Genomic DNA, 72,089 nt, shown 5'->3' on the forward strand with positions numbered 1-72,089 from the left:
TGGCATTGATGAATTTTATTGGTGTGAACATTATCTCTAAAATCTCTAATTGAAAAAATAAATGGTTTTAAATGTTTTAAAAAAGAAATGAAGAAAAAGAATTGCAGGGCTGGGATGTAGCTCAGTGGCAAATTGCTTGCCAAGAAAATGCAACGTCCTGGGTTACATCCCCAGTGCCAAAAAAAGACAAGACAAAAAAAAATACAGTTAAAAAAATCCAACAGAAAATGAGATGCATACCTGACTTGATTCCTGGGTACACAAAAAGCTTTTTCATGGTTACCCATTTTCTGTTCTATTCCTTCCTCCAGTAATACAGTCTTAGAGGTCTCTCTCTCTCTCTCTCTCTCTCTCTCTCTCTCTCTCTCTCTCTCTCTCTCTCTCTCTCTCCTTCCCTCCTTCTCTCTTTCATTCCTGTTCCATAATATGCCTACTCTTCCAGACTTCCAGACTTTTGTGTGTGCTATTCCTGGAGCTTGAACTTGGGGCCTGGGCACTGTTCCTGAATTTTGTCACTCAAGTTTTACTGTACATTTATTTTTAAAGAAAAAGAAAATAGAAGCCAGACAAACTCAGGTTTTCCTGGCAAATAAGTTCAAATCTTTGTCATGTCTGATATTATAATCTTCCTTCTGTATATTTTTTAATTAAAGTTATTTCTATGTGCCTCGTGTTGTGTACTTTGATTAGATACTACCAATTCATGCACAAACCCTTTCTTAATCCAAGACGAAAACTGATATTAAGGAAAAATTTTTACTCTATAGGGTAAAACCTAAGGAAGTTCTATTTCATAAGTTTTATCATTGCAATTCTTTAAACTCATTTCTCAAAGTTCATAGTAGTTTGATGTAATTTAGTGATATTGACTCTGAAATTCATATAAGAAATTTAATGTTATGGGTCCCAAAATGTCTTGCAATATTTGTTATATGGCAAGAGTATTCAGAAAAATGAAGTAGCTAATACATAATACTCTTTGTATAACAGGGAATAGAAATAATTTATGGATTAACTGTGTCTTGGCATTCTTCACCTACCTGGTCTTTCTTGGAATAAAATATGTATCCTTGGGGTTTAAGATCCAAGCTGCAGAATAATCTTGGCCATCTGGTTCCACTGAGGGTAATGTCAGACTGAAAGTAAGACAATATGAAGTAAAAGAACTTTTTAATCCTCAGCACAACTCTCTATGTTATTGCAGTTCTATTAACACGTATATATGTCAATAAGTGTAAAAGAGTTGGGTGATTCAGTAAGGCTAAACAGCTACATACGGTCAGTCAATATAAATTCCTGACAGTGGTGAAATAACAAAATTAGGAGCGGGAAGGAATCACTGCATCACCTGTTTTGACAAAGAAAACTCACATTGATAAATTCTGTGCATGTACTTGAAAATCCTAGGGTTTCATACATTCATTTTCCAGTTTTTAATGAATCAATTCTAAGACTGGAAGTGGAAAAATATACATTTCAAATACAATGTATGTCTTTCCATCCAAATTATTTATTTTTTAATTCTTGTTAGTAAGAATAAACAAATCACAATGGAAATTAAACTAAAAAGAATGAAATGTGAAATGGAAGACTTAGAGAAGGACTTCCTTTGCTTTTGGAGAATAGTTCAGAGAGAAAAGAATGAACACTATAAAATTACAGAAATCTTTTGCAGTAGATACTATGCCTTCCTTTGGCATTAAGACATTTCTATTCATGACCTCAATTTAGCCATATTTTCACTCTTTACAAAAATCGGTTCTTCCAGTAAAAACAGGATTATATCATTACATTAATTTTTAAACTGTATCACTAAGAATGTATTTATACAGACCAATATCTAACCTTTTAATGTTCTGCACAATAGATTTGAATCACTGGAATGAAGAACTGTTAGAAAAGCATCACTCAAATGAAATGTGATTTGGTAGTCAGTATTCCTATTTTGCAGATAAAGGGTTCCATGGGCAAACCCCGGATTCCTTGTGGTTTCATCGATCAAGAGAGCATTTCTGAGGAGCTTCTGAACAAACATTTCTTAATTAGTTGATCACAGATCTTGGCTCTCCACTCCTCATTATGGCACTGCCAGACACAATCATGTTAGCACCTGCCTCTGCACATTTATGCACCATGTCAGGCCCCACTCCACCATCAACTTCTGTATGTAAAGATGGAAACTGGGACCTCAACCAGTGGACCTTTGGCATCATATCTTCAGTACTCTACACAATCAGTGGAGTTTCTCTAGTAACATCCTATAGAAATGATCCCTGAAAGTATAGTCTTGCAAATGGATATTTTTAATGAAGGTCATACATGTCAATGTATCCAGTGCCACAGAAATATGTGGTGAAAGTCATACTTTTTTGAATTTTGCCTTAATAATTTTATCATGTTAAGTGAATTAAGTGGGAACCAGAAGACATGTATTTGCTGTTTTCTTTCATAGGTGAAAGTAGCAAACAGATGACACAGATACAGAATATGGCTCTTGAGAAACAGCAAGGCACTGGGTGCCTGTGGCTTGGGCCTGTAATCCAGCTGTATGGCAGGCTGAGATCTGAGGAACATAGTTCAAAACCATCCTGGGCTGGAAATCCTGTGAGACTCTTATCTCCAGGTAACAAACTGAAAGTGGAGCTGTGGTTCAAGTGGCAATAGTTTTGAGCAGAAAACTCAGGGGTGGCTGCCAGGTTCTGATTTCACGCCTCAGGACTAGTATAAGAAAAGAAGAGAAAGAAAGAAGGAAAAAAAGAAAGGAGGGAAGGCAGGAAAGAAAGAGAGAGGAAGGAAGGAAGGAAGGAAGGAAGGAAGGAAGGAAGGAAGGAAGGAAAGAAGTAAGAAAGGAAGGAAAGAAGGAAGTAAAAGGAAGGAGGGAAGAAAGAAGGAAATGAGTCACTGGTAGGGGGTGAATATGAGTGTTAAACATGATTAAAACAACTTATTCAAAATAAACTTACTATTTTTAATTTTTTTGCCAGTCCTGGGCTTGAGCTCAGGGCCTGAGCACTGTCCTTGGATTTTCTCAAGGCTAGAGCTCTACCACTTGAGCCACAGTGCCACTTCCGGCTTTTTTCTATATATGTGGCACCAAGGAATTGAACCTTGGTCTTTGTGCATGTTAGGCAAGCACTCTACCACTAGGCCAAACTCCTGGTCCAAACTTACTATTTTAGAAAATGTTTATTCATGAATTTCTAAAAAGGAAAATACATTTTTTAAATTTTTTTTATTGTAATTAGTAAAAGGGTTACATGATATTTGCCAGATAGAAGGTGCATTAATTCACATACATTGATACCCTTTCACATGTCTTGGTACCCATTTCCCTCCCCCCCCACACCCCACAACCCGTCTTGGTTTTCCCCCCTTCCCTATCAAATTTCAAATATCCAAATACAAATAAATTCAATATATCAGATAACAAAGTGAGATACTATACCAATATGAGATAACCAAGGGACAGCAAAGGAGATGAGAGACAACATAGTACAGTGCCACTTCTGGCTTTTTTCTATGTATGTGGCACCAAGGAATTAAACCTTGGTCTTTGTGCATGCTAGGCAAGAACTCTGCCACTAGGCCAAACTCCTGGTCCAAACTTACTATTTTAGAAAATGTTTATTCATGAATTTCTAAAAAGGAAAATACATTTTTTAAAAAATAGTTTACACTAATGATTTCTAAGGACAGGAATATTCACAATAATTCAAATATTTTTAAAGTGTTAGTTCCACCTGTGAGGACAGATCTCTAGCCTTGATTTGACTCACAAGATTATTGGGGCATTCATTTTTCTTCCCTTTTCCATCCTCCTCTATTAATGTTAAAAAGTCCTTAGAGAGTGGGATATCCTGAATCAAATCTGGGTAATTACAACCTTTGTGCTTTGAGCATTCAAGACCATATTATAATCAATAGCCAGCCTGTCCCTCTCTGGCCATCTGTTTGGTTTGACGTCCTAACTGTGTCTCTTCCTTCTTGGGTCTTCTGTATTCTAAACTTATATTCAGCCCTGTGTCCATATTAACCCTACTGATGGAGACTAAGGCTTCCTTAGATGTTGTGATGTAAGTGAATATTGGATTCTCATTCTTTAAACCACAGAATAAATCAGTCCATGCTGTGGAGCTAAACTTGTTGGACAGACTATAAGAAAATATTCTTTCCTTTTCATCAGGACACGTAAGTCATTTGCAAAGACAGATGAGAGAGAAAATAAGATATTAATCACAGCCTGCATAAGAACTTAAAAAGTTATTTTTTTCCTTAGAAAGGCAAAGCCAACTTTCAGCAAAATAGAACATCAGAAAGTGGGTACTGAAAGGGTTAGAGGGGTGTGTGTGTGTCAAAGGGAATATGGTAGACAAATGAAGAGGAGAGGAAAGGGTAGAATGTAGTCAAGAATCCAGTGTATAGTGTACAAAATTAAGAAGCATGAGGGAAGGAGTGGGCTGGGAGGGAGGGGTGAGAATGTTGAAAATGGCAACACAACTATCATGTATTCATAAACTGCTTTGTTAAATGACAACTCCTTTCTACAGCTACCTAAAGATCATTTTACAAAAAGCAATACAATAAACCTATTCAACCATAAAAAATGTTATTTTTTGCTGATGGTAGTAATTGATACCCCAGAAACCTAACTGAAGATTTTTTGGCCTTTTTCCTTCAACTGTAGTTCTGCTTCCCATAAACATTTAGATCAGAACAGAAAAATGGGTATCACAAGATTGTTTTCTGAGCACTCCCCCCCCACAAAGTGTTTATAGATGATAGTACTATGGGGAAGGCAGAGGAGGGGGAGGATAAGAAGAGAAAAGCATCTCGAATCACTGAGAGCCCAGGTCTGAGTTGCATGGTGCATAGATTCTTTCAAACCATATATTTGAGTAGGTCGTAACTGGCATCTTATGATGGTTTTGTATGAAAAAAATATCCCAGCACAACATTTCAATGTAATAATGCCATGTTTAGATTCTTTTAAATGTGAAAGTTAGGATAGAATAGAGGTCCTGAGGAAAAAGGCCTTCCAGACAGGGTTTTTTCCCCCCCCACAACAAACTCAACTACTCATTTCATTTTCCTGTCACTGTGGGAGGAGAACCCTTTCTCACAGGCATGCTTCTGTGTGGAGGAATTCCTGGAAGTTCACACAGGGGGTTGGTGTGTGGTACATGCTGTTAAGAAAAATATCTGGGATTTGGGGAGTTTACAGTTTTGGAGCTGTCTGTACACTCTACCATTTTTATGAACAACCCTCTCTTTCTCAAAGGACCATGAGGGAATCTTCTAGTACATTTACCACAATAAAACAAACAGAGATCAAATATTATTATTCAGTTACACAATATTTGACACCTTGGTGTAATTTTACAGTGTGGTTACAATTTTTATGATTTTTATAATTACAGTGATTACTGTTTTGTAGTGCAATCCAAAATAAGCTATTTGAAACATGTAGGTGATTTGTAGTAAAATAGAGTATATATCCATTATTGGAAAAGAAACAACAAATCCTCCCCTCACATAATTTGGGATGATTCTCACTCTCATGATAAAAGAGAGACACACAATTGTCTTGCAAGTATCATCTTAATAATTAACTTGCATGAAAAATATAGTATCCCCTCCACCCCAGTCAAGTAATTCTGTTCAGCTTCTAAATTAACTGAAGTGTTATGTGTTTCTGAACTGTTATGTGTTTCAATGAGAGTCTTAAATCCAAATGCTGAAGTAAGCTGGTAAGTGCTAGGGACAACAAGACTTGTGATGACTCTTATCTAAAAGAGCTGTAGGCGATACACAGGTATATGTCACTAAGAAAACTCCTAGTTAATACAGAAATCAAAACTATATATATATGTGTGTATATATATATCCATGAACATTTATAACACTACTTGCCTCAGGTGAATTGTGTGCAGGTGAAAAGATCAGGTAGAATTGTTTTTAAAATCCAGTTTCATAGATGCTTACTAGTTTATGAGTCATGGAAACACTTGCTGTATAACAAATATCATAAGTGTTTATGTTTTCAAAATACCATACATTTTATTCTATATAATTAGGGAAGTAAAACACTGATTCACTTTGAGTAGCCCAGTTCTTCAACTGGTGGAGGCAAGAGCAATGTGAATTCAAGGCTAACCCAGATAATGTTAGCTAGATTCTATCTCTGAAACAAGATAGGAACTGAGAGAATGGGGCTCAAGAGGTAAAGCATTTTCCAGGATATATCCGATTTGCATTCAACCTTCAATCACACACAAAATGTCATGAATAAATAGAAAATCTATCCTGAAATATTTTAAAAGACTAAAATACATTATATAAAATATTAAAAATCAATATTCTTAAGACTGGCATAACAAGTGGTTTTTGTGTGCACATATGTTAAATATCCTAGTTTTGGTCTTAGGCTAGAGTAATGGGATATTAAAAATATTCACAAGATGGAAAACCCACTGGTCTAAGCAATCATTTGAGATGAGCATAATTAAATCCAGGACCACACAAATTCTAGGCAAGTGTTCTACCATTGAGCCATGCCACAATCATATTGATTAACTAGCTTCCTTTTACTTTTTATTCCCTTGATGAAAAGGTGTCCAAGCAAGACAACCACAGAATGGAACACGCGTCTCAGAATTCCATCTCCTCGGTCTTTCTGAGGATCCAGATCTACAGCCTTTCCTGTTTGGGCTCTTCCTGTCCATGTATCTGATCACTGTATTTGGAAATCTGCTCATCATCCTGACCATCAGCTCTGACCCCCACCTCCACACCCCCATGTACTTCTTCCTGTCCACCCTGTCCTCTGTGGACATCTGTTTCATTTCCACCACCGTCCCAAATCTGGTTGTGGATATCTGGCTTCACAGCTGGGTCATCAGTCATGCTGGCTGTCTGACACAGATGTCAATTTATATCCTCTTCGCAACGATGGATGACATGGTTCTGACTGTGATGGCCTATGACCGCTTTGTGGCCATCTGTCACCCCTTACATTACACAGTCCTCATGAGCCCTCGCCTGTGCTGGTTCCTAGTTTGCACGTGTCTTTCTGCCAGCATTGTGAACTCCCAGCTACACAATCTGTTTGTCTTACAGTTCACCAGCTTCCCAGAGGTAGAAGTCACCAATTTCTTCTGTGACCCTTCCCACGTCGTGAATCTGGTCTGTTCCGACACCTTCTCCAAGAACATGGTGAAATATTTTGCAGTTGGCATCTTTGGTTTTTCCCCTGTCTTAGCGATTGTTTTTTCTTACTATAAAATCATAGCATCCATTCTCAAAATATCATCCTCAAGTGCAAGATGCAAAGCCTTCTCCACCTGTGGCTCTCACCTGTCAGCTGTTTGCTTATTTTATGGAACAAGCATCGGTGTGTACCTTGGTTCAGGTATGATGGAATCTCCTAGAAAGATTGTAGTTGCCTCAGTCATTTATACTGTAGTTAACCCGATGCTGAATCCATTCATCTACAGCCTAAGGAACAGAGATATGAAACAAGCCCTCAATCGAATCCACAGAAGAAAATTTTTCTTCAGGACCTAAAAAAATTTGTTGAACTGTACCATGATAAAGTTAGAAAAATAAGTGCCTAGGCTGCTAAATCCAGCTTCTCAGGTCATACTAATTTAGGGTTTAATAGCTTTAATGGCATCATGGTAGAAAGTCAATGGTCAATATTGGTTATGTAAAAAATAGGTAAATTTGGGCTGGGATGTAGCTCAGTGGCAAAGCGCTTGCCTGACAAGTATAACGTCCTGGGTTCGATCCCCAATGGGCCCCCCCCCAAAAAAAAAACAAAAAATGGGTAGATTTGATTGTATATAGAGATTCCCTCCTTGAGTACTTATTTGTTAAATATGTCATTTGAAATATAATGTAAAAATCAATGCTAATAAATTCTTTAATAAAAATGAATAAACAAAAAATAAAAAGTTAAAAAATGGGTAGATTTGAGATGATTTTTTTTCCTTTTCCTCAAGAATTGGGAGAAAGTTTAGTTTGGGAAAATTAAACATTTTGGAGATATATCCTTGTTACTGCTGCACTAAAATGTGAGTGTATTTAATACATTAGGTTGCACATTTGAGAATTGTGCATAGCATAAATGCTTCAAAGTTTATTTCTTTACATTTCTTTATTGCCACTGTAAAGGTGAGGTACGGGGGCGGAGGTATAGTGACATAGGTCAGATAAACAATGTCACCTCTTCCCTCTCTTCTCTCATAACTTTTCCCTCATGTCCCCACCCACAAATCGTAGGGTTCATTTTCCACATAGTGTTCAGTGAGTACCACTGCTGCATTTATTCACTCCTTGTTCCATCTTTGCATTGTCTCCCCCTCACTCTCACAAAGACAGACAGACAAAGGAACATACAAGACAAAAAGAAAAGAACACAAAAACATCAACAAAGGAAAGAAAACTCTTGTTTCCATTCCCTCATGTACATTTGGATAAGTATCATTTTTTTGTGATTAGAGGCATAGAGTTCTTGCACCTTAGTGATCTGCTCCTAAGTATGTCTTCCTTTGCTCTCACTGTGTGCGAATGCCCAGAGATCTGTATAATTTATCATGTTCTAGTGTATTCTTTTTCTTTTACCACTCAGTGTGTTTACTTGAAAATTTACTGTTGCAGTGATACAAATGGAAATAAATGGCAAATGAGGTTTAGAAGAAGCAAGAAATTGAAAAAAAATGATTGGTTCATGCAGAGTTCCTCTCAAGTAGAGAAATGATTAAAAAACTTTTGGGAGTATTTCCTTTCTTCTTCTCCCACCATTGAATGTGAGCAGGTCATTTGACTCTGTACTTACGTTGTAGCATCTCTGTGGTGGCATGTGGTCACAGGAATGTCAACAATCAACTTGTACCTCCAGCCCTTCAATTGGCTGATACCGAGTCCAGTGACCACCACGGGTGTGTCTCTTGTATTAGTGTCTATGTCAGTGAGTCCTACCAAGACTATGTTCATTTCAGCCCTGAGGGTAGAGCCTGAACTTTCCCTGGGAACCAGACAGTAGACAGATGGATATCAGTTTCCCCACTGCTTCATGATGAAACATCAGTAGTGCTATCTAAAAGATCCAGTACTGAAGGAAAGAGAGATAGAGGAAAAAACCATCGAAACCCTTGTATCCTCATTGCCAGTACAATTGTGTAGTTTGTGAAGCCAGATGAGAGTGAGCTACTCTATTGAATTTCGGTTGCAAAGATTGCAATGTGATCCACTAAATACATGAATTATGTCCAGAGAAATGCAGATTAAAACTGTATTGGGATTGTACCTTCATCAAATAATGGCTGTCCACAGAACACATAACAAATCCTGGAGAGGATACAGGAATACTCTTACCCACTGTTGCTAGGAATGCAAACAAGTTCAGTTTCTGTGGAAAATCACATGGCTATTTCTCAAGAACAATTAAAAATTAAAACTAGTATTTCCTAGAAGTTAGAACCATGCCATTTCTGATTATATTCCCCTCCCCAGATAAAAGTCAACTTACCATAGAGGTACCTGGATGTACATGTTTATCAATATACTATTCAGAACAGCCAAACCATGGAGTTGGCCTAAGTATCTGACAAAGGATGAAGGTGATAAAGGATATATGGTTCATACACATAAGGAGTTTTTCTCAGCCATTCAAACGACATGTTTTCTGTCATGTAGGATGTAGACAACAGTCATCATCATCAAAATTGTTAGGAGAAGGAGGAGGAGGAAAATGAAAATGAGAAAGAAGACTCAGTAATATAAAAGCGGGATTTCAGGGGAGTAGTGGGTAAAGGAATTGGGAAAAGGAGAAGGTGATTTGGGGTGAATAGGAGTCAAATTATATCTATCTATCTATCTATCTATATATATATACATATAAGCACACATATAGGTATATATCTCAAAATGAAGCCCAGTAAAATTTCAGAATAAAGGTGAGACATAGGAGCTATAACTTAAAACAGAAAAAGTAAGAGAGGTATTGATGTTGATGAAAGTAAAATATGAGTATGTCGAAATGCAATGAAGCCTCCTTGTACAATTATTATGCCCTAATCATTTTTTTCTATATCTGGCTCCATCTGTGTCTCCTCCTCTGTGGTTGTATAGATCAGAAAATTCCTCTTGTGACTTTGCCACCATATCAATCCTTTAAAAAAGACCCAAATTATGCTCCTGTAACTGATTTTGAATCTATAATTCTTGGCCATGACCCTGTAGAAAAATATCTCAGCTTAGTGTTGAAGAAGAGGATGGATGTAATATTGCTTATTCCAAGCTTTGTTTCTTCATCATACGGAAAACATGATAGATCAGTTATTTTAATGGAAGATGCCATTATTTAGAGAGTCAGTTATAAAGATTATGAATTTTATGTATCATTTTTCATTGTGGTAGGACTAAATCACATATAATATTTGGTGTCTACCCATCACATTCTCCCTCCCATCCATGTTTTTCGATTCTCTGCAGAAAATACGGCATTCAAAATGGTTTCCTAAGCATTCCATAAGGATAACGAAGGTCATAAGAAGTTCCATAACATGGATGTCAGTTACCATATATAGTGAATGTTTTGTGAAAATGTGATGAGGCCCAGCTGCAGACCAAGGGGTTCCACATAGCTAGTCTTGTTTCATGTGCTTTGCTTCCAAGTCCTTAACACGGGTGTGTGTGTGTGTGTGTGTGTGTGTGTGTGTGTGTGTGTGTGTGTGTGTGTGTGGTATGTTAATACTGTGGCTTGAACCCAAGGCCTGAATACTCTTCTTATCTTTTTTTGCCCAATGCTGGCACTCTCCCTCTTGGGCCATACCTCCACTTCTGACTTTTTGCTGGTTGACTGGACCTAAGAGTCTTGTAGACTTTCCTGCTCAGATTGGCTTCAAATCTCCATTTCAGCCTCTTGGGTAGAGCCCAGATTTTCCTATTTCTTTGAATTTAACCATGTTGTAGTTCTTTGAGAAGTTAAGAAGGAAGCAATGTTTGTAACGAGCTGATTTTGAACACAAGGCAAGTAACATAGTCAGGATGGTCATAGCAGCTTATCTGTGGCCTTGTGAAAACCCAGACTATTATTTATTTTCCCTGCCAATCCAGGAGAAGATCCCCTTTCTAGCCACCTTCCTTTTGGAAATACGTATAAAGTACAGAAAAAAGCAGTAGAAGGGGCAGCTTGTCCATGATAAGGAAAGCCACAGGCTTCACAGAAAGAATGGATGTGGTAATTCAGTACAGACATCTATCATCACTGAAGACTCTACTTCCATATCCTTGCTGATGGTTGTAGCCCTCATTATCTCTCAAAAGGAAATCTTCATTCTCTTCCTATTTAAAAAACTAGAGAGGTTTAAGCCAGTTACTGATAGCTCACACCTGCCATTCTAGCTTATTTACATATCCTGAAAAATTACACATATTTGATGTATAATAATACATTGTCCGGGCATTGTAATTCTGTAAGGTTTAAATCTGACTGGTTTATCTTTCATTATCCAATCAGCTATGTTTTTGATAGTGAAAATTCTTCACATCAGTTTCATGTTTTTCAGATACACAATATATCATCATCATGTATTATTCTCATGAGGAGGTACCGTGAGGCTCTTGAACTCACTCCTCCAATTGACATGGAATTTTCTATCTGTTGACCACCATTTCTCTAGCATCTTTCCCACAGCTACTTGGCTATCTGGTAGCCATAGCCTGCAATCTATTTCTTTTCTTGCTTCTTCCTTCCTTCCTTCCTTATTTCCTTCCTTCCTGCTTTCTAATTTCTGCCTTTCTGCCATTCCTCCTTTTCTTCATCTTCCTCCTCTTACACTTCTTCCTCTACGGTTCCCTCCTTCCTAATTCCTCCCTCTCTCCTCTGTCCTCCCCCTGGCCTGGAACCTGTCTGTCTGAATACCTGACAATACATGTTACTGTTGCCAAACAACATTTAGAATGCAAAACAAAAAAATTAAAATTCAAGCCAGGCACAGTGGTTCATGCCTATAATCCTAGCCACCCACAGAGGAGGCTGAGATCTGAGGTTCATAGTTCAAAGTTAGCCCAGGCACTAAAAACTCCATGAGACTCTTATCTCTTATTAATCACCAGAAAACCAGAAGTGGTGCTGTGGCTCAAGGGGCAGGGCGATAGACTTGAGCTGAAAGCTCAGGGACAATGCTCAGGCCTTGAGTTCAAGACCCATGACCAACAGGAAAAATTTTATAATGTAGTCATATGCAAGTGATTAATAATTGTGATCCTCACTACTCAGGAGGCTGAGATATGAGAATCTCAATAAAAAGCTCAGTCTTGACTAGAGACTCTGTGAAACTCTATCTCTAAAATATTTACCAAAAATCCTAAAGTAGAGATAGAACACTAACTAACCTTGAATCAAAAAGCTCACAGACTGTGCCCAGGCCTCTGAGCTCAAGCCTCCACATTGGCATACAAAAACTAATATTGCTAAGCATGTGAACATACCAGAAATTACACACTTTATAAGTTGATAATAAAATGATTTGCTATTTTATACAATGAATAAAACTTAATGACTGTCCATACTTAGAGAGATTCACAAATAGATTGGCAACATCTGAAAAAGTAAAAGGGATAAAAGTCCACACTTTTGCATAATTAAACAAATATTGGAAAGTGATAAGTCATTCCTGCCTTCATGGTGTTGATAATTTCCTTGAAGTTCTTTTTTACAATATCATCATGTATTGGGGGAACATAATGGAATGGAGTTATAAAACTAAGAGGTCATCAAGATTATCAGAAAAATCTTCTTTTCATGAGGACAAAGACCATATAACAATTTACAAAATGGGCTTTACAGATCACAACTTTTGTTTAGTTCTGAGGGAAGGAGATAGCTCTGCTGAGGAGTCTCCCCAGGGCCCCCTTCATGTCCTGGTTCCTCAGGCTGTAGATGAAGGGGTTCAGGAGAGGGTTGACCACTGTGTACATCACTGAGGCCACCATACTCTTGTGGGCAGAAGAGGACACAGCTGAGCTGAGGTACACCCCAAGGGCTGTCCCATAGAACAAGGAGACCACGCAAAGGTGAGAGCCACATGTGGAGAAGGCTTTGTGCTTGCTAGCAGTGGAGGACATCTTCATTAAAGAGGAGAGGATCTGACAGTAAGAGTACAAGATCCCGGTGGCAGGAAAGATCCCAAATAAAGCAGATGACAGATACAAGCAGATGGCGTTGAGCAGGGTGTCAGAGCTGGCCACCTGGAGAACCTGAGCTAGTTCACAGAAGAAATGGGGAATCTCGGTGCCCATGGAGAAGGTCAGGCGAACCATGAGCAGGATATGGAGCATGGCATCACAGAATACGATGAGCCAAGACACGAGGACCAGCAGATGACAGAAGTGAGGGTTCATGATCACCTGGTAGTTTAATGGGTGACAAATGGCCACAAATCTATCAAAGGCCATTATGACCAATAGTAAATTATCCATTCCACAAAACATTATGAAGAAAAACACCTGAGTGAGGCACTCTGGGTAGGAGATGTCCTTTCTCTGGGTCTGGAGGTTCACCAGCATCTTGAGGATGGTGGTGGAGGTGAAGCAGACATCGGTGAAAGAGAGATTGGAGAGGAAGAAGTACATGGGGGTGTGGAGGTGGGGGTCAGAGGTGACTGCCAGGATGATGAGCAGATTTCCAAACACGGTGATCAGGTACATGGACAGGAAGAGCCCGAAGAGCATGGACTGGAGTTCAGGGTCATCTGAGAGGCCCAGGAGAAGGAACTGTGGCAGTGAGGTGTGATTTTCCCCTTCCATGTCACTGGCTTTTCTCCTGCAGAGACAAGTACATGTTCAAATTCATTCACCTGGAACTCAGGCATACAATTCATAATTATTTCACATTATCAACACTGGGTTAATATCTGTGTGTGTGCACCAATTCTGGGTCTGGAGCTCAGTGCTTGGACACTGCTGTTCAGATTTTTCACTCAAGGCTTGTGGTCTACCACTGGAACTTCACCTCCACATCCAGCTTTTCTTTTGTTTGTATTTTATTGTCAGGGTAACAGACAGAGGCGTCACAGTTACATTAGAGGTGTCACAGTTACATTAGAGGCGTCACAGTTGCAATCATCAGGTAGCAGCTATATTATTCTTGAACATTGATATTCCTTCTCATGTTTTTCTCCCACTTTCCCTGCTCTGCCACTCAACCATCTTGGTTTCCCCCTTCCAGCTTTGTGTGTGTGTGTGTGTGTGTGTGTGTGTGTGTGTGTGTGTGTGTGTGTGTGTGCGCGCGCGCGCATGGTTAATTGGAGATAAGAGTTTCATGAGGCATACATATACACAAAGTAATTCCCTTCATCCATTAGAAAGAATGACCTTGAAGAATTCGATTCATAAGGAAATGGAAAGATTTGGAAAGGTCTATGTTCAGTGGAATAAGCCAGACAGACCCAGAGAAACACAGATTGCATGGTTTTCTTCATCAGGGGGAAGTAGAATGTGCCTATAAATCTACAGGTAATTATTCTGGCTGGCATTAAGCAGATCTAAATAAATAACTGAAATACAATAGAATCTATGTAGATCATAAAATAATTCTTTTTTACTTTCATATATTTTATTGTAATTAATAGAAGGGTTACATTATATTTGCCAGGTAGAAGGTGCATTAATTCACATACATTGATACCCTTTCTCAAGTCTCGGTCCCCATTTCCCTCCCCTCCACCCCCACCCCTCATCTTGTTTTCCCCCTTCCCTATCCAATTTCAAATAACCAAATACAAATATATGCAATATATCAGATAACAAAGTGAGATTCTGTAACAATATGAGATAACCAAGGGACAGCAAAATAGATGAGAGATAACATAGTACATTAAGGACAACAATCACTCGTTATATGGCTTTTGTTTCTATATCCTAGAGTTCCTTTCATTTAGCATCATACTATATGGCCTTATGGCAGTTCCTCAAAAGACTCAACATAGAGCTCCCCTATGACCCAGCAATTCCACTACTAGGCATTTACCCAATTATCCAGAAACAAGGACATATTAAATCCACTAGCACAACAATGTTCATTGCAGCATTATTTACCATAGCAAAGCTATGGAACCAACCCAGATGTCCCTCAGTTGATGATTGGATCAACAAGATGTGGTATTTATACACAATAGAATTCTATGCAGTTGTCAGAAAGAATGACATTGCCCTATTTGTTAGGAAATGGAAGACTAAGAAAAAATCATATTAAGTGAAGTAAGCCAGACTCAAAGGAAGATAGGCTCAATGCTTTCACTAATTTGTCTCAATCAGTAGAAACCTTGGCCTTTCCTAGCAGAGATTTGCAACAGAGCAAAACCTAGATACATAAAATAATTCTTTAGAAAGACTAAGTCAAAGGCCAACCGGAACTGGATACTTGCAAGGGGTTCAAGAGGAGAGTGGTAGAAGAAGAAATGAAGGAAATGAGTAGAATGCCATCAAGAGAGTATTATATGTACAACAAAACCTAAATTGTTTTGCCAAATGGCAAAAAAGTCATTACATCGCTAAAATTAAAAAAAGTGAGGGAAGACATCACTAAAATTAAGAAAAGTGAAGGAAGAGGTAGTTTGGGAGGAGTTGGTGAGAATGTTCAAATGGTGATATTGATTGAGAGCTGCTCTGTCCAATAGCAAATCCTTTGTATAACCACTTAAAAATCATATCAAGAAAGAAAATTTGGCCTGGGAGTTTGGCCTAGTGGTTAAAGTGCTTGCCTAGCATACATGCTAGGTTCGATTCCTCAGTACCACATACATAGAAAAAAGCCGGAAGTGGTGCTGAGGCTCAAGTGGTAGAGCTCAAGCCTTGAGAAAGTCCAAGGACAGTGCTCAGGCCCTGAGCTCAAGCCCAGGACCGGCAAAAAAAAAGGAAGAAAGAAAATGTTTATGGACTTTACTGCCCTGGTAGGCTTTGAACTTTGATCTCACATCTCAGCTGCCTGAGTAGCTAAGATTACAGGCATGAACCACTGGCACACCTTTTCCAACGCAATTTTTAAAGTGGAAAAAGCTACACATAATAGAATTCTCCTCACTCAAATTTATATCTCTGATCAATTCTATCATTTGTCATTGGATGAATCTTTCAGAAAAAAATGCCATTTGAGTAAGTTCTGTCCAATCTACACCAAGATAGTGGTGACAGGCACATATGGAAGTGAAAGAACCAATTTCCAACCATCTCTAAATGCAGTAACAAGGAATAGGTGTGGACTTCCCGCCCATTTGTTCATGTTCTTCAGTGACTATAAAATGAAATAAGATACATAGGATTCTTGACTAAAAGACATATATATTACCAGCCCTTGGGGCTTGAACTCAGGGCCTGAGCACTATCCCTGAGCTTCCTTTTGCTCAAGGCTAGTGTTCTACCTCTTGACCCACAGTATCACTTCCAGCTTTTTCTGTGTATGTGGTACTGAGGAACTGAACCCAGGGCTTCAACGCTCTACCACTAAGCCACCTTCCCAGACCCTAAAAGATATGTTGGCTTGAATTAATTAAGACATTGAAGACTTACATGACAAATTATTTCATTTCTACAATCTCAGATATTCAGGAGGTGAAGATTGAGAAAACTGAACTTCCATGCCAAGCATGGGAAAAAATACGTATGCGCAAAAACAAACAAATATATATATATATATGTAAGGTGAAAATCTATGTCAATTAATAAGCTAAAAGTAGTGACACATTACTCCTGTACTTACAGCTAAATGGAGGTATAGCTAGGAGTTTCAAGGCCGAGGGCCAGCCTGCGGGAAAAATGTAGGACCTCTCTAAATAATACGATAAAGATAAAAGGCTTGGAGATGTATCTTGAAAGCTTAAGCACTTGCCTGTCAAGGGTGGGGATAAGTTTAAACTCTGTCAATTTAAAACTGAAAATTTCTTGAAGTCCTGCTTATCAACCTTTCAGTAAAAAAAATTTCAAGTCTTCTATAAATTCTAAATGTTTTGGAAGTACGGGAAAATGAAAGACCTTGTGGTTCAATAAAATATACTATGACTACATAAATATGTATTATACAGATAGACACGTACTTGACAAGACACTTGGATAGACAGGGAAGCCAGTGAGTCTTCTATCTAATTAACCACCAAAAACTAGAACAGGTATAGCTAAAGTAATAGAGCAGCAGCCTTGTGTGAAATAGCTAAGTGATAGTGCCCAACCCGTAGCTCAAGCCCCATGACACACACACACACACACACACACCCAAAGTATTCCAGTTCAACATGTCAGTTTGTAAGTACAATTCATCTTGATTAATGTCACCTCTTTCATTCTCCTTTGTCCCAATCTCACCCAGCTCCTCGGTTTTCTTACTTCTATTCAGTTCTGTCCTCTTTCAAATATTCACATGTAAATTATTAACTTTCTGATATATTTATCATTTATGGTAAACCTGACAAAATTAAAACTCTTTTCTTACTAACTTATATGATGCTCATACTTTTTTTTCTCTTATGTCAGTTTTGGTATTTTTATTCAAGGTCTAGGTATTATTCCTGAGCTTTTGTGTTCAAAGCTGGAGCTCTATCACTTGAGCCACACCATTGCTTCTTGCTTTTAGGTGGTCCACTGGAAATACGAGTCTTGGGAAGACATGGCTTTTGAATTACAATGCTCAAATATCAGACTCCTGAGAAGCTAAGTTTACAAGCCTGAGGCATGATATCCAGCTCAGACTTTAAGCAAGCACAGATGAGGAAACAAACCCAGTAAATCTTAAGCTGTTTTAGGAACATTCCATAAGGACTGAGAAGGTAAATGTCAGAAAACAGAGGAAGATGAAAGAAAACAGAACATCATGAAAGGCTATTTTTTTCTGTTGGGAGTCAGACTGTCCCATGAATCTGCATAATTCAGTAAGATAACCACACAAAGATATGAGCTGTCATGTATGGCCCCATGCCTAGACTCAGCTCTGTGTTTTCAGCAGTTCATTCACTCATCCCCATAGCCTTTCTCTAGCTATCAATGCTCCCTTTTTCTTTCACATCACACTGTCTCTGCTGTCCATCCATGATTCCCTCCTCAGGACTTACCAGGTGAGAGGTTTCTTCTTACTGTGACATGCCTAAGACCTCAGATGAAAAGCATTCTCTCTCTCTCTCTCTCTCTCTCTCTCTCTCTCTCTCTCTCTCTCTCTCTCTCTCTCTCTCTCTCTCTCTCTCTCTCTCTCTCTCTCTCACAGTAGAACAGCTCACTGGTGGAAGAAAAGCTGGGAGTGCACAAACATGTATGGAGCTCATTGACTTGTAATCACCAAAACAGAAGCCTGGTAGTAAAAGCTGGTCCCTGATGGATTGTTAGTGCTCATAATTAGCCATGTTAGTCTAGATTATCCTAATCTCTTAAGACTTGTGATAATTATAGAAAGAAGAAGATAATGATACTAATGTCCCCTGAAATCTTCAAGTCTCTCTGTGGCAGAATGTTTCACATTTTTATTATTATTTTACTTCATTGTTATTATAGAAGTGAGGTACAGAGGGACTGAAATTACAGGAGTCAGGTAATAAATAGATTTCCTTTCATATAAGTGTCCTTTCTCCCCTCTTTATCTCTCCCCTCCTGTATCTATCCATGAGCTGTATAGTTCTATTTCATCAGTGTCCAATGAGCTCCACCATTATACTTTTTCGGTCATTATACCTCCAGTTCTGAACACCCCAATCCTTCCAACAATGTAAACTTGAATATACCACATAGAAGGTAAAGAAGACAGAAAAATCCAAATGAAAAGTAGAAGAAAAAAGAGGTCTCTAGTTTCCATATGCTGGGGTTCATTTCAGTATGTATGTTATTTTATATGAATACGGAGAGGCACGTAGGCATTGTATTTCTCCCCTAAGACTTTCCTCTTTTGGTCTAATTGTATGTAAAATCCTGTATAATTTATCATGTCCCCATGTATCTTAGATCTAATTTCTACATCTTAGAGAGAACATGCACAATTTGTCTAAACGTGGCTTACCTCACTTTGCATGATTTTTGTAGGTCTCTTCATTTCCCCACAAATGCCATTATCTTATTGTTTCTAATGGATGAGTAAAATTCCCCTGTGTATAGGTACCATATTTTTTGAATCCTCTCATCCACTTCGGGGCATCTGTGTTGTTTCCATATTTTGGCTATTGTGAATAATGAGGAAATGAATATGGCCCATGATACTCAGAATAGATGCCTAGAAGTGTTATGGCTGGATTGTAGGAAAGGTCTATGTTTAGTTCTTTGAAGAACCTCCAGGTTGCTGGTCAGAGTGGTTGTATACCGTAGTTTATAGTGTAATAGGACCCAGAGATGGGTGGACTATCAGACCACTCAGAACACAATCAGGATGTTAGAAGTTTATTGAGCAGGGAAGGAGCTGACACACAGGACTATGCCCCAAGGTCTGGATCTCACAGTGCAGCCTGGATGTGTAAAAGCAGGTCATTTTTAAAGTTGTAAACCATGAGTCCTTTGGTCTTAGAATTTGTTGTGTGAGCATGAGCTGTTCAACAGCATTAGGTGTGTGTTTACATGTACACAGCTGTGCATAGCAATCATTTTAAGTTGATAATGTACTCTGTTCACATTTTCATTATTTAGCAATTTTGTACAAAAAAGTAGCATTTGTAAACACTGCCAGAATATTTTCTTGCTGGTTTGTAATTTTTTAGAGAGTGTTAACCTTGGTTTTGTTTTTTGTTTTGTTATGTTTTGTTGGTTCTTTGGTTTTCTTGTGGTTTTTTTTTGTGTGTGTTGTCGTTGTTGATGTTGTGGGTCTTGTTTTCATTTTGTCGTATGTGTAGATCTGTAAATAGAACTGCAGTGTTTAAAGCTTTAGTTTCCAGGAAAAATGAAGTAAGAACTCTGGACATGAAGGCTTGTGTGGGTGAGAAGAAAGGGTTTGAAGGAAGACGCCTTTCGGGATAAGGTGACTGGCAATTGTCAGGTGTGGGAATTGCTTAAATTTCCTGTGGGGTACATGATTTTGTAAAAGTATTTCTTGGGAGAAATACTTGGGAATAGGCAAACTACTAATTAGTTTAGTTTTGTGTTGTTTGCTACTTTAAAAAAATAGAAAAAAGGAAACATATAATATAATGTAAAAAAAAAGTTTTTAGGATGGATTTTGTAAATAGATTTGTTACAGGGTGACTGTTCTCTAGCTGTGATCTTACCACTTCAAATGGATGTAAATTGAATACATTTTGTATTCAAATGAATTTTGTATGGTAAAAGATCAATAAAAATATTTTTTAAGAAAAAAAGAAGTTGTTGTGTAAGGGCAGCAAATATGCTGAGGGGTTTCACAACAACAAATCCCACACTTCGTTATCTACAGGTTATTGGGTTAGTGTAATCATAACAGGATGTATCTGGTGAAGGTTGACTGGAAGTCTCAAGATACAGATAGTATGGGTCAACAATGGCTGGGGCTTTATTTCCAATGAACCAGCAACAAGGCAAAGGGAAGCTATGTTCCAATCAGTGTAGTACCAGCCTTGGTCAAAAATACTAAAGAATACCCAGTGCCTGAGTTCAAGCTCCTTGCCATGAGTTAAAGCCACTGTACTGGCACGCACACACACATGCACACATACCAGGAAAAAAAACCCTCTGATCAAAGCAATCTATTATTGCAGTTCCAGAATTTTAATTTCTCATAATGTTCATGGTGAAATTATGGTTCTCAGGTTTGGTTTGTGTGATAACCCAAGTTTTTAAAACCAAGTTTTAAAATTATTAGAAATTTCAGCTATAAAACATGTTCCTGGATATTTGATGGTGATAGGTTTGCAAAAATATAAATTTGATAAATATTAGGCAACTTGTATTTTAGTTAGTGAAAATTGTATGTTTTCTATGTCTATTTTTACCCTAATAAAAGTGAACATTAAAATGAAACTCAGCGTGCTGTGTATGGTGCATGCCTGTAATCTCAGCTATGTGGGAGGTTTAACAGGATCATATATTTTTTCTGGTCATGGGATTTGGTCTATGGGCCTGGGTGTTGTCCCTGAGCCCAGGGTATCTCCCTACCCCTGGAACAAAAGCACCACTTGCGATTTTCTGGTGATTAATTGGAGATAAGTGTCTCAAGGACTTTTTAGTGTCTGGGATTGGCTTTGAACTGAGATAAGAGGATCACTTTTAGAAGTTGCTCCTGAACAAAAATTACAAGATGCTATCTGAAAAAAAATAAAGCAGAAAGATCTAAGAGCATGTTTCCAGTACGAAAATGCTTTTCTTGTAAGAATGAGGCCCTGTGTCCAAACCCCAGCAATGGAAGAATGACTGACTGAATGAAGACAAGTAAGAAATGATAAGCGTTTAAAAGTTAGCAGAAATTTGAAAAGGGGAAAAATTAGATCTAATCTATTCCAAGGAATGGAAGAATCATGAATCTACTGTAAAAAATATATTATTGGTAATTCTTTCTCTAGTAATGGTAGAATTCCTTAGAGATTTGACCCTATAATAAGATAACCAATTTCACTAATGATAAGCTCTGGGCCTTGAGCCTTCAGGGTCATATAAGCTCACTTATCAGCCTTTTCTTCTATGCGTTCCCTTCCATGGCTCCTGTACAGTTGTTTCTACACCTACCAGAGTCCTCTCATGACTACATATCTCTGACATCATAAACACAGGCCTGGAATTCACAGGCCTAGAATGTTCTCTGGGCTATAAGCCTGGGCGGGTCTTTAGATAAACACTCCTTGGTGATGACCAGAAAGAGAAGACCTGAACCCAGTAAGTGTTCATAGATGAATTTTAGCAGGGGTGTTGAAAGTTCTATTTGTTTGTTTTGATGACAAATGTGAGTTTGGATAACCAGACTCACGAAAATCAATATGAATAGCTATAGATGGAGAACTGTCAACGTTAGGTTCTTAGTATTTGAAGAAACCAGAAACCTTGAAACTTGACCAAAATTCTTTTCCTCTCATTTCACCTCCTTAACCCTCCACAGCTTGCTCTTTCCTGGCTTTCTTTCTCTTTCCTTCCTTCCTTTCTTCCTGTTGTTCTTTCTCCATTCATACCATTCTTTCTCTCTTTCTTTTTTTTAATTGTGATTAATAGAAAGGTTACATTATATTCACCAAATAGAAGGTGCATAACTTCACAAACATTGATACCGTTTCTTATGACATGGTCCCCATTTCCCTCTTGCTGTTTCCTCCTTCTTTCTTTCCTCCCTTTCTTCCTTTCTTGCTCAATTTCTTTCTGTCTTTTTCTTTCTCTGCCAGTACTGGGAATTGAAGTCAAGGCTTCTCACTCCTAATTGTGTTTCTTAGTTGACTACTTGAACTACATTTCAAAAGCCACTTCTGGCTTTTGGCTGACTAATTGGAGATAAAAGTCTTACGGACTTTTCCGACTGGGCTGGCTTTGACCCTTGAGCTCCAGATCTTAGTGTTCTTAGTAGCTGGAATACAGGGCTGAGCCATCAGCTCTGGATGCAAGAATTTTTTTTTCTGGTTTTCTATGTCCATTGAATATCTCACTTGAAAGAGCAAATGGGTCCTTCACTATTGTCCTACTTACTGAGAGGATTTTGAAGAAGACAAAGAGGAGGAGGAAGAGGAGGAGGAGAAGGAGGAGGAGGAGGAGGAGGAGGAGGAGGAGGAGGAGGAGGAGGAGGAAGCAGTCAGCCCTAACTTCTGAATCATGATTAAGAGATCTTTGTGCCTCTCTGCCTTTGAAATCTCTTCTTCCACGTCCATATGAATTATTGTCTTGCTATGAAATCAATAATTTCACTGGGTCCTTTTATTGCCGGATGTCTTTTTTCACATTTCTCTTAGCATATGTTATATTGTGATATTTCATTGAGCTATTCAATTGTGATATTTTTATATATGAATATAATATTCCCTGATATCCAATCCATCCCTTCTTTCTCTCCTGCTTAGGCTCCTGCCCAACTTCCTGAAAAAAAAATGCAACAGGTTTAGTTTTTCTAATTTCCTACATGTGTATAGAAGGCTTCAACCATATTGAACCTCCCCCACAGATCCTCCCTTTTGGTCCCCTCACACACTCATAGGTACCCAGCTAAAAAGAGAATGTTTTATATTCCTCACGATCAATTTTAAAAATCATGTTTATATAGGCATACAAAGGAGTTTCTATTCAACAAGTCAGTTTATGACTACAATGCACTTTCATCAATGTTTCCCTTCCATCATTCTCCACATCTTACTTAACCCCACCCCTCCTCTCAAGCTACCTGATTCCATATATATATATATATATGGAATATATACAGAATAATATATATGTGTATGTATTATATATTTTATACAGTCATTGAATATTAGGATTATATTTGCCCTTGACCTCAGCCATCACTGAAACCTCGAATTCCAGATTCCTGGTATTTATTTTGTAAGACTGTAGTTCTTAGCTCTTCAGTGGAATCATACCAATTGAATTTTCCATGCATGTTCCATTGTACATAATATGCACATGACCTGAGGTATCTCCACATATACTTATAAATTAGATCTAACTTCCATACATAAGGAAGAATCTGTGTCCTTTGTCTCTCTGACTTACTTCACTTAGCATAATCTTTTCCAGGTCCATCCATTTCTTTGCAACTCTTCCTGGTGGATGAATTAAATTTCATTGTGTTATGTGTCTGAATATGTAATGTGTATATATAGGTAAATATATATAATATATGTATTTGTCTTTTATGATACTGTTATCTTATGTATTCTAGAACGTCTAACATCTGAACACCCTAAAATAGATGTGTACAAAACTATTCGGTTAGGAAAGCAGTCAAGGGTGAAAGGATTGAATTTGTCACACTGAAGACATATTTCTGAACATTTGGCCCCACAAGTGTGATTTTCATCTTGTGAACTTTGCATTTAAAGTAGGCAGAACCTTGTCTGCCTATCCATTTGTTTCCCTTTGCCAATTGATTGTTTTTCAATGAGTGTGTGGAAACAATGCAGAAACAAAACAATCTCACAAGTGTCTTAGAATTTCAGCTCCTGGGCCTCTCAGAGGATCCCGAACTCCAGCCCATCCTCTTTGAGCTCTTCCTGTCCACGTACCTGGTCACCGTGCTTGGAAATCTGCTCATCATCCTGGCCGTCACCTCTGACCCCCACCTCCACACCCCCATGTACTTCTTCCTCTCCAGCCTCTCCTTCCTGGACATCTGTTTTATCTCTACCACTGTCCCCAAGATGCTGGTGAACCTCCAAGAACAGAATAAAGACATCTCCTATCCAGAGTGCCTGACACAGATATATTTTTTAAGTATGTTTATTGGATTGGATAATTTTCTACTGACTGTGATGGCCTATGACCGCTTTGTGGCCATCTGTCACCCCCTGAATTACCCACTCATCATGAGCCCCTCTCTCTTGACCTCTTGCTTCTGCTATCTTGGATCATCATGATCTGGGTTTCTCTGATACATGTTTTGTTAATGAAGCAACTCAATTTCCCCACAGTCACCAAAATCCACCACTTCTTCTGTGAACTGGCCCAGGTTCTCAAGATGGCCAGCTCTGATACCCTTGTCAATAGCGTATTTATGTATGCGATGACTATCCTGCCAGGTATGTTTCCTCTCTCTGGCATAGTCTTCTCTTACTCTAAGATCATCTCCTCCTTATGGAGAATGGCTTCCTCTGTGGGTAAGCACAGAGCCTTTTCCACCTGTGGCTCTCACCTCTGCATGGTCTGCTTGTTCTATGGGACGGCATGTTGGGTGTATCTCAGTTCTGCCCTGAACAATTCCTCCTCCTATGGAAGCATGGTGGCCTCAGTGATGTACACAGTGGTCACTCCCATGCTGAACCCCTTCATCTACAGCCTAAGGAACCAGGATGTGAAAGGAGCCCTGGGGAGACTCCTCTGCAGAATGGTCTCTTGACATGGAGAGAAACGTGGGGTTTACAACTACTTAATCCATCGTGTCCCCAAGGCAAACGTGGATCTCAATGTATTGATTCTTTTTCATTCCTAACAAACATGTCCATTTTTAATATCTCCAGTGTATGTGTGTGTGTGCATGTGCCAGATCTGTGGCTTGAACACTGTCTTCTGAGCTTTTTTGCTCTATTACTCTACCAATTGAGGCCCAGCTCCACTTTCAGCTCTCAGTGGTAAACTGGACATAAGACTCTCATCGAGTTTCCAGCTAAGATGGCTTCAACCTTTGAACCTGAGGTCTCAGACTCTGGAGTAGCTAGAATTGCTGGCCCGAGACACCAGAGGCTATCTTGATTTTCTTTTTTAAAATATCCTGTGGTACTACTTGGATTTGAACTCAGCATTTCACCGTTGCTAGGAATAGGCACTATCATGTGAATAATGTCTCCAACTTTTGGTGTGTCTTGTCAATTATGTGTCTATCTGTATAATATATATTCATGTAGGCATAGTTTATTTTATTGAACCACAAGTCTTTCATTTTCCCTTACTTCCAAATGATTTGGAATTATAGAAGACTTGAAATTTATATTTATTTGTTTTTATTTTTGTTGAAAGATTGATAAGAATGACTTCAAGAAATTTTAATTTTTGATTGACAAAGTTTCAACTTAGCCCCCTCTTGACAGGCAAGTGCTTACTTAAACCTACAAGCTACATCTCCAAGCCTTTTATCTTTATCTTATTTAGAAAGAGTCCTACACTTTTCCCTCAGGCTGCCCCCCGGCCTTGAAACTCATAGATATACCTCCCATTTAGCTGTGAGTACAGGAGTATGTATCACTACTTTTAGCTTACTAATTGACATAGATTTTCACATAGATTTTTGCCCACGCTTGTTTTTCCCATGCTTGGCATGGAAGTTCAGTTTTCTCAATCTTCACCTCCTGAATATCTGAGATTGTAGAAATGAAATAATTTGTCATGTAAGTCTTCAATGCCTTAATTAATTCAAGCGAACATATCTTTTAGGGTCTGGGAAGGTGGCTTAGTGGTAGAGCGGTGAAACCCTGGGTTCAGTTCCTCAGTATCACATACACAGAGAAAGCTGGAAGTGATACCGTGGGTCAAGAGGTAGAATACTAGCCTTGAGCAAAAAGAAGCTCAGGGATAGTGCTCAGGCCCTGAGTTCAAGCCCCAAAGGCTGGTAATATATATGTCTTTTAGTCAAGAATCCTATGTATCTTATTTCATTTTATAGTCACTGAAGAACATGAACAAATGGGCGGGAAGTCCACACCTATTCCTTGTTACTGCATTTAGAGATGGTTGGAAATTGGTTCTTTCACTTCCATATGTGCCTGTCACCACTATTTTGGTGTAGATTGGACAGAACTTACTCAAATGGCATTTTTTTTCTGAAAGATTCATCCAATGACAAATGATAGAGTTGATTAGAGATATAAGTTTGAGTGAGGAGAATTCTACTTTGCATAGCTTTTTCCACTTTAAAAATGGCCTTGGAAAAAGTGTGCCAGTGGCTCATGCCTGTAATCTTAGCTACTCAGGCAGCTGAGATGTGAGATCAAATTTCAAAGCCTACCAGGGCAGTAAAGTCCATGAGACATTTTCTTTCTTGATATGGTTTTTAGGTGGTTATACAGAAGATTTGCTATTGGACTGAGCAGCTCTCAAACAATATCACCGTTTGAACATGCTCACCAACCCCTCCCAAACTACCTCTTTCCTCACTTTTCTTAATTTTAGCAATGTAATGGCTTTTTTGCCATTTGGCAAAGCAATTTAGGTTTTGTGGTACATACAATACATTCTTGACTGCATTCTACTCATTTCCTTCATTTATTCTTCTACCACACTCCTCTTGAACCCCTTGCAAGTATCCAGTTCCGGTTGGCCTTTGACTTAGTCTTTCTAAAGAATTATTTTATGAACTACATAGATTCTATTGTTCAGTTATTTATTTAGATCTGCTTAATGCCAGCCAGAATAATTACCTGTAGATTTATAGGCACATTCTACTTCCCGCTAATGAGGAAAACCATGCAACCTGTGTTTCTCTGGGTCTGTCTGGCTTATTCCACTGACCATAGACCTTTCCAAATCTTTCCATTTCCTTATGAATGGAATTCTTCAAGGTCATTCTTTCTTTTTTTTTTGCCAGTCCTGGGCTTGAGCTCAGGGCCTGAGCACTGTCCTTGGACTTTCTCAAGGCCAGAGCTCTACCACTTGAGCCTCAGCACCACTTCCGGCTTTTTTCTATGTATGTGGTACCGAGGAATCGAACCCGGGTCTTCATGCATGCTAGGCAAGCACTTTAACCACTAGGCCAAACTCCCGGCCTCAAGGTCATTCTTTCTAATGGATGAATAGAATTACTTTGTGTATATGTATGCCTCATGAAATTCTTATCTCCAATTAACCATGCGCGAGCACACACACACACACACACACACACACACACACACACACACACACACACGAAGCTGGAAGGGGGAAACCAAGATGGTTGAGTGGCAGAGGAGGGAAAGTGGGAGAAAAACATGAGAAGGAATATCAATGTTCTAGAAGTAATATAGCTGCTACCTGATGATTGCAACTGTGACGCCTCTAATGTAACTGTGACACCTCTAATGTAACTGTGATGCCTCTGTCTGTTACCCTGACAATAAAATACAAACAAAAGAAAAGCTGGATGTGGAGGTGAAGTTCCAGTGGTAGACCACAAGCCTTGAGTGAAAAATCTGAACAGCAGTGTCCAAGCACTGAGCTCCAGACCCAGAATTGGTGCACACACACAGATATTAACCCAGTGTTGATAATGTGAAATAATTATGAATTGTATGCCTGAGTTCCAGGTGAATGAATTTGAACATGTACTTGTCTCTGCAGGAGAAAAGCCAGTGACATGGAAGGGGAAAATCACACCTCACTGCCACAGTTCCTTCTCCTGGGCCTCTCAGATGACCCTGAACTCCAGTCCATGCTCTTCGGGCTCTTCCTGTCCATGTACCTGATCACCGTGTTTGGAAATCTGCTCATCATCCTGGCAGTCACCTCTGACCCCCACCTCCACACCCTCATTTACTTCTTCCTCTCCAATCTCTCTTTCACCGATGTCTGCTTCACCTGCACCACCCTCCTCAAGATTCTGGTGAACCTCCAGGCCCAGAGAAAGGACATCTCCTACCCAGAGTGCCTCACTCAGGTGTTTTTCTTCATAATGTTTTGTGGAATGGATAATTTCCTATTGATCATAAGGGCCTTTGATAGATTTGTGGCCATCTGTCACCCATTAAACTACCAGGTGATCATGAACCCTCACTTCTGTGGCCTGCTGGTTCTTGTGTCTTGCCTGGTCATGTTCTGTATCGCCATGGTCCGTATCCTCTCATGCTTCCCCTGACCTTCTCTGTGGGCACCGAGATCCCCTATTTCTTCTGTGAACTAGCACAGGTTTTCCAGGTGGTCAGCTCTGACACCCTGCTCAATACCATCTGCTTGTATCTGGCAGTTGCTTTATTTGTGGTCTTGCCTGCCACTGGGATCTGGTAATCTTACTGTCAGATCCTCTCCTCTTTTTTGTCATATTTTTTATTGTAATTAATAGAAGATTACATGATATTTGCCAGATAGAAGGTGCACTAATTCACATACATTGATACCCTTTCACATGTCTTGGTCCCCATTTCCCTCCCCCCACCCCCACCCCTCATCTTGTTTCTCCCCCCCCCCCCGTTTCCTATACAATTTCAAATAACCAAATACAAATATATCCAATACATCAGGTAACAAAGTGAGATACTGTAACAAAATGAGATAACCAAGGGACAGCAAAAGAGATGAGACATAGCATAGTACCTTAAAAACAACAATCATTCATTATATGGCTTATGTTTCTATATCCTAGAGATCCATTCATTTAAAGTCCTACTATATGGCCTTTTGTATCAAGGTTTTGCTCTATTGCTAATCTCTGCTAGGAGAGCCCAAGGTTTCTACTGATTATGACAAATGAGGGAAACCATTGAGGCTAAGTTCCTTTGAGTCTGGCTTACTTCACTTAATTTAATTTTTTTCTAAGACTTTCCATTTCCTAACAAATGGGGCGATGTTGTTTTTTCTGACAGCAGCACAGAATTCCATTGTGTACAAATACCACAACTTGTTGATCCACTCATCAACTGAGGGACATCTAGGTTGGTTCCATATTTTTGCTATGGTGAATAATGCTGCCATGAACATTGTTGTGCTAGTGGATTTAGTATGCCCTAATTTCTGGATGGTTGGGTAAATGCCAAGTAGTGGAATTGCTGGGTCATAGGGGATCTCTATGTTTAGCTTTTTGAGGCACTGACATACTGCTTTCCATAGTGGTTGAACGAGTTTGCACTCCCACCAACAGTGTAGTAGTGATCCCTCCTGGCCACATCCCCTCCAGCATCTGTTATTATTCGTTTTCCTGATCCTGGCCATTCTAACTGGAGTGAGGTGGAACCTTAGAGTTGTTTTGATTTGCATTTCTTTTATGACCAGAGATGTTGAGCATTTCTTCATGTGTCTATAGGCCATTTTTGTTTCTTCTTCAGAGAAGACTCTCTTTAAGTCTTTGGCCCATCTTTTAATGGGATGGTTGTTACTTTGGAGATTAGTTTTGGAGTGATTCAATTTTTTGAGTTGTTGATATATTTTAGATATGAGGCCTTTGTCTGTTGTATGGTTGGTGAAGATCTTCTCCCACTCTGTAGGCTTCCTAATTAATTTACTAGCTATGTCCTTTGCCATACAAAAGCTCTGCAGTTTAATGCAGTTCCACTTATCCAGCCTTTCTCTGATTTGTTGTGATTCTTGATCCTTATTAAGAAAGTTTCAACCTGTGCCAAGGAGGCCTAGTGTATCTCCTATGCCTTCTTGTAAAGTTTTCAGAGTGTCAACTTTTACCTCCAGGTCTTTGATCCATTTGGAGTTAATTCTAGTGCAAGGTGACAAAGAAGGATCCAACTTTAGTTTTCTGCAATTGCTTAACCAGTTCTGCCAGTACCACTTGTTGAAGAGGCTATCTTTCTTCCATTCTATTTTTTGGCTCCCTTGTCAAAGATTAGGTGGCCATAGGTCTGTGGTTTAATATCTGGGTCTTCAGTTCTATTCCAGTGGTCTTCAGGCCTGTTCTTGTGCCAGTAGCAACCTGTTTTGATGACTATAGCTCTGTAATACAGTGTAAAGTTTGGAATTGAAATTCCTCCTGCGCTGTTCTTTCTGCTAAGAAGTGTTTGTGCTAAAGGGGGTCTTTTATTATTCCATATGAAATTTTGGATTGCCTCTTCTATTTCTTTAAAGAATGACATTGGGATATTGTTGGGTATTGCGTTGAATTTGTAGATAGCCCTTGGAAGATTGTCATTTTCACGATGTTGATTCTTCCAATCCAGGAGCATGGGAGGTTTTTCCATTTCCTCAGTTCTGCTTTAGTTTCGTTTTTCAGGGTTTTAAAGTTTTCATCAAAAAGGTCCTTTACATTCTTAGTTAAGGTAATTCCTAGGTACTTTATTTTCTTTGAGGCTATTGCAAAAAGAAGATGTCCTGTCGCTCGCACTTCTTGTGCAGCAAGAAAGAACACACGACACACAGGTTACAGCTAAAGCAGGATCCTTTATTCTTCTCTCTCTTCCTTTCCTCTTCTCCTCCCCCTCCTTCCTCTCTCCAGGCCGCTATATACAGGCAGTGGGCCAATCAACTCATGCCAGCTCACCCAGGCCCTCCAATCACTGTTTCACACGCTCCAGTCATGCACCCTGCATGCATCTGGCCATGCAGAGACCAGGCTTCCGCTAACAATGGCAGCACTCCCCAAAATGGATGCTGGCCTTCATCTGCTCATGCAGGGGATATCCCTGAGTCACGCAGCCACCAGCACCGCAGGCGGCCCCACAGTGAAAGGGGACGCGTGCCTCCAGGTCCCGCCACCGCGCGGGAGGGGCCGGGCTCCCCACAATGACCTCTACCGCTAGCAAGCACAAGGCCTTGTCCATCTGTGGCTCTATCTCTGTGTGGTCTCCTTGTTCTATGGGAGAGCCCTTGGGTTGTATCTCAGCTCCGCTGTGTCCTATTCTCCCCACAGATGCATGGTGGCTTCAGTGATGTACACAGCAGTCAGCCCCCTGCTGAGCCCGTTCATCTACAGCCTGAGGAACCAGGATGTGGAAAGGGCCCTGGGGAGACTGCTAAGACTTGTCACCTTTCTTTCCTGGATCCCTGACCTCACAATGAAATGGAAATTGTGGCCCTTAAAGCACATTTTGTGAATTTCTGTACACTGTTTTTCTATAAGAAAAAGATTGTGTGGCAATCATGGTGCCCTTTTAGTTTGGAAAGTTCATTGCATGAGGTTGTCCCTCAGCCAAAGATCATGATACTCTATAAATATGACAAGAAAACATCATCTAACTGTCACTTTCAAATATTTGTTTCACTATATAAAAATGTGGAATTATTATACTTTGACTCTTTCATGAATTGCTAAATTATTTGTGAACTCTTAATCTTCTGGACTCTCATTAACTCTTATTATTCTTGTAAAATAAACTTCTTATTTGTTATTTATGAAGTATGTCATTTATGATGATGTTTCCACACTTGATGGTATTTTTTAATGGGCACAAAAACATGAGAAGGGGTATCAATGTGTGTGAAATAATGCACCTTCTATCTGGTGAATATAGTTGTAACCCATTAATTACAGTTAAAAAACATGTTGAGCTCTATAAACAGATGAGTATTATTTAGTAGTATAGAAAAATATCATTTTTGTCATTTGTGGAAAAAAGCAGGTTGAACTGTGGACTATTAGATGAAGAAATACAGGTCAAGAAAGAGAAATATACTATGTCTTTCTTCCTATGGGGGAAAACTCCAGATATATAGAAAAGTGAAACTCATTATTTTTTCAGTTAATGAAAAAATGTTGTCTATCTTCCATATTGAATAATATTTGGAAGGCAGTTAAATCTCTTTATCTGCAGACATTTCTCTAGAGACTTAACCATAAACCAATGATACTTGGATTTTTGTCTCTTCTAGAACTATGTATTACTAAATGAGATTTATCGTTATTTTTAAATCAAACAAAAAGGAGTTAAATTACTTGGAACAAAATAAATCTATTATTTTCAATGGCCGTCTAAACTGACTTAAATTTGGCTGCAATTTTTTTCCATACTTCAATTTTCTTGGTACCATAGAGAACTATTATATTTGGAGAATGGATAAACAATTGAATAATTTATTTAGCAAGGAATTTTGATAATGCAACTATTAACACACTAGACACATTAAACACATCCCTGTTGACCATCCTTTGTAACTGATTTAAAACCACAACTGTCCTGAGGACAGATTTCACAGAGAGTTTCTATTACAGTTACCAGAGACCGGCGATGTCTTCATAGAAAAAAAATATTCAATAGATAAAAAAGAAAAGGAGAAAAAATAAGTGAGTTATAGTGAGTTATAGAATTTACTTCAGACACAGAAGAAATGGGAACAAATTTTTATGTAGTATTTAGGTGTGAAGTCCCTATCCTTAGGGAAAAAAGATCCAATTGCACAAAATGTACTAATCCCCACCCTCCCCCCCTGCTATTTATTTGGTTTCCTCCATCATCCACTGGAACCTAGACAATCTTTCCCCACAAATTATGTTCTGCAGAGCCTTTTAAGCTTCTTCACTCTTTCTTACACATTGCCATTTTCCTTTGTATTTTCTGTTGTTAGTGGCCTATATTGATTGCCATATGCTTTTGTTCTTGTTAACAATCCCTATAATTTTGTAGCAAAAAAATTACATGGCCAAGTGGTGGTGGTTCATACCTGCAACTGTAGCTATTCAGGAAGCTGAGGCCTGAGGAACACAGTTTGAAGCCAGACTAGATAAGAAGTCAATAGGCTTCTTACTTCTAGTTAACCAACAAATAACCATGAGTGGAACTGTGGCTCAAGTGGTAGAGCACTAGCCTTGAATGAAAAAGTTCAGGGATAATACCTAAGTAGTCCCTGAGTTCAAGATCAGGGTTGATAATGTGAAATAACAGTTGAGTTCAAGTGAATGAGTTGTACTAAAAAAAAAAAAGGACAAACTTGTATTATTATACAATTAGTTTTGTCAGGACAAAATTGCAACCTATTCGTGTGTGTGTGTGTGTGTGTGTGTGTGTGTGTGTGTGAATATATCTGCCAGCGCTTATGTTTAAACTCAGGGCCTGGGCAATATGCCATATCTCTTTTGTCTCTAGGCTAATTCTCTACCACTGAAGTCCCACTTACAGGTTTTTGGTGGTTATTTGGAGATAAGAGTTTCACAGACTTTCCTGCCTCAGCTGGCTTTGAACCTCGATTCCCAGATCTCTGAATAGCTAGAATTACAGTCTTGAGCCACCAGTGCCCAAACTTCAATCCTCTAGGATCCCTCTTAGCATATGACAGGATTCATGTGAGTCACTCATAAGAGAAAAACATGAGAGCTACACAAAATCTCAGATCCACACAAGATCCCAGCTTCTCCAGTGGGAGAGGAACACCCAGGCTGAGTGCCAGAAGTTTTATTGTAGGGGTAGAGATTCAGTCCTTCTTGGCCCTTATCCTCGTAGTCCCCATCACACCATCTTTTCAAATCCCTCTGGAGTACAGCTCCCCTTCAGTCAACCAACTGCAAATTCTGTTCTCTGCTCTTAGAATGCCTCTGGGTGCTAGGAGAGATTGCAGGTGACCCATCTCAGAGCCCAAGCATTGCTAGTGTATAGGACCATCTCCCATTCCCTTTCTCACCCATTTGAAAGGCCAAGTGTCTTTGGTCAATTTCATTGATTTCTATTCAACAGGCATTAAGACTCTTGACTTGCTTGAATCACTGTGATTGTAAGCACACAGCTCACAAACATGCATTTGTTTCTTATTTAACCTTGAATGTTCTATATCAATCAGGCCTAATAGCAGTTTTTAGGGTAGCAGTTCTATAAATGTGAATAGTAGCTTTTTTATTTGTTTTTTTTTGTCTCATATATTTTTTATTGTATTTAATAGAAGGGTTCCATTATATTTGCCAGGTAGAAGGTGCATTAATTCACATACATTGATACCCTTTCTCATGTCTTGGTCCCCATTTCCCTCCCTGCCACCCCCATCCCTCATCTTGTTTTCCCCCTTCCCTATCCAATTACAAATAGCCAAATGCAAATATATCCAGTACATCAGATAACAAAGTGAGATACTGTAACAATATGAGATAACCAAGGGACAGCAAAAGAGATGAGAGATAATATAGTACATTAAGGACAACAATCACTCATTATATGGGTGTTGTTTCTATAGCCTAGAGTTTCTTTCATTTAGCATCATACCATATGGCCTTATGTATCTAGGTTTTGCTCTATTGCAAATCTCTGCTACGAGAGCCCAAGGGTTTCTACTGATTATGACAAATGAGGGAAATCACTCTCACTAGTCAATTGCTTCTTCAAAAACAGCCCTCTTTATTCTACATGGAGCTTGTTTGTTTCTTGCAAAATCTTTTTTTTGCCAGTCCAGGGCCTTGAGTTCAGGGCCTGAGCATTGTCTTTGGGCTTTCTCAAGGTTAGAGCTCTACCACTTGAGCCACAGCATGACTTCTGGCTTTTTTATATACATATATGATACCAATGAAATGAACCCAGGTCTTTGTGCATGCTAGGAAAGCATTCTAACACTAGGCCAAACTACCAGCTGTGTAAAATCTAATCTCTTACATATACGATCGCTTCCTTTCTGAATCTGCATGATTTAGCTCATGATGTATCTCTAGGCTTATCCATTGTCCTGAATAATGACATGATTTCCTGTTGTTTTGTGTGTGTCTTGTCAAGTATGCATCTATCTGTATAATACATCATATATGTATACAACACTCATTTATTTGTGCAGACTTTCATTTTTTAATACTTTAAGATGGTTTGGGGTTTATAGAATTCTTGAAATTTGTATTTTGGATTGACTGGGGTTTAAACCCTTAGCCCCATCATTGTTAGGTAAATGCTTAAGTATCCAAGGCACATCTCCAAGCCTTTTGACTTATTCACGGAGGGTCTTACACTTCCTCCAGGCAGGCCTCACAACATGAACCTCCTAGGTATACCTCTCCTCTTGAACTGTGATTATGGGAACATATATAACCACGTTCAGCTTATTAATCGACAATGGGTTCATTTTATTTATGTTTGTTTTTTACCATGAACAGCCTGAAATTTCTATTTTCCCTATCTCTATTTCCTGAATATCTGAGATAGCATACACGAGCTAATATCCAAAGTAAGATTTCAATATTTTATTTGATTCAATCAGAAATATATTTTATCTGTGAATTCTGGTAATGTAATTCAGTCTGTAATCACTGAAGAACCTATACAAATTACCAGAAGCCCAATGCCTATTCCTTGTGACTGATTTTAGAGATAGTTGGGGATTGGGTCCTTTCTCCTATCTGTGTCTGTCATTGTTTTGGTTCAGGTTGGAAAGAATTCACCCGAATGGGCTTTTTCTGTAATATTCATCTGTTGAGAAATAATACAGTTGGTCAAAAGATGAGGAGAATTCTATCTCAGATTAGATGCCCAGTGTAAGAGAACATGGTGAACAAATAAACTTGCAAGTGAGATACTGGTCACTCCCATCTGTAATCCTAGCTTCTCAGGATCTGAAAGCAGGATAACAGGTAGAATTACCAGTTGGTGAGACTCTTATCTCCACATATCCACCAAAAGAGGCAGAAGTAGAGCTGTGGCTCAAGTGGTAGAGCCCTAACTTGGAGGAAAAAAGGCTCAGGAATGGAATTGAGTTCAAAGCACCAAACAGACACAAATACAGGTGCATATGCACACACACACACACACACACACACACACACACACACACAGAGCCACTTAATTTTTTTATTGTAATTAGTAAAAGGGTTACATGATATTTGCCAGATAGAAGGTGCATTAATTCACATACATTGATACCCTTTCACATGTCTTGGTACCCGTTTCCCTCCCCCCCCACACCCCACACCCGTCTTGGTTTTCCCCCCTTCCCTATCAAGTTTCAATATCCAAATACAAATGAATTCAATATATCAGATAACAAAGTGAGATACTATACCAATATGAGATAACCAAGGGACAGCAAAGGAGATGAGAGACAACATAGTACATTAAGGACAACAATCATTCATTATATGGACAGAGCCACTTTAATAATGTAAGTCAGACATATTTATAACAAATTCCCTGAGAGTTTTTCTCCTGAATTTTAAAAATATTTTCTCATGTCTGAAAGACTTCTTTTGTCAACTCATGTGTGTCTGGATAGCAATGGTTTTCTTCCACGTCATTGATTTTATTCCATCTCTCATTCCTTGTCCTCATTTGCTAAGGATCTATGGAAGAGTGCTGTGAATACTCCTATGTATCTCATGTATACCTTGTGTCTTACTCCTCTCAGAAATCCTAGGGATTTTTTTGTAGTGAGGAGACTCTATAGGTGGAGAAGTTCCTCTTTGGATTGAAATAGATTGATGATATCTGTGGGTATTGTTCCTGAACACTGGTATTTATCCAAATTCATTAAGATTGCAGCTGATAGTGGTCTTTGATCTCAGGGCCTCACACTTCTTAGGCAACTATTCTAAAATTAGAGACATTCCAAATCTTTTGTTTTTTTTTTCCTCTAGCTTATTTTTCAGGAGGATCCTGTGTTGGAGTCATTTAAAGCACAGAGGGAAGGAATTTACATATGGAAAGATGATGCAATTAGCCATAAAAGGAATAATTATTTCTCTATGCTCCACTCAAAATCAGGTGTCATTCTTGCATTATTTTTGTCCAATTAATTTGTGTGGAATCATGTCAATATATTTATGGCACTTTCTTATTGATTCTTATATATTCCATGGAAAAATTTTCAGTTTTCTGTCATATTAGTATTTCTATATCTTTTTGTTCTGTCTTACTAGATATTCATGGGCCTTACTAATACACTTTCTATAGCAGACTTGAAGTTTGAACTCAAGTCCAAGGTACTTTTTCTGAGCTTCTTATGCTCAAGGCTAGTGCACCACCACTTGAGCCAGCCACATCCCCAACTTCTGGCTGTTTTTGATGAGATTAATTGTAGATAAGAGTCTCATGGGCTAGGAATGCGGCCTAGTTGTAGAGTGCTTGCCGAGCACACACAGAGCCCAGGGTTTGATTCCTCAGTACCACATACACAGAAAAAGCTGGAAGTGATGATATGACTCAAGGAGTAGATCACTAGCCTTCAGAAACTTCAGTGCCTAGTCCCTGAGTTCAATCCCCAGTCTGGAAAAAAAAAGAGCCTCATGAACTTTCCTGTTTGGTCTGCCTTTGAACCACAATTCTCAGTCTCATAAATGACTATGACCACATGTAGGAGCCACCAGCATCTAGCCTATTAATGAACATACATTTATGTAAACACATATGTATTTGGTTCACATATAGCAGAAAGAATTATTGGCTCTAATAGACCTCCCAAATTTTTCTGGTCATTCCATTAGTCCAGAAAGCTTCTACAGTAGAATTATTCATTCCAATTAAGCAGAAGTAGCAACCTCTAGCCATTTCCAAGGTATTCAACAGTTATTCAAGTATACCAAGTTTCTTCTTGTATTCATTTTGGAATTCCGATAAATTTAATGTTTTAACCCAATGGTTAGATCCTCCTAAGATATATCTCTAGCTCTATCTTTGTCTCTCTCTCTCTCTCTATCTACCTATCTACTTATTTGAAGAAATAAATGAGATGAAAATAAAAGGAAAGTCTACATCTAATGCTAGAAAGAACTAAGAACCTGATTGAAAAGAGATATTATGAAATATAACACATGCATTGATATATGTACAGTGTCATAAGGTAGAAACACACACACATAAAACTCTGATCGAATGGAACTATGACAAGAGAAAAATATGGATAAACAAGGAAAAAAGGATTGTGATTAGATATACATTATATTTGGAGATTCAAAATTTATTTTCTATAATTATAAATATTATTATTAAGTACTAAAGGGGGCTATAATATGCAAGTCAGGTTATGAGTAAAATGCTTCTTGGTCATTGTCACTGCTTCCATTGCTCTCCTCCACCACCTCAACCCCCTTTCTCAATTTAAATATTCAATTTCAGGGCCTATGCACTGTCTGTGGGCTTTCTCAAGGTTAGCACTGCATCACTTCAGTCACAGCACCACTTCCAGCTTTTTCTGTGTATGTGGTTCTGAGGAATCAAACCCAGGGCTTTGTGAATGCTAGGCAAGCACTCTACCACTAGGCCATGCTTCCAGCTCCTCTACTCAAGAATTTCTTTCTGCATATTCTTGATTTTGCTTAGGAGAGAGCAGAGGCATAGTGATCATGCCAATCCCCTGAGAATCCTCAGGAGACCTCTCTTGATGTCCGTGTTCCTCAGACTGTAGATGAAGGGGTTTAGCAGGGGTGTGACCACGGTGTACATCACTGCCACCACAGCCACCATTCTGTGGGACTGAGAGATGGCTGAAGCAAGGTAGACTCCGGTGACGGTGCCGAAAAACAAGCCAACCACTGATAGGTGAGATCCGCAGCTGGAGAAAGCTTTGTACTTCCCCGCTCTTGAGGGGATTTTCATAATGGAGGAAATGATGCGTGTGTAAGAATAAAAGATCCCCGAGGCTGGGACACCTCCAAACACAACACTCACCACTAGATCAGTATGGAGTCACTGGAGATGTCAGAACAGGCAAGAGTGAGAAGTTGAGAAGCCTCACAGAAGAAATGGGGGATCTTCACCTCTGTGCAGAAGGTCAGATGGGACACCATGGAGCAGTGCATCTGGGCATCCAGGAGGCTGAAAAACAATGTCACCAGAACCAACCCTCCACAGAGACGAGGGTGCATGATGACTTGGTAGTGCAATGGGTGACAGATGGCCACCAGGCGGTCATAGGCCATCACACCAAGGAGCAGACACTCCAGACCTCCAAATAGGTAAGAGAAGAACACCTGAGTCAGGCAGCCAGCATAGCTGATAAATTTGCTGTGTGTCTGGAGGTTGGTCAGCATCTGGGGAACGATACTGTTGCTGAAACCAATGTCAGCCAAGGAGAGGATGGAGAGGAAGAAGTACATGGGGGTGTGGAGGTGAGGGTCAGAGCCCACGGCCAGGATGATGAGCAAGTTTCCCAGCATGGTGACCAGGTAAAGTGTCAAGAATAACACCAGTAATAAGGACTGGAGTTCAGGATCCTGTGAGAGTCCGAGGAGGAGAAATTCCCAGACACAGGTGAAGTTGTCTGCCTCCCTGTGAATGGGACACCTGGCGAAAGAGAGAGAATTAGTCTTTGGATACAAAAATGTTAGTTTTAAAGCAAACCAAGGAAGAGGGGAAACAAGATGTTTGGGAGGGGGTGGGGAGGGAAATGGGAAGACAAACAAAAGACAGGGTATCAATGTGTGAGAAGTAATGCACCTTCTGTCTGGTGAATGTAACTGTAACCTTTCTATGCATTACCACAATAATAAAAAAATAAAATGAAAAAAATGCAAATCAAGGGGAATAAGTGTCCTTGTGGACTGCACATTCAAATAAGTTCAGGAATATTCCTCAGCTGAGCTCTTTAATTAAACTCATTGGAGTCTCTGAAAGCCACTTGTTCTGTACAAACCCAATATGTGGTTGGTTGGTTCAAGAGCTTTGGAGACTCAAGGTAATTTTTGAGATCATACATCCTGATCTCAGTTTCTTCTTTTTGAAGGAAAAAAAATGGGAAAAAGGAATATCCTTCTCTCCCTAAGGAAAAAGTAATCTAACTAAAAGGGCACTATGAATTTTTCAAATATAGGTTATTTTATTCATGTTGAATATTCCTGCTAATGATAAGAATATAAATCCTGCCTGGCTCAGGTGGCTTATATGTATAATCTGAAGATCCAAAATTATAAGTGTTAAGATTTCAGTTCAAAGTGAACCTGGGAAGTAAAGTCTCTGGGCTTCTTATTCCCAATTAAAGCAAAAAGTTGGAAGTGGAGCTGTCACTTAAGTGATATTGTTATTGCCTGGAGTGAAAAAGTTCACTTATAGGGTCCAGGGTATATAAAAATAGATACATATATAGGAGGAAAATCAATCATTTTTCAATTGGTCAGGGCCTGGTGGTAGAAGGCACATTGTCTGGACCTCTGATTACAAGGACATTTTCAGAATTCAGTAGCACGTTTTATGACCCTGACCGTGGTTGATGGTTTACTTTATCCAGTCTTTATATAGCTGGTTTTATGGAGATAAAGGACCCTACTCAAATGTTGTGTGTTTGAGGGTCAAATATTCTTTTTAGTTTTTTTGTTTTAACATAACTAAAAATATATCTATTGTACATCTCCTTTGGATAATGAGTTTTTGTTAAATGAACCAAAATCACAAGACAACACCAACAATAATAACAATTCTGAACTACCATGCACTATTATTGACACGTTTAAATAGTATTTTGTGCTGATGGTCAGTAAGTGCAGAATTTGTATGTGTGTGTGTGTGTGTGTGTGTGTGTGTGTGTATGTGTGTGTGTGTATGTGTGTATTTGTGTGTGTGCTTGCTTGCTCATGTACCAGGAACTTGAACCTAGTGCCTGGAGGCTGTCCCTCAGGTCTTTCACTCAGGGATGGAACTCTACTACTTGGGTGGCAAATGGGAAATAACAGTCAGCTTGATTTTTCCTGGATGAGCTATCTTCAAACTATGATACCCCACCCAAGAGTGTAGGATTACTGACATAAGCCATGGGCACTCAGCAAGTGCAGAATTATTTTATCATCGCTTCACTATCTCAAAGAAATATATCAGGTTGTGTTTGCCAAACAGGTATTTGCTACTGTTTATCTGGATATGTTTCCCTCATCAGTGGCATTCCTCCATTAGGTGTCATAAGAAACTGATATCTAGAACCACAGCAGAGTTTGAAGCTGCAACTCTACCAACTTATATTAATTCAAAGCTTTCTAACCTGTTGGGATCTGAGGATCGTGGCTCCAAGTCAGCATGGGCAGAAAAGTCCCTGTGAGACTTTTATCTTCTATCAACCATTCAAAACCCAGAAATGGAGTTGTGGCTCGAAGTGCCAAAGTGCTAGCCTTGAGCACAAAGATCTCTGGAATAGCACCCAGGTCCTGATATAAAACCTGATAACCAATAAAAATTATTTTAACTTCATCTTTTCTCATAAAATAGATGGAATGTCCCCCAAATTCAGACTCTTGATGAAAACTCAGACTTTCAACTCTCCTAACAACAGAAACATAAGTAGGGAAATATTTTAAATAATATTGTGACAATTTGGTCATCAATAAAATAGGTATAATGTCACCTTAAATGTGATTATATTTAAAAAATTAAATACGATGTGTTCTATTGTTTCTTTTTTATTTTTGTTTCCTTGTATTTGAATTTGTTTAGTTCTTGGACTTGAACTGAAAGCCTAGGCACGGTCTCTCAATTTTTTCCAACTGAAGGCTGTCCCTTTAACCACTTGAGCCACAGCTCCACTTCCAGGTTTTTGGTGGTTAATTGGAGATAACAGTGTCACATACTTTCCTATTCAGGCTAGCTTTGAACTGTGAACTTCAGATCTCAGCTTCTTGAGTAGGTAGGAAGAAAAGCATGGGCCACCTGAACTAACCATTCTTAGAGATTTATTTTGTGGGAGCCATAATCTTCCCCAAAGTATTAGATTGTCATAAACTAGATCATGTGCAAGGAAAGAAAAATTACCTATGAGAGGAATTCTACCCTCACAATCTAAAGACTTTAAATTTCCTGGGCTTCTGAACTCAACTTTGCATTCTGGATCCTTTGCTTCTGGCTCACCCACCTGCCATGACTGAAGAGGTTATGAGGAAATACACCTGTTGTCCTCCTCCCTCCTAGCCCTGTAACTCACTGAGATGCCCTGGGCTTCTGTTGGAACGTGAACAGTGCGTCTCCATCCTCTCCCTTTCCCATCCTTGGTGTGTCAGCAAGGTTGAGGTTTGGTCAGCACAGCCGCTAGGCAGGAGGAGTCATGTGTGGACCCCTAGAACCACAGAGTGACTGAACGGAGATCACAGGACTGCCGACTCCCCAGATAGGAGCAATGGCCTGAGTAGGTAGATAGAGAAACAGGACTGATCGTTTATAAATCTAGCACCTTGAGATCTCAATGCACAAAGCTCTGCATTCACTAAATTGCTCCTTGTTATTTCCAGTCTCTGAGGACATGATGATTGTAATGGATGATGAAAGAAGAAATTGTCTTTGAAAATAATCAGGCCCTTGCGATTCTCAGGAGAAATCTGTTTGCCAGTGATCTTACGGCAATACCTAAAATTTATTATGTATTAATATCTCAACAATAGATTTTGATAGTGCAACTATTATTCCTATCAGGTAATTTGAGGGGAAATTAGGAATTCTAGAGCAAATATCCTGCGGCATTTCTATTTTCTTCAATATTTGTATTTAATAGGAACTTTTTGGTAGCTAAGGTCAGACTAGGGTTTGCATTTACTGGAGATGACTAGGGTGTATTTTTCCTCATTTAAATGATGGCCAAAGTCAAATGTTTGTTTTTGTCATTGAAATATGATGGGCAGCCTGCCACGTCTGGCTCATGCCTCTAATCATTGCTAACTCAGGAGGCTGAAATTTGAGGACCATAGTTTTGAAGCAACCTCAGGAAGAAAAGCCCATGATATTCCTATGTCCCCTACACCAACAAAGAGCTAAAAGTATGTGAGACTGTATTCGGGCACAATCAGTGGGATGCCCTTGAAGTTTGATGTGGTGTAGATAAACCTGAATGACAAGATAGGCATGAAAATTATGGCAAAATCTCAACATATATGAGGATCTAAACAGTACACACCTCATAAAAAATGCCACAGGCACCATCAGAAAATGCTGGCAGGAACATCATGTACGTAATAATTAAATAGCAGGGAACTTCCAGTTTCTTGTATGACTTTAAGAATATTCTTGTAGGTACTGTCAGATATAGTAAAAGAAAAAGGCAGCAATAGAAACAAGGACAGGAACCACATGATCAACTCAATAAGTGCAGAAAATACATCTGATAAAATTCAACATCCTTTTATGAAAAATGCTCTGGGGAAACTAGAAATCCACGGAACATTCCTCACTATAATACAGACTGCTATGACAATGTTACTGTCAGCATTACACTTAATTGTGAAAATCAGGAAAGAGAGGAAGAAGTAAAAAGGTGGTCAAACAACAAGGAATCACTCCAGCTTATTCTAACCTAATAGAGGTATGGTTTCCTAACAACACCTCCCTGAAAGATTGACAACCATAGATATAAAAACAAGCTGAAAAACAAACAAAAACAATCAACCCGAGAGTCACAGGAACTGAATATACTCATAATTTCTACACATAAGGATAGAAAATCACAAAAAAGCTCTACCACATCCTGCCCCATCTCATGCCAGCAATTCGAGAAAGTGGCCTAGTGGCTGCCTTGATCTCTAAAACCCACCAACCACTGCACTGCAGCATTATGATGCTGGAAACTCCCACACCAGACCCAGAGAGAGTAAAGAGAGGCAGAGGCCAGTCCAGAAGTATCAGGACACCCAGACCTAGAGAACTCTCAATGTTCCAGTGGTCAACCTACAGTGAATGTGCACTAACTGCAAGCGTCCAAGCACTTTAGAGCCATGGGAGCTAACTGGTGAGGGGAGCCCTCCACTGGAATGGCAAGTGAATGGATTGGCCTAGTGAGCAGGCAAAAGGAACAGTCCAGCAATGTGTCAAGGAGTGGCCTGGTACTGGGCGTGATTCAGCGCATGTCCATCTCAGAGAATATATATAAGCTATCCTGTCTCCACCACATAACTGACTGAACTTCCTCCAGCTCTTCCTCCTCCTCCTCCTCCTCCTCCTGCTCCTCTTCCTCCTCCGCCGCTGCCTCTTCTTCTTCTTCTTCTTCTTCTTCTTCTTCTTCTTCTTCTTCTTCTTCTTCTTCTTCTTCTTCTCCTTTTTCTTCTTCTTTGTCCTTGTCCTTGTCCTCCTCCTCTTCTTTTTCTTCTTCTACCTATTCCTCCTCTTCTTCTCATTATTTGTTGCATTTTATTGTAAGGATAATGTATAAAGGGGTTACAGCTACATCCATCAGATAATGGGTACATTACTTCTCAAACCTTGACTCCCTTTCTCATGTTTTTGTGCACAAGTTCCACATCTTCTTGATCCATTCATCTGGATTGGTTCCATATTTTAGTTGTGGTGAATGATGCTACAGTGAACATCATTGTGCTAATGGCTTTAGTATGTCCTTGTTTCTGGACATTTGGGTAAATGCCAAGAAGTGGAATTGCTGGGTCATAGGGGAGTTCTATGTTTAGTCTTTTGAGCAATCGCCATACTGCTTTCCAGAATGATTGAACGAGTTGAGACTCCCACCAACAGTGTAGTAGTGATCCCTCTTGGCTACATCTCTGCCAGCATCTGTTGTTATTAGATTTCTTGATCATGGCCGTTCTAACTGGAGTGAGGTGGAATCTTAGAGTTGTTTTGATTTGCATTTCTTTTATGGCCAGAGATGTCCAGCATTTCTTCATATGTCTATAGGCCATTCTTATTTCCTCTTTAGAGAAGTGTCTATTTAAGTCTTTGGCCCATCTTTTACTGGGATGGTTGTTTCTTTGAAGATTTGTTTTGGAGAGATTTATTTTTTGAACATTGATATATTTTACATATGAGGTGTTTCTCTGTTGTATTATTAGTGAAGGTCTTCCACTCTGTGGGCTTTCCATTTAACTTTCTACCTATGTCCAGTATGTCTAGCATACAGAAATTCTGCAGATAAATGCAGTCTCATTTGTCTAATATGTTGTTTCTGAGCATTTATTTCCTCTTCTTCTTCTTCTTCTTCTTCTTCTTCTTCTTCTTCTTCTTCTTCTTCTTCTTCTTCTTCTTCGTGGTCGTTTTCGTCGTTGTCATTGTCATCGTCTTCTTCATCTTCTTCGTCTTCTTCATCTCTTCTTCTCAGAAATGAACCCACAATCAAGTAGGCACCTAATTTTTGATAAACACAGAATGGATGAAAGATAGTCTATTCACAAATGGTGCTGGGCAGAACTGGCAATACATCTGTAGAGAACTGAAGGATAGATCCTCATATACCATCCCTCAACAGAATAAATTCCGAATGGGTGAAATACCTCAATGTAAGGCCAGATTCCATGAAAATATTTCAGGCAGGGATAGTGGAAACATCAGGTCTCCTTGGCACAGGTCAACATTTTCTAAGTGGAGATCCAGAAAACCACAACAAATCCAAGAAAGACTAGACTAATGGGATTGCACGAAACTGACGGGTTTCTGCACAGCAACATAGTTAGCAAGATAAGTGGAAAGCCACAAAATGGGAGAAAAATTTACTAGCTATCACTGGATATGGACCTCTTAACTAAAATATACTCAGAGCTAAAAAAAACCCACATCCCAAAAGCAAATCCTCTTAAAAAGCCCAAATATTAAATGAGCTAAAGACTTAAAGGTAGACATAATAGGAGAAGAAGTAAGAATGGCCAATAGACACATGAAGAGATGTTCAACATCTTGGGCCAAAAAAAGAAAAATGCAAATCCAATGACACTGATATTTCATGTCACCCCAGTTAAAATGGCCATTATAAAGAAAACTTCAATAACCAATGCTGGTGGGGATATGTTACAATGGGATCACTACTACACTATTGGTAGGAGTATAAACTCATTCAACCAACCTGGAAAGCAGTATGAAGATTCCTCAAAAGACTATACATATAGTTTTCCTATGATCCAGCAATTCTACTTCTGGACATTTATTCAAGAGACACAAACAAGTTCTACCTAAAGCTATGAGAACAGGCCAAGCATGGGGGCTCTCGCTTGTAATCTTAGCTACTCAGGAGCCTGAGATCTGAAGATAAAGGATCAAAGCCAGCCCAGGCACTAAAGGACCTGAGACTCTTATCTCCAATTAACCTCTAGAAAATGGGAAGTGGAGATTGGCTCTAGGGTGGGGTGGTAGCCTTGAGCACAAGAGCTCAGGGACAGCACCCAGGCCTAGTTCAAGCCCCATGACCAACAAAATAAATAAATAAATAAAGACATAAATAAATAAAGTTACCAGAACAACCAAGTTCATTACAGCACTGATTACCATTAACCAAGTTATGAAATCAACACAGATGCCCCTCAGTAAAGGACTGGATAAAGAAAATATGATATGAATGAATGTAATTCTATGCTTCCATTAGAAAGAATGACATTGCCTCTTTCATGAGGAAAAGAGGAAATGAAAAGACTTGGGGAAAAAGTGTATTCAGCAGAGTAAGTCAGACCCGAATAAACTTAGCATGCATAGATTCCCTTATTTGCAATAATTAGAATGTGCTTATACATCTACAAGTAAACCTAATGGACAATAAAAGACAAACATTAGACTACACATGATAAATTACGCAGCATTCTAAACATTCATACATGAGACCAAAGGAGGATATTCTTAGGAAGGGATCACAAGGGCTCAATTGCTATGTGCATATGATAATACAAAATGAGGCCTATCAAAATAAACTCCAAGAAAAAGGAAAAAGAACCTTCTTGCTTCACGTGTGTGTGAGTGTGTGTGTGTGTGTGTGTGTGTGTGTATGTGTGTTTGTGTTGGATATCTGGGGCTGGAACTCAGGGCCTGGGCACTGTGACCATCTATTCGCTTAAGGCTAGAATTTTACCACCCGAGCCAGAGTATCATTTCTGGCTTTTCCTACTCATGTGGTTCTGAGGAATTGAACCCAGGGCTACATTCATACTAGACAAGCACTCTACCAGTAAGCCACATTCCCAGCCCTGCTGCTCATTTTTTAACTTCTGTTTTTTCCTTTTGTTGCTTTTCTTTTTGCTTTTATATTGTAATATATAGAGGGGTTACAGTGACATTAGCCAGACAATAGGTACATTACTTCTCACACACTGATACTCCTCATGTTTTTGTTCCTATTTCCCTCCCCCAACTCCCTCCCAACCATCTGTTTCCCCCCTTCCCTGTCCTATTTCAAATAATCAAATAAACATATATACAATATAGCAAGTAACAAAGTCAGATACAGTAACATGAGATTAACCAAATGGTAATTTTGTTGCTTTTCTTCTTATTATTATTTCTGTACCTTTTGCTTTGTATATAAATTTATGTGATTTCCGGAGGGATTGGGGAAGCATAGAAATGGCTAGACAAATGATAAACCAATTAAGCAGAGCTACTGATTAGACCTTGTTGAAAATGTTCTATACAACTTGTGGGGGAAGAGTTTGGGAGGAATAAATGAAAACAAGGGAAGAGGAGCTGCTGTTCAAGAAGAACATGTACTAAGTATTTGACTTATGTAACTGTATTCTTCTGTACATCACCTTTACAACAAAAATTTTAAAAACCACATTTTTCTTTCCTCCATAGTAATTAGGATGACAAGTAATTCTCTATCTTCAGTGATTCCTGTGGAGACTTTTAGCATTAAACAATGATACCTGCATTTTTGGCTCTTCTAGAAATAATTATTCCTTAATGAGATTTCATGTGATTTTTTTTTTTGGCCAGTTGTAGGGCTTGAGCTCAGGGCCTGAGCATGGTCCTTCGGCTTTCTCAAGGCTTCTGCTCTGCCACTTAAGCCACAACACCACTTCTGGCTTTCTGTCTGTGTATGTGACAGGGGAAATGGAACCTGGGTTTTCATACATGCTAGGCCAGCACCCTACCAGCAGGCCAAACTCTTGTTCCCTTCATGTGATTTTTAAATCAAGCAAAATAAAAGAAGAATTACATGCCCATGGGAACAAATAAAATAGCTCCTACTGTGGTACTAATTGACATAAATTTGGCAGGAATTTTTTCTCATACTGCAATCCTCTTGGTAGCCTTTGGAAGTGCAATATTTAGAGAATGGTAGAATAATTGTACCATTTGTTTAATGAATTCTTTTGATAATGAAACCATTAACACACTACAAAGTTAAACATATCCCTGTTGACCATCCAATGCAATTGTCTGAATCAAGGTTCCTTTAAAATCCCAGCAGAGTTCCTAAGAGCACATTTCAGAGTTTCAGAAACTTTCAGAGAAGCGATCTGTGCTGTCTTTGTTTAAAAAATTCAAATGAATAAAGAAGAAAATGAAGAAGCAAACATGTAGTTAATTATAGTTTTGACACAGTAAGAGTGGGAACACATCAAATTTATGTAATATTTGAATGGGAATTCCCTTTCCTTAGGGAAAAGAGTTCTAGTTTCTTTTATGAGCAGAGATGTTGAGCATTTCTTCATGTGTCTATAGGCTAATTTTGTTTCTTCTTTAGAGAAGACTCTCTTTAAGTCTTTGGCCCATCTTTTAATAGGATGGTTGTTTCTTTGGAGATTAGTTTTGGGGTGATACAATTTTTTGAGCTGTTGATATATTTTAGATATTAGGCCATTATCCATTGTGTGGTTGGTGAAGATCTTTTCCCATTCTGTAGGCTTCCTAATTAATTTACTAGCTATGTCCCTTGCCATACAAAAGCTCTGCAGTTTAATGCAGTCCTACTTATCCAGCCTTTCTCTGATTTGTTGTGATTCTTGGTCCTTATTAAGAAAGTTTCGACCTGTGCCAAGGAGACCTAGTGTATCTCCTATGCCTTCTTGTAAAGTTTTCAGAGTGTCGGCTTTTACCTCAGGTCTTTGATCCATTTGGAGTTAATCCTGGTGCAGGGTGACAAAGAAGAATCCAACTTTAGTTTTCTGCATGTGCTTATCCAGTTCTACCAGCACCACTTGTTGAAGAGGCTGTCTTTCTTCCACTCTATTTTTTGGCTCCCTTGTCAAAGATTAGGTGGCCATAGGTCTGTGGTTTAATATCTGGGTCTTCAGTTCTATTCCATTGGTCTTCAGGCCTGTTCTTGTGCCAGTTCCAAGCTGTTTTGATGATTATAGCTCTGTAATACAGTGTAAAGTTTGGTATTGAAATTCCTCCTGCGCTGTTCTTTCTGCTAAGAAGTGTTTTTGCTAAAGGGGGTCTTTTATTATTCCATATGAAATTTTGGATTGCCTCTTCTATTTCTTTAAAGAATGACATTGGGATATTGATGGGTATTGCGTTGAATTTGTAGATAGCCCTTGGCAAGATTGTCATTTTCACAATGTTGATTCTTCCAATCCAGGAGCATGGGAGGTTTTTCCATTTCCTTAGTTCTGCTTTAATTTCCTTTTTTAGGGTTTTAAAGTTTTCATCAAAAAGGTCCTTTATATTCTTAGGTAAGCTAATTCCTAGGTACTTTATTATCTTTGAAGCTATTGAAAAAGGAGTTGCTTTCATGATTCTTGCTTCTTTCCTCTCACTGTTGGCGTAGAGGAAGGCAGTTGATTTTTGAGCGTTAATTTTATAGCCTGCTACCCTTCCAAAGTTTTGAATCAGCTCAAGGAGCTTGCGAGTGGAGTCTATAGGATTCTTTAAATACAGGATTATGTCATCTGCAAAGAGGGAGAGTTTTACTTCCTTTTTCCCTATTTGGATCCCCTTTATGCTTGCTTCTTGCCTTATTGCACTGGCTAGGAATTCTAATACTATGTTAAAGAGGAGTGGAGAGAGTGGGCATCCTTGTCTCGTTCCTGATTTGAGAGGGAATGGCTTTAGCTTTTCACCATTAAGTATAATACTAGCAGTGGGTTTGTCATACACAGCCTTTATTATATTGAGGAATGTTCCATGGATTCCTAGTTTCTCCAGAGCTTTTAACATAAAGGTGTGTTGGATCTAGTGAAATGCCTTTTCTGCACCTATTGAGACAATCATGTGATTTTTGTCCTTGCTCCTGTTGATGTGTTGAATTATATTAATTGATTTTCGTATGTTGAACCAGATTTGCCTCCCTGTGATGAATCCTTTTTGATCATAGTGTATAATTTTTGATGAGGTGTTGTAGACGGTTGGCCAGTATTTTGTTGAGAAGTTTTACATTGATGTTCATCGAAGAAATAGGTCTATAGTTCTCTTTCTTTGATGAATCTCTGTCTGGTTTGGGCATGAGGGTTATACTGGCTTCATAGAATGAGTTTGGTAAAGGACCTTCATTTTCAATTTCGTTGAAGAGCTTGAGGAGTATTGGTGTGAACTCTGCCTTGAAGACCTTATAGAATTGAGCTGTGAATCCATCTGGCCCTGGGCTTTTCTTAGGTGGAAGGTCTCTTACTGCCATTTCTATTTCAGTGCTTGAAATAGGCCTGTTTAGTTGGCTTAGTTCTCCTTGGTTCAGTGTGGGTATGTTAATATTGGCTAGGAATTCATCAATTTCTTCTAGATTCTCAAATTTGTTGGGATAAAGTTTGAGAAGTATTCCCTTATGATATTCTGGATCTTGGTAATTTCTGTTGTGATTTTAGCATTTTCGTCTGTGATTTTGTTTATTTTGATATGCTCTCTTCTTTTGGTAAGATTTGCTAAGGGTCTGTTAATTTTGTTAATTTTTTTGAAGAACCAACTCCTTGTTTTCTTGATTCTTTCTGTAGATTTTTAGACTCCAATTCATTTAATTCTGCTTTGATTTTAATAATTTGCTTCCTTCTAGTGGGATTATGGTTGGTTTGTTGCTCTTGTTTCAGTAGCTTAAGGAGACACATTAAATTGTTGGTTTGTGATTTTTCCAGTTTGTTGTTGTAGGCACTCAGAGCTATGAATTTTCCTTTGAGTATTGCCTTTGCCATGTACCAAAGGAGTTTGGTATTTTGTGTTCTCCTTTTTGTTAAATTTCATAAACTGTTGGATTTCTTTTCTGATCTCTTCGATGACCCATTGGTGATTCAACAATGCAAATCAAAACAAGTCTAAGATTCCATCTCACTCCAGTTAGAATGGCCAGGATCAAGAAAACTAGTAACAGCAGATGTTGGAGCGGATTTGGCCAGGAGGGATCACTACTACACTGCTGGTGGGAGTGCAAACTCATTCAACCACTATGGATAGCAGGAGGGCAGTTCCTCAAAAGATTATCATAGAGCTCCTCTATGACACAGCAATTCCACTACTAGGCATTTACCCAATTGTCCAGAAACAAGGTCAGACTCTATCCACTAACACAATGATATTCATTGCAGCACTATTTACCATAGCAAAGATATGGAACCAACCCAGATGTCCCTCAGTTGATGAGTGGATCAACAAAATGTGGTATTTTACAAAAATGGAATTTTATGCTACTGTCAGAAAGAATTACATCACCCTATTTGTTAGGAAATGGAAACACTTAGAAAAAGTCATATTAAGTGAAGTAAGCCAGACTCAAAGGAAATTAGGCTCAATGGTTTCCCTCATTCGTCATAATCAGTAGCAACCTTGGTCTCTCCAAGCAGAGATTTGAAATAGAGCTAAACCTAGATACAAAATGCCATATAGTATGATGCTAAATGAAAGGACCTCTAGGATATAGAAACAAAAGCCATATAATGAGTGATTGTTGTCCTTAATGTACTATGTTATCTCTCATGTCTTTTGCTATCCCTTGATTTACTCATATTGTTACAGTGTCTTACTTTGTTATCTGATATATTGGATATGTTTGTATTTGGTTATTTGAAATTGGATAGGGAAGTGAGGAAAACAAGATGAGGGGTGGGAGTGAAGGGGATAGAAATGGGGACCAAGACATGAGAAAGAGTATCAATGTATGTGAATTAATGTACCTTCTATCTGGCAAATAAAAGGTAACCCTTCTATTAATTACAATAAAAATATATGGAAAAAAAGAGTTCTGGTTTCACCAAATCTATTAATTTTTCTCCTCAATTGTTTTTTTTTTAATTTTGTTTCCTCTGTCCAGCAGTGGAACCCAGACTGGCTTTCATGACAAGGTATGTTGTATACATTGTCAACGTTCTTTGTATTTCCTGTTTTCAATGATCTGTTTATTAACCGTACTGATTGTTGTTTCCTTTGTTCTTATTAAAATGTTCTACAATAATGTAGGAAATTTTACATGGGTAGATACTGGCAGTGTATATGTTTAAGCCTGGCTACTTAGCATGTTGAGACTAGTGGGGCACAGTTTGCAACCAGGCTAGGTAGAAATGTCCATGAGACTCTTTTCCCCAAATAACCCAGAAATAATCATAAGTGGAGGTATGGCTCAAGTGGCAGAGCATTAACCATGAGTGAAAAATCTCAGTGAAAACATCATGTCCCTGAGTTAAAGTTGCACACACACGCATATGCACACACACATACACTCACACGCACACAGATATTAACCCAGGGCTGATAATGTGAGTAACAATTGAGTTTCAGGTGAATGAGTTTTACTATTATCTGTGTAATTACACACTCTCTTCTCCCCATAATAGAGAAAAACAAGACAAACTTGTCTTATCATATTGGTTTCAGAAAGAAGTATAACAGATTTGTGAGTGTGTGTGTGTGTGTGTGTGTGTGTGTCTGTGTGTCTGTGTGTGTGTCTGCTTGCAATAAGGCTCCAAATGTGGGTATCAGTGCTGGCTCTGACCTCTTTTAGCTCCAGACCAGTTTTCTACCACTTAAGTCCCACTTCTGGGTTTTGTTGGTGACTTGGAGATAGGAGTATCAGAGACTTTCCTGCCTGGACTAGCCTTGAACCTTGAACTTCAGCGCTCAGCCAACCCAATAGGTAGAATTATGGGCATTAGCCCCCAATGCCCCAGCCTTCAAACCTTTAGATCCTGCTGACATTAGTATTTTTCACTGGGTACCAGGAATTGGGATTCCTATAGCCACTGATAAACATGAAAGATGAGAGCAACATGAAACCTCAGACCCACAAATGAATCTGATTTTTCCAGTGCAAGGGGAACATTGAAGTAGAGTGCCAGAAGTTTTGATGTAGGGGTTTACATCCAATCCCACTTGGCCCTCAGTCTATAATCCCCATCACATCATCTTTGCCCTCCCAAATCTTCTAGCTAGCACAAGTGATTGCATCCTTTCTGTGGCTGCATGTTTGAACATTTATAAGGATCTTGAGATACATCCATTTCTCATTGTTTTGTGTGTGTCTTGTCAAGTGTTATGTTTAAAACATTCATCTATCCACATGGACTTTCCCTTTTTCAAAATTTAAGATGATTAATATTTACAGAAGCCTTGAAATTTTTGTTTTTTCATTGACTGGGGTTTGAACTCTAAGCTCCATCCTTGCTAGGGAACTGCTTAAGCATTCAAAGCACATCTCCAACCATTTTGTACTTAGGTAATTATGCAGATAGGGTCTTACACCTTTTACCAAGTCTGGTCTCAGAGCATGAACTGCTTAGCTGTATCTTTCACTTTACTGTGATTATGGGAGCACATGTCACTCCCTCTAGCTTTGTAGCTGACATCAGGTCTCATTTATTTATTGTTTTTGTCCAAGCTGACTTGGAAGTTAATTTTTTCCAATCCCTATCTCCTGATTATCTGAGAATATAATGAGCAGGTGATTTTGCAACAGGTAAGCCTTTGATGTATTAATTAATTTGATCAAACATATTTTAATACATGAATTCTGGGGAACTTACCTCCTTCCATAGTGACTTAAGACTCGCACATATTCCTTGTGATTGTTCCTACAGATGGTTGGGAATTGGCCTTTTCTCCTTGGTGTGTGTCTGTCATTATTTTGGTTCATACTGAAAAGACTTCATCCAAAACACATTTTTTTTCTGAGAGATTCGTCTGATGAAAAATGAGACAGTCATTCTAAAGATGTAACAGACATACTTCAGTGACTTGAATTCTATCTTGCATGACTGCCTAGTGTAAGATGACATGGTAAAAGAAAATCTCTGGTGAGGGTGATTTATGGCTGCACAGGATGGTGAGATCTGAAGATCATAGTTGAAAGCCATCTTGGGCAGGATACAGTTGGTGCTCAAGAGGTAGGATGCTAGCGTTGGTTAAATAAGCAAAGCAAGAGAATTCAGCCCTGGATTTTTAAGACCTTGGACTGGTGTGTGCTTGCACACACACACACACACATACAATCACATAAACAAGCGCGTGCTCATGCACACACACACACACACACACACACACAAAGATAGATGCACACATAGACACAGGCATTAAGACAGACGCACACATAGACTGACAGACACACAGACACACACACAGATATTAACACAAATCTGACAATGTAAAATAACTGTCTGAATTCTGGGTGGATGACTTAGAACATTTGCTTGTCTCTGAAGGAGAATTCCAGTGATATGGAAAGAGAAAATCACACCTCATTAAAGCAATTTCTCCTCTTGGGCCTCTCAGGTGACCCTGAACTCCAGCCCATACTCTTTGGGATCTTCCTGTCCATGTACATGATCACTGTGCTTGGAAATCTGCTCATCATTCTGGCAGTCACCTCTGACCCCCACCTCCACACCCCCATGTACTTCTTCTTCTCCAACTTGTCCTTTGTGGACATCTGCTTCACCTCCACCACCATCCCCAAATGCTGGTGAACATCCAGACCCAGAGGAAGGACATCTCCTACCCAGACTGCGTCACTCAGGTGTTTTTCTTCATGATGTCTGGTGGAATGGATAATTTACTATTGATCATAATGGTCTTTCATAGATTTGTGGCCATCTGTCACCCATTAAACTACCAGGTGATCATGGCCTCCTGGTCCTGGTGTCTTGGCTTATAATGTTCTGTATTGCCATGCTCTATATCCTGATCATGGTTCGCCTGACATTCTCTGTGGGCACCGAGATCCCCATTTCTTCTGTGAACTAGCTCAAATTCTCTAGGTGGCCAGCTCTGACACGCTGCTCAACACCATCTGCTTGTATCTGTCATGTGCTTTATTTGGGGTCTTTCCTGCCACCTGGATCCTGTTCTCTTACTGTCAGATCCTCTCCTCTTTAATGAAGATGTCCTCCACCACTAGCAAGCACAAAGCCTTCTCCAAGTGTGGCTCTCACCTCTGCATGCTCTGCTTGTTCTATGGGACAGCCTTTGGGGTGTACCTCAGCTCAGCCATGTCCTATTCTGCCCACAAGAGCATGGTGGCTTCGATGATGTACACAGTGGTCAACCCCTTCCTGAACCCCTTCATCTACAGCCTGAGGAACCAGGACATGAAGGGGGCCCTGGGGAGACTCCATTCCAATGTGATCACCAATCCTTCCTGGATCTTTGACCTCAAAACGACGTGGAAATTGTGGCCCTTAAAGCACATTTTGTAAATTCCATATTCTTTTATATTTTCATATTCTTTTTCTCCAAGAAAGAAGAAGATTGTGTGGCAATCACGTGGTTTAGTAAGTCTTATTCCCTTTTTGTTTCTGCCAAGCGTACTATTGTGACAACTTCACAGTAAAGCATCATCATCCACCAGGAAGACATCCCCATAAGTCTGTCACTTTAAAAGATTGGTTTAGCTGTGTTTTAACACATTCTAATGTGGCATTGTATTATTTTGACTTTTTAAAGAGTTGCCAATTTATTTGTGAACTCCTCTCATTATGAAGTTATTGACTCCTTTTAATCATATACAATAACACCACATTTGTATTTGTAGGTTATGAAGTGTGTCATTTCTGATAGAATCACATAACATGATAATATTTGTGTGTGTGTGTGTGTGTGTGTGTGTGTGTGTGTGTGTGTGTGTGTGTGTTCCAGTCCTAGGGCTTGAGGTAAGTGTTTGGGCTCCATTTCTGAGCTTTTTCTGCTCAAACTAGTACTCTACCATTTGATCCACATCTCCATTTCAGGATTTTTGGGTAAACGAATGAAGGTAAACATTTCACTGTCTTTTCAGCCCCGGACAGCTTTGAACTTAAGTCCGGAAATATTAGTCTCTTGAGTACCTTGGTTACAAGTATGAACAACCTACCTCCAACTTCATTTTTTGAGGACTTTATTGTTTTGTATCCTAAAATGAGTTTTGCAGTGCACGGGAACTGTCCCTGAGCCTCATTGTCCTTAATTTCTTCTGTGAATCAGGTGTTATTCAGTAGTGTGTTGTTCAGTCTCCATGTGTTTGATTTCTACAATATGTTCTGTTTTTGAGAACTACTTTGATTCCACAGTGGTCAGACAGAAGGCAAATTATGTCAATCTTGTGTTGCATAGGTTCTTTGTTTATTGTATGGTATAATTTATTTTGGAGACTGTTTTGTGAGCTGCTGAAATAAATGTAAATTGGGTTGTTGTTATTTAACTCAGAAGCTACTTTGCTCATCTTTTGTTCGGTTGACCTGTCCTTTGGTGATAGAGCTGTATTAAAATCTCCTACTAGGCCTAGAGTATGGCCTAGTGGTAGAGTGCTTGCCTAGCATGCATGAAGACCCAAGTTCAATTCCTTGGTACCACATACATAGAAAAAAAGCCAGAAGTGGTGCTGAGGCTCAAGTGGTAGAGCTCTAGTCTTGAGAAAATCCAAGGACAGTGGTCAGGCCCTGAGCTTAAGCCCAGGACTGGCAAAATAAATAAATAAATAAATAAATAAATAAATAAATAAATAAATAAATAAAATCTTCCACTATTATCCTGGTGGGGACTATTCTATTTTGTAAGTCCAAAAGTGTTTAATATATTTAATCATGCCATTGTTTGATGCATAAGTATACACAGCTGTGATTTCTTTTTCATGAATCATTCCCTTTATTATTATATAATGACATTTCTTATCTCTTCATACTGAAAATGCCAAAAAGACACTAATGATATAGAAAAAATGTTTAGATGAGGGTTGGAGTCATGGCTCAGTTGGTAGAGTGCCAGCCAATGAGTAAAAGCATCAAATATAGAGTTCAAGTCCCAGTCTTGGACCAAAAAGCAAGAAAAAGGAGCAAGACATTAGAATGATATTGATTATAATTTATATTAGTGCAAGTATTGTGTAATTTTGAGGATTGCAGAAAAATAAAAATGAAAATAGGACTATGTTTCTTCAAGCCATTCACTAATTCATACCTATCCAAAGGAAATGAAATCGCTAAGATGAAATTTATTTACACTCCCATTGTCAAAGATAAAGTAGCAAATTTGGCCCATTAATCAATGTATGCAAATAATCAATGCATATTCACTATCAAGTGAATAGGTACAGAAATGTGGTACAAAATGAGACTATTTTCAGGCACAACAATTAAAATGATCTTGACTTTTGCTGCAGTGTAGATAAAACTGAGCCATCTTCGCTGGAAACTCCATGAGGGTATTATTTCCAGTTCACCACTGAGAGCTGAAAGTGGAGCTGGGCTCAACTGGCAGAGTAATAGAGCAAAAAAGCTCAGAGGACACTGTTCAAGCCGCAGATCTGGCACACACACACACACACACACACACACACACACTCATGCACACACACACAAATACATTGGAAATATTACAAAATGGACATGTTTGTTAGGAATGAAAAAGAATCAATACATTGAGATCCACATTTGCCTTGGGGACACAATGGATTAAAGTAGTTGTAAACCCCACGTTTCTCTCCATGTCAAGAGGCCATTCTGCAGAGGAGTCTCCCCAGGGCTCCTTTCATATCCTGGTTCCTTAGGCTGTAGATGAAGGGGTTCAGCATGGGAGTGACCACTGTGTACATCACTGAGGCCACCATGCTTCCATAGGAGGAGGAATTGTTCAGGGCAGAACTGAGATACACCCAACACACCATCCCATAGAACAAGCAGACCATGCAGAGGTGAGAGCCACAGGTGGAAAAGGCTCTGTGCTTACCCACAGAGGAAGCCATTCTCCATAAGGAGGAGATGATCTTAGAGTAAGAGAAGACTATGCCAGAGAGAGGAAACATACCTGGCAGGATAGTCATCGCATACATAAATACGCTATTGACAAGGTTATCAGAGCTGGCCATCTTGAAACCTGGGCCAGTTCACAGAAGAAGTGGGGGATTTTGGTGACTGTGGGGAAATTCAGTTGCTTCATTAACAAAACCTGTATCAGAGAAACCCAGATCATGATGATCCAAGATAGCAGAAGCAAGAGGTCAAGAGAGAGGGGCTCATGATGAGTGGGTAATTCAGGGGGTGACAGATGGCCACAAAGCAGTCATAGGCCATCACAGTCAGTAGAAAATTATCCCATCCAATAAACATATTAAAAATATATCTGTGTCAGGCACTCTGGATAGGAGATGACTTTATTCTGTTCTTGCAGGTCCACCAGCATCTTGTAGAGGTGAAACAGATGTCCACGAAGGAGAGGTTGGAGAGGAAGAAGTACATGGGGTTGCGGAGGTGGGGGTCAGAGGTGACTGCCAGGATGATGAGCAGATTTCCAAACACAGTGATCAGGTACATGGACAGGAAGAGCCCAAAGAGCATGGGCTGGAGTTCAGGATCATCTGAGAGGCCCAGGAGGAGAAATTGTGGTAATGAGGTGTGATTTTCTCCTTCCATATACTGGAATTCTCCTTCAGAGACAAGCAAATGTTCCAAATCTTCCACCCAGAATTCAAACCGTTATTTCACAGTCTCAGCCTTTTGTTAATATCTCTGTGTGTATGAGAGTTTGTGTGTGTGTGTGTGTGTGTATGTGTGTGTGTGTGTGTGTCTGTCTGTCTGCCTGTCCATCTGTCTGTGTGCAGGTGTCTTAAAATGTTTCTCTATGTTTGCATCTATCCGTGTGTGTGTGTGTGTGTGTGTGTGTGTGTGTGTGCGTGTGAGTGTGTGTCTGTCTGTGTGTCTGTGTGGTGTGTGAATGCACATACAAGTCCAAGGTCTTAAATCTGGGCCTGAATTCTCTTGCTTTGCTTATTTAACAAAGGCTAGCATCCTACCACTTGAGCACCAACTGCATCCTCCCTTATCAAATATTAGTTGCCTATTTGAATATGGGTTGATAGAGAAGCAGAAGCAGAAGCAGAAGAAGGAGAAGCAGAAGGAGAAGCAGAAGCAGAAGCAGAAGCAGCAGCAGCAGCAGCAGAAGCAGAAGCAGAAGAAGGAGAAGCAGAAGGAGAAGCAGAAGCAGAAGCAGCAGCAGCAGCAGCACCAGCAGCAGAAGCAGAAGCAGAAGCAGAAGCAGCAGCAGCAGCAGCAGCAGCAGCAGAAGCAGAAGCAGAAGCAGAAGCAGAAGCAGAAGCAGAAGCAGAAGAAGCAGAAGCAGAAGCAGAAGCAGAAGCAGAAGCAGAAGCAGAAGCAGAAGCAGAAGCAGAAGCAGAAGAAGAAGCAGAAGAAGAAGCAGAAGAAGAAGAAGAAGAAGAAGAAGAAGAAGAAGAAGAAGAAGAAGAAGAAGAAGAAGAAGAAGAAGAAGAAGAAGAAGAAGAAGAAGAAGAAGGAGTGTGGGAAGCTGCACGCAGACCTGGCAGCCATACCTCCACTTCCAGAAGTGGAGGTCTGTCGCTATCGGGCGTGGCTGCCCATGCACCTCTACTGCTTAGCGGAAGCCTGCGCTGTGCATGTGCGAAGCATGCTGGCCTCCATCTTGCTGCGTGATCGAGTGAGGGCGGTGTGCATGCACTGTGTGTGGCAAGAGATGATTGGCTGAGGATATGGGGTGGCTAATTCCTATTGGTGGGCATGTGTATATATATATATATATATATATATATATATATATATATATATATATATATATATATATATATATATATATATATATATATATACCGAGAGAAAAGGAGGAAGAGAGGAAGAAGGAGAACCAGGAGGAGAAGCTTCTTGCAACCTGTATCGTGTGTCGGATCCTTGCGGGCGAGGGCCGGCGTGCGATATCTGGTGCCGAAACCCTGGAATCATCAATCCAGCTGGTAAGTATTCAGAAGGTAAGCAGGGAACTAGGAACCCCGATCCCAGATAGATGTCTGTAAGTTCGCGGGGTGCGACTATCCAAGTTCGCGGTGTGAGACCATCCAAGCTCGCAGGGTGCGACTAAATTGTAAATATACAGGCAGGCTGATTCATAGTGATTGCCTTGTGATGAACATTATGGGGTCTGAGGTCTCGTGAAATAGGATGGAATTTACTATTAAAGGGCTGCTGAAAACAAATGGTACCCCCTTAAAATCCTGTACAGCAAGAAAGTTTATCAAGATAGTGGAGGAGAGAGCCCCTTGGTTTCTGGAGGCCGAGGGTATTGATGCTGAAATCTGGACGAGGTTGGGACAGGCTCTCCGGAGGTCAGAGGAGGAAACACCACCTCCTCCCGGTTGCCAGGCGGTGTGGGGCCTGATTAATACTTGTCTTTCTTCCCCTGGGGAGAGATTTAGAGCTTCTGTAGACACAGGAAGTGAGATCTTAAAGGAGGAACAGGAGCGGCGCTCTAGCTCGAACAGTGGGCGGGAGTCAGGCTCCTCTTCAGATGAGGGAGTTAGACAAAGATTTCCTAAGGTACTTATTTATATGGATGATATTTTGTTATGCTGCCCCGATCAAAATATATTATTACAGGCCCTCGAGGTGGTTAAAAACTACCTCCAAGCATATAAATTAATCACTGCCCCGGAGAAAATTCAAATGGGTAATAGTCAGCAGTATCTAGGTGCAAAACTACTGCCCACTTTGGTGCAGCCACTGAAGTTACAAATTCAAGTAGACAAACTTCAGACCTTAAATGATTTTCAAAAGTTGTTAGGGGATATAAATTGGATCAGGCCATACCTCAAATTACCCAATAGTGAATTGGCACCTTTATTTAATATATTAAAAGGGGACAGTGATTTGAATTCCCCCAGGCAATTAACAATCGAGGCACGGCAAGCGTTGCAGAGGGTACAAGCGGGTCTGCAGAGTAGTCAAGTAAATAGAGTGGATCCGGGCAAACCACTCGAGTTTCTGGTAATACCCAATGTGAGAGATCCCTTTGGGGTACTCTGGCAGGATGGCCCCATATGCCTAATTTATCTTAAACATGCCCCCTCTAAGGTATTGAAAACCTACCCTTCGGCTGTAGCCACAGTCATTTATTTGGGAGTAGAGAAAGCAATTGCCATTTTCGGCTGCCAGCCGGCCCTAGTAGTTGTGCCATTTACTTCCCAACAAGTTCAGTGGCTAATAAATAATAATGATGATTGGGCAATACTTTATTGTACAGTGACAGCTCAATTTGATAATCATTACCCCAAGCACCCATGGCTTCAATTTCTCCTTAAGGCACCCATGGTATTCCCTCCTAGAACTTCAAGTAAGCCGCTGACCAATTGCCCTACAATATTTACTGACGGCTCCACCACCGGCGTTGGGGCAGTAGTAATCCTGAATACTAATAAAGAAGAGAGGAAATATGTTCTGCCTACCACTTATTCCTCTGCCCAGTTAGTTGAGCTTGCCTCAGTAATATATGCTTTTCAAATTGTAGGGGATAAACCCTTTAATCTTTTGTCTGATAGTCAATATGTAGTTAATTCGGTTAATATTTTGGAGGTGGTTCCACACATAGATCAAAAGTCTGCCGCTGCCTCCTGTTTTCAAACGTTGCAGGGCATCATCCTGCAGTGGTCTGCTCCATTTTTATTGGCCATATTAGAGCTCATACTCACTTGCCCGGTCCCCTTGCGGCAGGGAATGCCCTGGCGGATTCATTAACTAAAACCATTTTTTGTTTTTCCCAATTGGAGCAAGTGAAAAATTTTCATTCTCAATTCCATGTCAATTCTGCCGTGCTGCGGCAGCGGTTTACCATTTCCCTCGAGAGTGCGCGCCAAATTGTTAAGTCCTGCATGCATTGTGCACCATTGCTACCTCAACCCTTATTGGGAGTAAATCCACGAGGAGTACTGCCCAACCATATTTGGCAAATGGATGTCACCCATTACCCCTCTTTTGGGAAGTTACAATTCCTTCATGTGAGTATTAATATCAGCTCGGGCATTATTATGGCTACACCTATGGCTGGAGAAAAGGCAAGTCATGTAATCCAGCACTGTCTTTGCTCCTTTGCTGCCTGGGGAATACCTAAAATGTTAAAAACTGATAATGGTCCTGCCTATACATCTAAAGCATTTAGCTCCTTTCTTTCCTGTTTTGGTATTCGACTAACTACAGGAATTCCTTATAACCCACAAGGTCAGGCCATCATTGAACGCGCTCATCGGACCATCAAAAATATGCTTTTAAAACAAAAAGGGGGAATAGGAGGCCTTTACAAAAGCCCAAAAGACATAGTTAATATTTCCCTTTTTATTTTAAATTTTTTAAATTTGGATGAGGACGGTCGCTCCGCCGCGGATAGGCATAATACCCCTGCCTTGGAGCAACGCTCCTGGGTTCGATGGAAAGATAATATTACTTTGCAATGGAAGGGACCAGATCCAGTTCTACGTAGGGCACGGGGAGCGGTATGTGTCTTTCCACAGGCGGAACCGACGCCGATATGGGTGCCAGAGCATCTCACCAGACCTGTATCACCGCCAGATGAACATGTGGACTCAGACGGTGTGGATGTTGGGAGCGATGATCCTTCTACTCCTGCCGGTGGAGGGGGCCACACATTGGACCATGTGGACCATCCTGAAAACATTTCCTCTGCCGAGCAGAAAATGCTGCACAAGCCCTGACCACCCAAGTTCAGACCAATCTTCATCTTCATCGTGGACTTATGATTTTAAATCAGAGAGTAGATCTTTTACAGGAACAGCTGGACATTCTGTATGAACTAACTGGGAAGGGATGTATCTCGGCCTATAAGGGCCTTTGTGTCACCCCTGTATTTTATGAGAATGCGAATCGGGCGGCTAATTTGTCCAGGGAATTGGGTCGTATGTTAGCAGGAACGTGGACTGCTCAGTTTGATAATCTTACCAGTCTATTGCGTGGGGAAATTTATGCTGTTGATGCTACTAGGGTAGAAATTATGTCTTTGCCTGATGTATTGTCCTGGATGTCCTCTGCCTTCTCCTTTGTTAAGGAATGGGCCGGAATTGCCGCACTAGTATGCCTGTTGGGGTGTGATTTGGTTGCAATGTTGGTGATCATGTGTAAATTGCGCATGCGCATGTCACAGCAGAACACCATTGTGAGGCAGGCCTTTGCCGCCTTGTCGGCAGGAGAGTCCCTGTAAGTATGGCTCAGCATGATGGATCGGTAGTCAAAGACGGGTAAGGAAGGGAGTGGGAACATATCATCCTAAGACAGACGCTGCAACAGAGCCTTGCAGTTTGATCAATGACGGGAAAGAATGTCTCCCGACTCCCCCATCTAAGACAGGCACGAACCCTTGCTTAATAAAGAAAAAAGGGGGAGCTGTGGGAAGCGGCACGCAGACCTGGCAGCCATACCTCCACTTCCAGAAGTGGAGGTCTGATGCTATCGGGCGTGGCTGCCCATGCGCCCCTACTGCTTAGCGGAAGCCTGCACTGTGCATGTGCGAAAGCGTGCTGGCCTCCATCTTGCTGCGTGATCGAGCGAGTGCGGCCTGCATGCACTGTGTGTGGCAAGAGATGATTGGCTGAGGATATGGGGTGGCTAATTCCTATTGGTGGGCATGTGTATATATATACCGAGAGAAAAGGAGGAAGAGAAGAAGAAGGAGAACCAGGAGAATAAAGAAGCTTCTTTCAAGCTGTATCGTGTGTTGGATCCTTGCTGGCGAGGGCCGGTGCGCGATACTTCCTTGCTTCTCTTCCCCTCCATTTTTTCTTTGTTTTCTCTTTGAGTTAACACACATTGATAACTGGAAAAGGCTGGCCTTCTCATGATATTTCCTTACATGCATAACGTGTAAACTGAACACACTTGGCCCCTCATCCTTCCTTCTCTTCTGGACCATTTGATGTTTTTTTTCTTTTAAAACATGGTATTCATTCATATATCTCTATCCAGCTCTCAGTATCTATCTAATCATGGATACGTGTGCAACATGTTTCCACTCTCTTCCCACACATGGTAACAACTCCGTTGCTTTCTCCCTCCTCCCATTGGTTCCCTCCCAGACATGTTTTCATTGATGTGCCATTACCATCATGCCTTTATCAACATCATCATCATTATCATCATCATCATTTCCACCACCATCATCATCTGAGCACCACCACCACCATCACCATCTTCATCATTTTGGGTCTGTTTGCCACAGATGAGAAAGAAGCCATGCTATTGGGCATAGACATAACATATATCCACAAAATTTTCCATCCAACACCAGAAAATAAATAGAGACATAATAAACCCATCCATGCATACATTCAATTCATATTCCACATTTACATTAAGTTCAATGTTGCAGAATTAAAGAATTACACTATTTGAGCTCTCCATGGAGTCCATCTATTCTCCATCTAATTCCTTTGTAACTGCTTGGATTCTACCTAGTGTTTATCCTTGGACATTTACAGGTGCATTCCAGCTCCCACAGTTGAAGAAAACTATACCATGTGTGTTTCTATGGATCTGTATTACCTCATTTAATATAACACTTTCCAAGACTTCTCATTTCCTCACAACTGGTACAATATCTACTTTTTTCTGACGGATAGATATAATTCTATTTTGTGTGTAGACATACATACATATACATACAAATATATATGTATATAAAAACAAATATATATGTATATATATCACATTGTCTAAAACTGTGCACACACTGCTGTCTTCTTTTCTTAATATTGTGGTATATACAATGAGTGTTGCCTGCCTTCTCCACCCTGCTGCCTCTCAATTGGGTACCCATGGGCCCCAGGGCCCTTTGGAACTTCCCAGGTCACAGGTCACACACAATGCATTGTGTAGGCAAGCATGCCACTTGGTTGAATAGCTAAACATACAATACATATCCTCAACAATTAAGAAAACTGAGTAGAGGAGTGGGTTGAGAGGAACCCGTGAGATTGGTGAAAGGAGTGACATTAATCAAGAAGAAATGCATTCATTGTCTGCTTTCCAAATGAAAAGTCCTCTGTAGGACTACTTAAAGAATATATGCCAGGGCCAGGATCAAGGCTTAGAGGCAGAGTGCTTGCCCAGCATGCACCGAGTCCTGGGTTCAGTTCCTCCATCCCATATACACACAAAAAGCCCGAAGTGGCTCTTTGGCTCAAGTAGTAGCGAGCTAGCCATGAGAAAACCCAAGGACAGTGCTCAGGCCCAGAGTTCAATCATCAGGACAAGCAAGGAAGGAAGGCAGGAAGGCAGGCAGACAGGAAGGAAAGAAGGAAGTGAAGGAATGGGAAAGAAAAAAATATAAACTATTTCTAAAAGATACGCTTTTCAAAATTAAGCACGCACTACAACAAATGAAGCAGCTGCAAGCTGGTTTATTTGGGGAAAGGGGGTTCACGTCAGTGCTGCAGGCGTTCCTCAATTCATGGCTAACAGAAAAATCCATGACCACTCTGGTTGGAAACGTGGCTCTTCATCGCAGCGGGCTACGGTCTTCAAGTGGAAGGGGTTGAGTCTCGTTTGAAGGAAAAGGAGCTGCAACTGCTGGAACCAGGCCATTTTCCACCATCCCATTCACCACTTCAACGACCACCACCTCCACCTCCTCCACCGCCACCTCCTCCACCGCCTCCGCCTCCACCTCCTCCACCGCCTCCGCCCCCACCTCCACCTCCACCTCCTCCACAGCCACCATCATGGTTGCTGGGCAGACATGGGGGAGCCGTCGGGGTCAGCTGATTTGCCAGAGGACACATCTTGCCTTAGGAACAAAGATTCCTGAAGAGTACAGAGGAACATCAACCATGGACCAGGGACCAGAGGATGCAGGGGTCTCTGGGGCAACAGCGGTATCCATGGCAACACCCTCCCTACCCCAGGCCAGAATATGCCAATCACAGCAAGCTAAGCTGGGAAGATGAGAACAGCAGGAAAAACCATACTTACCCAAAAGCTGGTGGCAGAGTGAGAAAAGCAGAGCAGAGGAAATGGAAGCTGGCAATGTGAAGACAGCCTGAGCACCTCTGCTTTTATACTCTACCTGCCCTGACTCACCTGAAACCCCAGGCACCCCTGTACCACCCTCTGAGATAAGTGAGCCCCGCCCTCGGGCACACTTCCTCTTGATGCAGCTGTAGACTGGCACACTGGTGGTGTGGAAATCTGCAGAACAGTGACTTCTTGGGTGCCAAGCCTCTATGAGGAACTTCTGGCAGCCGGTTCAAAGAGAGATGACTAATCAAGCAGTGTGGACAAAGGACACTTGTGTCCAAAGTTTTGGTGGGAAGTGTAACTTAGAACAAATAAGCTTTGAGCCCAGAAGAGTTGCAGCCCGTTCATATTTGCACTGTCCTGACACTGAGCTCAAGCCCTGGGCATTAGTGCTGAACTACCTCAAAGCTGGGACGTTTAACAGTTGAGCCACAACCCATAAAAATTGGAGCTCAACAGTAAACTCCAAGTAGCCCCAGACTCTGAGTATTCCCAGCTCTGTCCAAGGATGCCTGAGGAAGAACTGGAACGTGGCCTTTATTGTGTTAAACTGAAGGTTGAGCAAAGAAGTCTCCACCACCATCTTCCTCTGTGCACATCATGCTTTAATCTTATTCATTCGTGTATGTCTCTTATAGGCCCTATCTACGTTTACATGAATGTCTATCATTGAAATCTAAATTCCAAATAAGACAGAAAAACCTGTCTTTTGTCCTTCTGAGCCTGGTTTACTTTTACTCCATGTATTTTTTTCCAGATCAGTCCATTTCCCTGCCAATAACACAGTATTATTCTTACTGATTGATGAGTAAAATTCATTGAGGAAAAGATAGATGGATAGATGGTCGATAATCTAGAGATATATACATGAGGCACTCATTGATAGACGAATGACAGATGGAGAGATAGACACATAAGGATTTTCTTGACCTATTCATCCCTTCTTGGGCAACAGGACTCTTGCCATAACTTGGCTATGGTGAAGAGTGCAGAAATGCATTTGCTGTGCCAGGGTTTCTAAACCATCTTGGTTTGTAATCTCTTGGGTAAATGTCTCAGCGTGCTATGGCTGGATCATTGAGTAGGAACTCCAACATCTGGTAACTGGATTTTGTAGTCATTTTTAATTCCTGGCTAGTGAGGTGTGCATGTTCTCTTGACAAGGCCCTAAATCTTCTTGTCAATCACTAAGCAGAATCTATATCTCCCTTCTCCAACTACTTTGTTGTCAGTAATCCAGCTCTCCCTTTCTTTGAGGCTGTAGGTATCTGTTCGATTCAAAATGACAATCCAGGGAATGAATAAACATATGTTCTGCACGAAGGAATATTGGTTGGCAAGCAAACCGCACTGAGATTCATCCATTTGCTATGACATGAGGAAAAGGGTCAGAAAGAATGATACTTGCCGGGGCCAGCCAGCAGCAAACCAGGGTTCGCGGATTGGGATTCCTGAAATAGGGGCAAGGACTAGAAAAAATTAAAAGAGAGACAAACAGATGGAGTTCGGGAGGACTACAGCCCAAGTCAGCAGTCCAAGAAGGCTGTGAGCTCCAGACTGCCGCCTAAGACTGTCCTGTTTATTTTAAGTTCCGAACTTAAATACTCTTCTTAAAACTAGGGAACTGCCAGAGGCTACATTCATACAAAATAGTAAACAAGTCACATATAGGATAAATGAGAAAGGATTAACATTGCTTAAAGTTATCCTGATAAGAACTGATTGACTTTGCTTAAAGTTATCCTGATCAGAGTTACTTCCTTGTGTATACAGTTGTGTAGGTCCAAGGTCAGGTCCAAGGTCATTGACCCCACAGTAGGTCCCCAACAGATACTGGATGAAGTCAGGCCCAGTGAGGCATGGACCTGAGGATCTCACTCCAATTGTGGAATCGTAAAAATTGATCTTGAAGGGGAATATGAAATTCAACCATTGCCAGCAGTCAGAAGGAAGGGAGGAGAATGCATGTGGAGAGTAGACAAAGAACAGGATCATGGTACCATGCTGAGGACAATTGATGAAAATCTCTATACAGGTTCTCGCTGGTATTTCATACAGCACTAATATTAACAAATTAGCAAATTTGGGATGTGTAGGTTTTTCAAAGACTCTGAAGTGATCAATGTGTAGGATATCTCTGTTGTTAAATGTCACATGCTGGTCAAGAGGTAAGTACATTTGATACTGCAGTTGTACAAATAACATTACTATTACCTCAGCATGAATCTCAAAAGAAACGATTCTTAGTGATTTTTGTTCATACTCATTACTGAGTAGAAAAATGCAAGTGCCCTGGAATATATGAATGAATCAATTCAATGGGTGCCATAGAAATGATGGACTAGTATTCAATGAGGAAAACTGATGAGAACCACACCTATGTGAGGAGCTTTGAAACTCACACTGTCACAATACATTACTGTAAAAACAAAATGCATAGTAACTGATTGATAGATAATATCCAGATTAAGCAAGACCATAAAATGACCAAGGTAAGCCAGGTACTACTGTAATTCTATATTCTCAGAAGTCTAAGATCTGAGGATCAAGGCTCAAAGCCAGCCTGGGCTGTAAAAGTCTATGAGACTCAACTCCAAGTAGACATAAAAAAATGGAAATTGGTCCTGGGGCTTAACTGGTTGAGGGAAAACCTTATGTAAAAAGCTCACAAACAGTACCTAGGCCCTGAGGTGCAGCTCCAGGAATGGCAGAAGGAGGAAGAGGAGAAAGAAGGGGCAGGGGAGGAGAAGGAGGAGCAGGAAGCAGATCGTCCACTATCTAGGTGGATGAGGATGGGCACTTGGTGTGACATGAGAAATGCCAGGCCCTAGTGGTGAATTTTCATTACAGGATAGTGAGAACATTTTAGAATAAATTTACCATGGGGCTTTGTTCACCTGTGAAGATGCATTTCTAGAGAAGCAAGGGAAAAGTTGTGTGTGCACTAAACTACTTACAGTCCTTCCATGGTCTGGTTAATTATTGTCATCAATACGTTTCACAAGTGTGTCCAAGGAATTTGATATCTCTATCTCTAGAGGAAGTGTTATATTTTATTCACCTAAACTGTTATCACACTCTTCATGAGGCTAATTGAAGTCCACAGGAAATGACTGGGTTTGGAGGAAAAGCTGAGAGTCAGACAGGGACAAAGTGCAGTTAATGAAGCTAGCATCTGGGGTATTCGGGGTACATGTAAGATTCGTGGAGGTCTGGGGCACAACCCCTTCACAAAGGGATTTGATGGACTCCGGGACAAGGCCAGGCCAGCCACGTGAATTACTGATGAACACGTGTGTTCAGGGAAATGGAGTGCTAGCTTGTTCACCGACTCAACATTGAATTTCCACCCTCCATCCTGAGACTCTGACCCATATTCTGCATGGGCAGCCATTCTGTGGGTGCATCAACCACATGTCCACTTTGTCTTCCTTAATCACTTTACAATTGACATGGATCCCATCAGCTTGGCTGTGGGTGTTATTCAGTGTTCAGTTTTAATGAACGTTTTTGTCTCCGTCTCTCTATCCTTAGATCACTGTGACTGTCTCTCCTATGTGTTCCTGTCTTTGTCTGACATTGTGTTTCTGTTTAGTTTTTAATCTCTGTGTTTATCTTTTTCTATGTCTGTACCTTTGCCTCTTGGAATCTCCCCATGTCTTTCCATGTCTCCATTTCTTTTTATTGGTGTTTATCTCTTCTCTCTTTCTCTGACTTTGATCTCTCTCTCTGTCTCTCTCTCTCTGCCTCTCTGTTTCTATATCTCTCCTTTCTCTCTCTTCCTCTCCATCTCTGTTTGTCCCTTCCTCTCTGCATCTCTCTCTCTCTCTCTCTCTCTCTCTCTCTCTCTCTCTCTCTCTCTCTCTCTCTCTCTCTCTCTCTCTCTCTGCCTCTCTCCCCTACTCTCCTGTGTATTCCTGTCTTTGTCTGACATTGTGTTTCTGTTTAGTTTTTGATCTCTGTGTTTATCTTTTTCTATGTCTGTTCCTTTGCCTCTTGGAATCTCCCCATGTCTTTCCATGTCTCTCTCCATTTCTTTTTATTGGTGTTTATCTCTTCTCTCTTTCTCTAACTTTGCTCTCTTTCTCTCTCTCTCTCTCTCTCTCTCTCTCTCTCTCTCTCTCTCTCTCTCTCTCTCTTTCTCTCTGTCTCCGTCTCTGTCTCTCTGTTTCTATATCTCTCCTTTCTCTCACTTCCTCTCCATCTCTGTTTGTCCCTTCCTCTCTGCATCTCTCTCTCCCTCTCTCTCTCTCTCTCTCTCTCTCTCTCTCTCTCTCTCTCTCTCTCTGTCTCTGTCTTTCTCCCCTACTCTCTTTTTTATATCTTCTCCATCCCACAGGCTTGAAGACTATTTCTAGACGTGAGACTAAAGACATCGTAGAAAGTATGCTTGCCCCTCTCATCACTATGGGAGGTGTCCATAAGGAAATATCTGACCTCCCTGCCATTCCATGTATCATTTTCTCTCCACTGTAGACAGAACTTGCTCTTGTTCCCGGAAGGGCATTATGCTACACTTGTTCTAAGAAAAATGGATAGTGTGGGCCAGCCTGTGTTTCCTCTCATGTGCCTACAATGCTGATGTCATGCCCTCTCCGTTTCTTCATATTTCTCCCATGTTCCATTGTTGTAATGGAACCCAGTTGGGAGAAGCAGAGACTTGAGCCTTAGTGTCCCTTCTGGGTTTTTCTAAATGATTTATTAGAGATAACAGTCGTACAATCTTCCTGATTAGTTTAACTTTGAACTGCAATCCTCAGATCTCAGCCTTCTGAGAAGCTGAGACTTCAGCTACAGTGCCTGGCTGAAAATATTTTTAAATATTATGGTGTGACATAACAAAACTTCATTGATTCATTTCTACTGATTTTGAACATGTGCTAGTGTGGGGGTGTGGAATGGGAGGTTGTGTGTTTGAGTGTTAAGCACTGGACCTTGGACACAAGACCCTTCCCCATCACTTATATTAGCTCTGGAATATTAGTCTACCATCTGAGCCATGTCTACAATATCAGCTCTTTGGTGATCCACTGGAGATAAAGTGTCTCATAGACTTTCTGACTTCAAACCACGATGCTCAGATTTCAGCTTCCTATGCATCTCTCAGCACAGTCAGCCATGATCCTCTAGCACCCAACTATTTAGTGTTTCAATATAACCTGGATTTAGGTGTTTGTTTTCTACTCAGGTCTGCTTTTTTGTCTTAAAAACCTCCTGTATCTTTCTGGCCTTCTCTTTCTTTACATTACAGGATGTCTTATGATTTGGTGTCATTTTAGTTTACTGGGATTTGTCAGGCCTCTTTAAGATCACATTTCCCCCCCACCTTTGAGGATGGACCATATGATTCCAAATTCTGAGCACTGAAAGGGAATTGTCCTAGCTGAGTACCAGTGGATCATGCCTGTGACCCTAGCTACTCAGGAGACTGATATCTCAGGATGGTGGTTCAAAGCCAGCTCAGGCAATAAATCCATGAGACTCTTATCTCCACTTAACCACCAGAAAACCAGAAATGACTCAATTGGTAGAGCACTAATTTTGAGCTAAAGAGCTAGGAACAGTGCCCAGGCCTAGAGTTTAAGCCCCAAGAACAACCCCCCCAATAAAACCACAAAAGATGGTGTCCACTGTAATGAGGATCCTTAAAGATTTATTAGACATTAAAATACTTGATAATAGGCAGGAAATCCCATCTCACCCTCATCTCCAAGTAACTATCAAAAAGCCAGAAATGGAGTTGTGGTAGTCTTGATCAACATATAGCTAAGAAGTGTTAGTCTTGTACAAAAATATAGCTAAGAAACAGTGCTCAGGCCTGAAGACGGACACCGAAACAAGAAAAAATGCATATAGGGACATATTTAGAAGACAACTTTTGTATATTTTCCCATAAAAGCTAAAAGGTCAATGCTGTGTGTTCTTTCTCTTCATTAAAAAGTGTGTAGTTTCACCTAAAGGGTAGAAAAGGGTAAAGATCTGAGGGCCTGAGATGGGTGGTAATAGGGCCAAGAATAAAACAGCAATGGTTCTATCTGATCAATGTGTAAATTCAGGGAAATATCAAATTGAGGCCTGGCACTAAGCATGATTGAAATGTGTACTACTGGATCTCATTAATTTGCCTAGTTCATACACAGGACTCATAAAAGACAATTAACAAGTAAATATTAGGTATAAGATTCTTCCTGATTCACCTCAA

At 40.1% G+C, this 72,089-nt stretch overlaps 2 protein-coding genes and 5 pseudogenes across 2 annotated transcripts; 4 read left to right on the forward strand and 3 right to left on the reverse strand.

Annotated features, from left to right (window-relative positions):
- Positions 1 to 2,136: 2,136 nt before the first annotated feature.
- LOC150068900 (small nucleolar RNA U3) lies at positions 2,137 to 2,289 on the reverse strand (annotated as a pseudogene).
- Positions 2,290 to 6,617: 4,328 nt separating this feature from the next.
- On the forward strand, positions 6,618 to 7,627 carry LOC150068901 (olfactory receptor 7E24-like). Its single transcript, XM_090330172.1, has one exon. It carries the CDS (start codon positions 6,721 to 6,723, stop codon positions 7,561 to 7,563), a length of 843 nt encoding a protein of 280 aa, XP_090186298.1. The 5' UTR covers positions 6,618 to 6,720; the 3' UTR covers positions 7,564 to 7,627.
- Positions 7,628 to 12,867: 5,240 nt separating this feature from the next.
- LOC150068902 (olfactory receptor 7D4-like) lies at positions 12,868 to 13,830 on the reverse strand. The gene has a single exon (XM_090329548.1). It carries the CDS (start codon positions 13,810 to 13,812, stop codon positions 12,868 to 12,870), a length of 945 nt encoding a protein of 314 aa, XP_090185674.1. The 5' UTR covers positions 13,813 to 13,830.
- A 7,888-nt stretch (positions 13,831 to 21,718) lies between these two features.
- On the forward strand, positions 21,719 to 31,511 carry LOC150068903 (olfactory receptor 7D4-like; annotated as a pseudogene).
- On the forward strand, positions 21,742 to 24,955 carry LOC150068904 (olfactory receptor 7D4-like; annotated as a pseudogene).
- A 4,080-nt stretch (positions 31,512 to 35,591) lies between the features above and the next one.
- LOC150068905 (olfactory receptor 7G3-like) lies at positions 35,592 to 42,032 on the reverse strand (annotated as a pseudogene).
- Positions 42,033 to 54,316: 12,284 nt separating this feature from the next.
- On the forward strand, positions 54,317 to 55,294 carry LOC150068906 (olfactory receptor 7D4-like; annotated as a pseudogene).
- The last annotated feature ends 16,795 nt before the right edge of the window (positions 55,295 to 72,089 follow it).

This window comes from Megascapheus bottae, chromosome 1 (genome assembly GCF_031878675.1).
Source record: "Megascapheus bottae isolate mThoBot1 chromosome 1, mThoBot2.hap1, whole genome shotgun sequence".
NCBI classification, from domain to species: Eukaryota; Metazoa; Chordata; class Mammalia; order Rodentia; family Geomyidae; genus Megascapheus; species Megascapheus bottae.

Bases quoted from the DNA above. Each gene is read 5' to 3' on its own strand.
- LOC150068901 (XM_090330172.1), top strand. From the start codon at position 6,721: ATGTATCTGATCACTGTATTTGGAAATCTGCTCATCATCCTGACCATC.
- LOC150068902 (XM_090329548.1), bottom strand. From the start codon at position 13,812: ATGGAAGGGGAAAATCACACCTCACTGCCACAGTTCCTTCTCCTGGGC.